The sequence below is a fragment of the Chrysoperla carnea genome, chromosome 1 (assembly GCF_905475395.1).
Source record: "Chrysoperla carnea chromosome 1, inChrCarn1.1, whole genome shotgun sequence".
Taxonomy (NCBI): domain Eukaryota; kingdom Metazoa; phylum Arthropoda; class Insecta; order Neuroptera; family Chrysopidae; genus Chrysoperla; species Chrysoperla carnea.
The window spans coordinates 90,743,900-90,815,988 of record NC_058337.1 but is presented as its reverse complement, the minus strand read 5'-3'; the positions used below and the strand labels follow the sequence as shown (position 1 = coordinate 90,815,988).

General features: G+C 29.0%; 8 protein-coding genes across 8 annotated transcripts; 5 read left to right on the top strand and 3 right to left on the bottom strand.

The window, feature by feature from the left end:
- Positions 1–14,457: 14,457 nt before the first annotated feature.
- On the top strand, positions 14,458–17,831 carry LOC123304584 (endocuticle structural protein SgAbd-6-like). The gene is made up of 2 exons (XM_044886371.1): positions 14,458–14,466; positions 17,466–17,831. The coding sequence occupies exons 1-2, from the start codon at positions 14,458–14,460 to the stop codon at positions 17,778–17,780; spliced, it is 324 nt and encodes a 107-aa protein (XP_044742306.1). The 3' UTR covers positions 17,781–17,831.
- A 3,982-nt stretch (positions 17,832–21,813) lies between these two features.
- On the top strand, positions 21,814–22,363 carry LOC123305282 (endocuticle structural protein SgAbd-6-like). The gene is made up of 2 exons (XM_044886956.1): positions 21,814–21,867; positions 21,998–22,363. The coding sequence occupies exons 1-2, from the start codon at positions 21,859–21,861 to the stop codon at positions 22,310–22,312; spliced, it is 324 nt and encodes a 107-aa protein (XP_044742891.1). The 5' UTR covers positions 21,814–21,858; the 3' UTR covers positions 22,313–22,363.
- A 4,556-nt stretch (positions 22,364–26,919) lies between these two features.
- Positions 26,920–27,535, bottom strand: LOC123305321 (larval cuticle protein 65Ag1-like). The gene is made up of 2 exons (XM_044887007.1): positions 27,449–27,535; positions 26,920–27,370 (listed from the first exon to the last, which is right to left on the bottom strand). The coding sequence occupies exons 1-2, from the start codon at positions 27,455–27,457 to the stop codon at positions 27,065–27,067; spliced, it is 315 nt and encodes a 104-aa protein (XP_044742942.1). The 5' UTR covers positions 27,458–27,535; the 3' UTR covers positions 26,920–27,064.
- Positions 27,536–30,439: 2,904 nt separating this feature from the next.
- Positions 30,440–30,957, top strand: LOC123305097 (larval cuticle protein 65Ag1-like). The gene is made up of 2 exons (XM_044886712.1): positions 30,440–30,465; positions 30,576–30,957. The coding sequence occupies exons 1-2, from the start codon at positions 30,457–30,459 to the stop codon at positions 30,885–30,887; spliced, it is 321 nt and encodes a 106-aa protein (XP_044742647.1). The 5' UTR covers positions 30,440–30,456; the 3' UTR covers positions 30,888–30,957.
- A 6,280-nt stretch (positions 30,958–37,237) lies between these two features.
- On the top strand, positions 37,238–38,028 carry LOC123305219 (flexible cuticle protein 12-like). Its single transcript, XM_044886873.1, has 2 exons — positions 37,238–37,324; positions 37,696–38,028. The coding sequence occupies exons 1-2, from the start codon at positions 37,316–37,318 to the stop codon at positions 37,999–38,001; spliced, it is 315 nt and encodes a 104-aa protein (XP_044742808.1). The 5' UTR covers positions 37,238–37,315; the 3' UTR covers positions 38,002–38,028.
- A 2,586-nt stretch (positions 38,029–40,614) lies between these two features.
- Positions 40,615–41,330, bottom strand: LOC123298818 (flexible cuticle protein 12-like). Its single transcript, XM_044880918.1, has 2 exons — positions 41,255–41,330; positions 40,615–41,064 (listed from the first exon to the last, which is right to left on the bottom strand). Exons 1-2 carry the CDS (start codon positions 41,261–41,263, stop codon positions 40,759–40,761), a joined length of 315 nt encoding a protein of 104 aa, XP_044736853.1. The 5' UTR covers positions 41,264–41,330; the 3' UTR covers positions 40,615–40,758.
- Positions 41,331–45,685: 4,355 nt separating this feature from the next.
- On the bottom strand, positions 45,686–46,260 carry LOC123298807 (endocuticle structural glycoprotein SgAbd-5-like). The gene is made up of 2 exons (XM_044880907.1): positions 46,176–46,260; positions 45,686–46,028 (listed from the first exon to the last, which is right to left on the bottom strand). The coding sequence occupies exons 1-2, from the start codon at positions 46,182–46,184 to the stop codon at positions 45,720–45,722; spliced, it is 318 nt and encodes a 105-aa protein (XP_044736842.1). The 5' UTR covers positions 46,185–46,260; the 3' UTR covers positions 45,686–45,719.
- A 2,832-nt stretch (positions 46,261–49,092) lies between these two features.
- On the top strand, positions 49,093–49,662 carry LOC123301826 (endocuticle structural glycoprotein SgAbd-5-like). The gene is made up of 2 exons (XM_044884740.1): positions 49,093–49,157; positions 49,305–49,662. Exons 1-2 carry the CDS (start codon positions 49,149–49,151, stop codon positions 49,611–49,613), a joined length of 318 nt encoding a protein of 105 aa, XP_044740675.1. The 5' UTR covers positions 49,093–49,148; the 3' UTR covers positions 49,614–49,662.
- The last annotated feature ends 22,427 nt before the right edge of the window (positions 49,663–72,089 follow it).

Genomic DNA, 72,089 nt, shown 5'->3' with positions numbered 1-72,089 from the left:
GATTTACTTTGGGTGCTACTCGTACGCGTCATCCCACCATCTTCTTCATTTCTCTAACCATCGTCAATTCACTTTTAATTATAAAGAGAAGTTTAATTTCAATGAACGCACCTTTTAAAATATATACATACTATAAAAATCCGAAAGCCGCATTAATCCCAACAGGGTGAAAATTTTGAGTGTTTGGATTATAAAGGCTTAATTGAATAGAAAATAATTCAGGTTTGTGTAAGGTCCTGGTAATTGTAAGCTTTTTAATATGTTTTCAGGCTAATTTCCTGGTTTTTAACCGTTACAGACTCATAAAAAATACTACATATTTTTTTTTTAACTTTCATACTTTTGCATAACCATTTGCAAAAATATTCTTCAAAAATGGACAGCTGTTTTCACATATTCATGCTAGACAGACAGTGTTTCAAATTGTAAATTATATGTTAGATATACAACCTAAGTTAACTTTATACATAAAATTCAAACACGTCTTTTAACACTTAGTTTATACCTACATCGACGTTATATAACATTTTATTTACAATTAAAAAATTATTAATATTTTTATGATGATAACATTAGTTTTAATGGAATCAATAACTCATGCTATCAACTAATCTTTACGTTGTTGTATTATTGTAAGGTATACGACACATTTTATTAAAACTGTTACCGGTAGTTTGTTATAAATTATTGCTCTAATCAATAATTTAAGACTGATAAATCTATAAATTAAAAAAAATTTAGGAAATTTATTAATGCATTGATTTGTCATCAAGTACTGAAATCACCTACCTTTCAGCCTTCTCAATCACGATTTTCTACTGTGCATTTCTTATGTCATTATAAGTTTCTCACTATGATTCGTTTCGGTCTTAGAACATTCGCTGGAAAGAGCTCCTGTCCACTCTCACTTTGAGTTGTAAAGATGCTAGGTATGAACATTAGACTTGACTTTCAATATGCGTTTCAAACTAGAACTTTTACAAAAACTTGCTACTTTTGACATATTTTGTAATAAATTTCCTTTTAAAAATTGTTGGATGAAAAAAGTTGAGTGTGTATACAAAGTTCTAAAGGCCTTAAAAAGCTTTAAAAGAATTTGATCAAAGATACTTTGTGTATCATTCGGATCATATGAATTCCCATTTTTTTAAATTTTATTAGCTAAATGTATTTATTATACAAATAATGCTTTGTTGCATTAAATGAAAGTTGATAAAGAGAATCAGATCCTTTAGCCACCGTGCTGTCCGGTTCATGCTATACCATTATATATAATAAAGGTTATCCGGTGTTCATGAAATAAATTCTCATGCTTCACTTTCGATGTTGGTAACACTAAAATATATATAACGTTTGTTCGATTGTTTTCAACTGGAGCTACCATTAAGATTTTAATTAAACAAGTGAAATGTACAAAGTTTAAAAAACCCCCGACAATTTTTTCGGGTATGGAATACTAAATATGCATTTGAAAAATATCTGAGAACACTCTCCATTAAATTGCCTTTTTCCTTAAAGCCTTTTCCAAACTGAGCTGATTTAGAAGGCCATCGACAATTTTTTGTTTTTCGGGTATGGAATCCTAAATTCGCACTTGAAACATAGCTTAGGACACTCTCCATTAAATTAACTTTCAAAAAAAAATCATAAAAATTAAAATCGGTTTATCGGTTTAGGCGCTACGATGCCACAGACAGACAAACACACACATAGCGGTCATACGTATAACACCCCTATTTTTAGTTCGGCGTTAGCAAAATCCGTCCAAGGTTTGAAAAACCTTCAAAACCATTTAACCTTTCCTTCACCGACACAGTGCAAAGTGAGATATCCTATCGATCAATTAAATGGTGAAAAGAAAAGGCAGAAGGGTATATTATTAGGCGATGTAAAAGTAAAGATAAAGCTCCTTTTTCAAAAGTTCATAGCAATCAAAATTAAATCCGCATACATTCGCACCCTTAAATGTCCCTGAATGTGTTACTTTGAAGCGTTACATACTTTAAAAGAGGTTAAAGATTACTGGTTTTGTCATTTGGTAAAAAACATTCTGTTCTTCCACTCCTTTGTAGATTGGAAACCAGAATGACGTCAATTAGTTAAGGAAACTTAAGCATAATAGCCTACTTGTATAAGGTTCTTATCCGGGTCAATATTCTCCACGAAAATCATTTACAATGAGTGTGGCTTATGCAGTCAAAGTATTATTCGCTATCAATTTAAATTTGGTTATGGTTTTTGACGAGTTTTTAAGTTAAGTTTGATCAAAATAGTTTAAATAAAGGCAAACGAAATTATGCATTATTTGTTTTTTGAACAATACAGCTTCCTTTACCAATGTACGTCAATATATAAAAAGCAAAAAATTAAAAAAAAATAAAAATTTACCACATGTTATATTTGACTCGTAGTTTGTGTTAACTTGAATAGTAATAATTTGTGTTAAGAATAATGTTAATTAAAAGCCAGGAGCGTACCTTTTACGGCATATTTAAAACTTCTATTTTGAAAATCAACAAATAACGTTTTATTATTCTCAAAAACATCACTAATTGTTTCAATGCGGCTCTCCGTTGAATTAAAATCTGCATATTAAATACTATTATAATAATAATACGCTCCTGATTATTTTACATACCTTCAAACTATAAAGTTGATATAGCATTGTAAAAAAAAGATGAACTGTGGTTAGATTTAATGCAAATAATTACTAATATTGAATAGCCTTTCACCTTTTTTATTATAATCATATACATGTAATGATTATGTATGTACCTACATAGCTATATTACAACAAATACTATTATGTAAGAGTTTCGATTCTAATTAGAGGATTATCATTTTGCATTATTAATACAAAATGTTTCAGAGTAATGGGTCGAACTGTAAAGTCCGAAGGATACACTAGGATAATTCTGGTGGCAAATGTAAACGAATTTAATTCATTTTTAGTTCTCTATTTAATTCGTTATTATATTTTTGTAATAGCAGGTACCTACCCGCTACGCTGAACCTCTCTTGTCCTCCTTATACCCCTATCTTCATAAAAATCGTAATATATGTTACTGTTATAAAGAATACAAATTATTTTACTCTTAAAATTGAAATATTCCAGCGAAACAGGCGAGTAACTGTTAGTATCTTCATAAATTATAGCCTATGTACTATTCTGATATATGAGCTATATTACAGTAAAATTTCATTAAAATCCATTAAGTAGTTTTTGTGTGAAAGAGCTACAAACATTCATACACAAACTTTCGCATTTATAATATTAATAGATTAATAAGATTTATCACTTTAAAATAATTCATTAAGAGTTGGAAGTTGATGCTATAAGAATGATGAGGGCACTAACTGCAGATTTGGTTATAAATAGGAGTTAGATCGAATTTATATCTGTGTATCTGTGTGGAAGAGAGGACGTCTCTCTCATAAGGTACATTCACTAGCAATGAAGTCTCGCCTTGGCAAGGGAGATTTCCTAACATTTTTTCAGGCTAAACTCTTGAATTTTAGAAAAAGAGGAAGTCAAGTAAATGTAACTTTTCGTAGTATAAAGTACTATAGATTTTGTCAAACTTTTTTAATTCGAGTTTAATCATGATTAATAAATCCAACGATATTTTCCTTAGAACATTTTGTAAATTTAAGATGCAAAGTCATCTTCATAATATTCCTCGGTAATAATCTTAGAATTAAACTATAAATATTCATCACTTATCGGGCCATAAAGTATGTATATATCAAATAATCTATCATCAAAATGTATATCAGCCAGCTACAAACAGATTATATCTCATATTAATCATAATCACAAAGATTATTATAATGAACTTTTTATAAACTATATAAAACCGAACTACTTAGAATATCTTAGTACCAACCGGCACAAAGGCTTTTTTATTGTAAAGAAAATGTTTCTTGTATATGCCGGAAACAGTTGGACTATGGACAAGATACACGAATAAACGTTTCTATTTAGGTGAGTATAATAGAAAAATTGGGATATTTAATTTTTCATATTTCAACTTGGCTCAAAATAGGTGTACCTAATAAAACTACTTCCGTTTATATTTTGGACTGTCAACCTATGGAATTAATATATAAATCTATTATTTATAAAGCTTTTTTTTCGTAAATTTAGAAAATATAGATCTGTCGTATCTTAATTAGTCCCAACCGCAGGCAGCTGAATTTATGTTTAGTCAAATGATGAAATTATAGGGATGGATTTGCAAAATTGTTTTCAATTCTGTTTTAAAATATCTGTTTCAAATGTTTTACGAAATATCTACTAGCTTTCTGACTGATTTGAGGAATAACAGTTTGTTGAGGAATAACAATTATTTGAAAAGAAACAATTTTATACATTTGACAGTTAGACCATTTTCTAAATATTTTTTAAAAACGAAAGAGCATAGGACATTAGAAGACGGATATTCAAGATCATTTTATGTTTAATGCTATTATAATTATGACAATGCATGTGATAGCTTTGGCAATTTCATCGTGGAATACCAATGATTCATCCCATTTCATTGATTGACTGTGGGAATACATGTATAATCAATCATTCTTAATTTAAAAATTATATAATTATTTGTGAATTCCGTCAATAAAAATTTTTCCCAATTATAAAATGCACGTAAGCTAAGATTTGTGAATTGACATCATTAATTATTGGTTGGAAATATATAAAGAAATCGTCCTCATACTTTACAAAGTATTATTTGAGAGATAATATGTCTTGCAAACGGTGTAAAATGCAAAATTGAACATTTAAAAAAAAATTGAAAATGTAGGGTGTAAAATATCTCTATACAGCGTTAACACTTGAGCTGTAAGAATTTAACACCTTATCTGGATTTTCACCGTCTTCAAAAGGTTTTTTTGATAAACCAAATACTGATCAAATTTTGTTCAATGGAAGAAAAACGCTGACACCTTTTTTTCGGCTTTTGAGTATATCCTGATCGGCGCGGTGCCCAATATTACCCTTAACCCTTACAAGGATAATTTTGTTATTTTCAGATATATGTACCCAAATGGGGTATCAAATAAACGTATGTAAATGTAACTCTTGACGCAAGGGTCTATGTGGGGTGAAAGTGGGGATGTGCAATCGAATATATTCGATTAACCCCAAGTGGGGTAGCAACTAAAACAGCATGACATGTACATTACAAAATTGTACTCAAGTGGGGTATAAAAAAAAGATATGGCGTGTACATTTCAAAACCGCAAGTAACATGAATCAAATATCAAATTTTATATAATTTACTAGCTGCTAAACTTTTCACCAATTTCCATGCAACCATAATGTGTCACAGCGAAGCGTGGCATAGTGCAGCTAGTTATTAATAATTGACATAAAAAATTATTATCTATTTCAGTACTTTTAAGTTGAAGACAAACAATTGACTGAGTTAATTGTTGAAGTATCATGTATAGACTGTGTTGATTACCATATCACATTACACATGCATACATGCCACACATATATAACAAATATTCCCATATAATGCATACTATACAATTTGCGCCTAATGTGCGCTCTCACGGGTAAACAGTGATGTTTACGAAAAAGTTTTTAAAACAAAAGTTGTTTACTTTTTTATAAGGAACATTTTTTACATTTTAACTTTTGTTCTATCTCTAACGGTTTACAAAATGGGTCCTACGACCCAATTGACCATTGTTGCCCAATTACGAACTCGACCTCACTTTTTTGTCATGATCATGCTGTAAAAATTTCAGCTTGATATCGTTCTTCGTTTTTGAGTAATCGTGTTGACAGACGGGCGTACGGACAACCGAAATTGGACTAATTAGGTGATTTTATGAACATCTATACCAAAATTTTGGCCGTGGCATCTAAATTTGTAAGCGTTACAAACTCGGGACTTAACTTAGTATACCTTGTATATTACATATATACATGGTATAAAAAGACATAAATTATTGGTTTATTTACAAATTTGCATAAAATTATGTTTTTTTTAAGTAATCCTTTGTAAAATTTTAATAAAGATAAAATAATTATTTGCTAACTAAAGCAAAAAACAATGAAGTGTAAAATATATTTTATTATGTCATAAAAAATTTAAATATAGTTTCTACGTCTACCTATTGAAAAATACAATCGACGATACAAAATTTAAAGCGAGTTAAAAATGAATCTGCTACTCAAAAATATAAACACAATATATTTGTTATTGATTGTAGTCAATTGCCAAACACAAATATTTATTACATAATCAATAAATAATTAATCAAATAATAATATTATTTCATTATTATACCATGTATATGACATATACATAGTATATTAAGTTTAGTCCCAAGTTTGTAAAGCTTAAAAATATTGATGCTACGAAAAAAATTTTGGTATAGGTGTTCATAGAATCACCTAATTAGTCCATTTTCGTATGTCTGTCTATCTTCTGTCGTCTGTCCGTCTGTCATCACGATTACTAAAAAACGAATAGAGATATCAAGTTGAAATTTTTATAGTGTGCTTAAGACGTAAAAAGTGAGGTCGAGTTTGTAAATGAGCAACATAGGTCAATTGGTTCCGTAGGACCCATCTATTAAACCGTTAGAGATATAACAAATATTTAAATGTAAAAATGTATCTTATAAAAAAATAAAAAAAACTTTTGTTTGAAACAATTTCTTGTAAACATCACTGCTTACCCACGAGGGCGCTAATTGGGTGCAAATTTTGTAGTGTGTATTAATATGGGAATATCAGTTATGTGTTTGTGGCTAAATAAGAGTGGAAATCTTTCTTTATTTACGTGACGTGAAAAACAAACGATTGCGTCATCAAAACTATCTTTACATGGTATTTCAACAATTAACTCAATCAATTGTTTGTTTTCACTTGTTAAAATTATTTTATTTGTATATTTAACATCATATTAAAAAATTCTTTCAATCATTTTATTACTATATGGCGTATTTGTTTGTCTGTGAATTTTGTAAATATTTTTACTGTTTATTAAAGTATTAAACGTATACGTTTTTGAAATAATGAGTAATTACTCTCAGTAAAAAAATATTTTTACTGTTTATTAAAGTATTAAACGTATACGTTTTTGAAATAATGAGTAATTACTCTCATTAATTTAACATTTTATGCACACCGCCGCCGTCTTCTTACTATTTAAAGTGTTAAATAGCTATTTAAAATTTTATAATTGTATAATTATTATTTGTACACTTTAATAAATCATTTGTAAACAAAGACCCCATTTTACTTAAACTTTTTGCAATTGAGTTTGGTTTGCAGTAAACAAACAAAATGAATTTATTAACATGTCCTGTAAAATGAGCAATTCAACTATTTCGTTTCTTTAAATTGATATTTCTCTAAAACAGCACAAACACAATCAATACATATCTATCTTCAATAAATGTTGACAAACTACAATAATCTCACATAGACCACAATGAAATATTTTGGGTGAAATGACGCAACAGTAAAGTTAATACCTGAAATTTTTAGAAAAATATGTAGGAAATAAAAAAAGATGTCTCGCGACACCTCTAGATTGCCGTATACTCCGATAATCAGAGCAAAAAAAGTAGGTAGGTACATAATGCATTTATAAAATTAAAGTTACCAAAATTCTTAAGATGTTACCTTATGTTTTAGACCTAATAAGACACCCTTTTGATTATTTTAATTATATAATGTGTAAAGGATTAAAAAATCTGTCAACAAACTCACGAATATTACAAATATGTATCGTAAATACTATAAATATCAAGAGACACCAACGAGCGATAACAATACAAACCCATTTTTAGAAATATGAATATAAATATACGTCAGTGTTATTATTATTTCTTTTTTTTTAAATTACGACATCAAAAACAATTTCATGACTTTTAATATAATATTGAATAATAAATGATAACTTCCCTAATCAACCTACACGTTTGAACTAAAATAACATGTTTTGATATATTATAACATTACTTAGAACATCAATTGTTTACAAAATTGATACATATATTTTCATTAAACATGCACTATACTGTGCTGTATAGGGTTCTTGGATTTTTTAATGTCCATAAATTCTATAACGAGAATGTATCAATGAAAGTAGAAATTCCGAAGTTTTTCTAGTATTAATAAATAAATAAATAAATAAATAACTTCTGAAAATAAATTACAAAAAGGAACAAAAATTTTTAGTAACCAGTAATTACCAACTACACATATTTTACCTAACTGGTTTCATAAAAATTTGAGGGCACTAAGGTGGCTGTAAATACAGAAAGTTGAACATGGTTTTCATGGTAACTATATATGTATGAAAGTACAATTAGAGAACTTGCATTAAGTTTTTTTTACATCAAATCTTTATATTTAAACCAGCAATTCTTATATGCATTAGTATGTAGGGGATTTTTGGTGCAAAAATCGATCTAACTAGGTTTCATTTTTAGAAAATGTCGTTTTATCCGTATTTTCGGAAAAAACTGAAACAAATTGTAAAATATACTCTTCCTGACATCTATTGGTGTTTATGTATTTGTGTGGGGATATTTTCAACGGTTTTTAGGTATTTTAGTGATAAAATTTGTGTCTTTTTAACTCAACAAGAATTTTGTCATTTTTGTACTATTTACAACCAAAACCAGTTATGAATATGCATATGCATAGTCACATAACTAGTTTTGGAGTTAAATAGTACAAAAATGCAAAATTATTGTACTATAATAAATAAAAATAATATAAAGTAGGTAAACATTCTGGTGTCATGGATATGGCACACACACATACACACACAATTTTTCTAGTTTGCTCACCATGGCAAGCCGCATTAAGGAACTTCGATCCAAAAGAAAATTTCGAGCACAACATACTTTAAAAAAAGTTTTGAGCAACTGCCATAGATTATTATAGAAAAATTATTATGGAAGTATTCTTTAAGCCCCGGAACTTGTTCAAAGCCAAGTTTAGAATGGTTTAACATGACCGTTTGATAAAATAACTCTTAATGTCTAAAAAAAATAAATTCATATACGAGCAAAGCTATTAGAGTACAGGCATGGAATAGTAAGTTCGTGCAGACAATTTAATTTTAAGATATTACTAAATAAGGAATTATTAATTTATGTTTACATAGAAAATGTACGTAATAATTCAATTAAACGATGGAACGATTACAATTGATATTTGTGTCATTTCCTAATAAAGACACTTGTACTTGTCCTAAAATTATACAATAACATGGTATTCAAAAATTTGTCAGTCAGCTGTTGGTAGAGTGACAAAAAAGATTTAATAATAAATGGTTTCAAACAAAAAGAAAAAAAGTGATCTTATAAAGGAATAAATTATAAGATATTGAAATTTAGTAGAAATACAGTATTTTCGTTTAACTCGCAGAATCAATGAACTTTGAAATCTATAAAACCCTAACTAAGATTGAATTCTTTATCAAAATTTTTGAAATTTATTTTTTCTTTGTAACATATAGTGATTGTAAAGGAATTACTTTTTTCAAAGCAAAAGCATTTTTCTACCCATGATATGTGTTCAATTTAAATATGATAAACAGCGTCTTTTTAACATACATAGTTAAGTGACTATGATTAAATTTACTACTGTTGAATTACATATGTGCATGAAATCTGTTTCGATTGAGGTAAGTTACTGGCTTACTCCATATGGTGCTTGTAAAAGATAAATCGGACCCAAAATATATGAAGATACTGTCAATAATATCTAATCTAGGAACTAGCAACTAGAAAGCTGAAAGTTAATAAAACATTCATTAAAATATTGTGCTTGTTATTGATTACAATGTTACCATATTGATTGCAATAATTTACAATCAATTTTATTTACATTGAGATAATTTATTATACAATTTATCTTCTGATGTATATCTGATATTCACAAGCATAACGTTAATCGCATCCTACATATGTGTATTCTAAAAGTACATTCCTAATCAAAACATTGAACCAATCTACATGGAAATATGACTCGTTAAAATAATTTTTGGAACAAGCTTTAATTATACTTAAAAGTAGAAAATAATTTTTCTGATGATAATCACCCGTGAAAATTGTCTTTGAGTGCGTCAAGCTTTTACAAATAGTCATGTATGAGTGATTCATAAGAAAAATTATTTTCTACTTTTCATAGTACAATAAAAGATTGTACCTAAAATCGTTTTTTTTTTTTTATTTAAATTTTTATTCAATATTAATATTACAATTATTCTAAATTTAATTTTTAATAAAAAAAAATTAATTATGGCACTACTTAAATACATAAATTTAAAGTAAGGAAAAGGTAAACACAAATTTAATGATGCATTAAATGAGGTATAAATATAAGTTTCAGTTTTTTTAGTTATTTTGGACAGACATCAGATCTTTCGATTCTGACACACAAATAAGTACGTATTAATAAAGTAACTAAATAGTTTCACAGTCACGGATCCTAAAAATTATTCAACACGATTTATATTTATATAACAAACAGAAAGTTATATATCGGGTTTTATCTCTGAGAAGAGCTAGTCATCCTTGATTTGTGTATTACAATTGACCAACGTGTACTGGGTGTGTCAAGCATATGTATATGCATCACACTCTGTTAACAAAGTTTTTGCTTTTTTTTACAAAATTTTACAAGGTTGGAATCAAGTGAGTACTGGTACTGCGTGCGACGTATGTTTTTTGATAACGTGGGATTAGCGAAAACTCCGTCAGCTTCTGATGTTTGTCTAAAATAAATGTACAGCAACACTCTGAATTTTGCCAAAGCTAACTTTTAGCTTAAACCCAATATGCAACCGAGTATGGATAAGACAGAAGCTTATAATTTCTTCTTGCTTAAATCTGATCAAATAATTATTCTTACTTATCTCCATAAAGTATGCACAGTAGAGCGATTTTAAAGGTTTTCCCTTCCTTAATATCAAAATAATGTTACTTTGATTCGTAAAGACATAAAAATAAAAATCGCTTTTAAAAGCGATTCAAGTGTTCATTCAAATGTCAATTGTCTGAAAACACCTTTACAATGACTGACTCGCCCTGTAACATTGAAATAGTTTTCGTTATTTTTAATTTTAGCACCGCAGGTTGAAAACATAATTAATTATGGTACACCTTATACGTAGTATTTGAAGAAGAATATAGGGTGTGTCATTTGATATTTTACTTATAAAAGTATTTTTAAATTTTTATGTAAATTATGCAATTGATGAATTCAATAATAATAAAATGCATTAAAAAATATACAAAAATATAAAAAAAAAATGATTATAAAAATATTTGAAGTATGTAAATAAAAAATAATGTACATAATATGTTAATTAAAAATTATTAAATTGCCATCAACTGTTTAGAATACCATCTCAATTGAATCTATTATAATACTGGTACTAGAATATGTAGGTTTCGTCCAAAACAAATGGAAACATTGTAATTTTAGTTAATATTCAATATAATTGTGATCTTTTATTTTCTAGTTCTTAACTTTTCCGCATAAGCAAGTTATTAGGATTTCTCCGATAAAATGCAAATTTTGTACACACGTTCCTTGAATGACGTAAGTGAGCACCAAGAAGGGATTTTTGGAAATTCATCCTCTAAAGGATTAAAAAGGGATGTAAATTTTTTTTTGGAATTTGATGAAACTCGATGGATGGAATAATAATTTTGATCCAAAAAGTATATAAATCAGGTAAATTTAATGATTGGTTGCAGAGTTTCTGGGATATCGCAATAATAAAGGATTAAAAAGGGATGTAAATTTTTGTTTTGGAATTTGATGAAACTCGATGAATGGGGTAATTTTAATCCAAAAAGTATAAAAATCAGGTTAATTTAATGATTGGATGCAGAGTTTCTGGGATATCGCAATATTTGGATCGATTCTAGTCCGAATTACAAAAATTATTCGACCAGTCATCAGATGCAGCCCGATTTTTGAACTGTTTGGGTCAAAATTACCTTATATATGAATTTTATCGAAATTGGAGATAAAAAAAATGTTTCGATTTTTTGGAATTTTTTTAAAGGGTGCCCTTTGAAAAAATCGAGAAAAACACAAAAAAAATTTTGTTTTGGAATTTGATGAAACTCAGTGGATGGGGTAATTTTGATCCAAAAAGTATGAAAATCAGGTTAATTTAATGATTGGACCTATAGAAAGCTACAATGTCAGGGAGTATCATGGAAAAAACTTGATTTTTAAAAAAGTTAAAAATTAAAATCCATAAAATTGTGAACAAAAAGGAGGATAAGTGCTAGTGTATTCATATAATTACTTACGAATACATTTTCAGAAATCCGATTAACAAAACATATTTTACTTATTGGACGCAACTTTCTTATAGCCAGTGCCATACTATACGTAGAAGAAAATAATATTTTTAACATATTCAAATTATATTATTTATTATCATACATTTCTAATGGAGTGTATAGTACCTAAGTATAGTAATAATATTTCTAAAATTAAATACTATTATGCACCCATCTTCGTTTATTTTATTAATGTGAATAAAGATGAGGACGATGATTATGATTTTATAAATTTAAATAAAACAAATGAAAGTGAAAATGTTACTGAATTTTTTATTCAGCTATTTTCAGTTGTCATAATACACAACGTTGTCATAATTACACATAATTTTTGTTTTATTATGATTGATTGATTTAATATTATGTCAATTATATTATATAATAATTGATTTTTGTAAGTACATTCTGCAATATTGACTTTATTGTGGGAGTCACATCATATTTTAAAGGTTTCAAACGTAAATACTTTTGTATCGCAAATATTTCCTCCCGTCTTTAATTTTTTTGAATAACTCAAGCCTAATTTTTTTTAAGATATAAGTATCCTATGTTATTCCTTATTATATCGGAATAATGTTCCAAAACACATCTTACCCAATTTCAAGTGGATACATAGTTCATTTGTCCTACAAGAGCCTTTCATTTTTCCGACATAATTGAAAAAGTCCTATGTTGTCCAGGGTTAGTATCGGGTTGCTTTGTTAGTATCGTTGTTAACGCTATACTGATTTGACCCTTGAGGGAATAGTAACATTAAAAATAGTTTTGGGCGGACGAGTCAATGCAGTATGGGCGTCAGATACAGATAAATACAGATACGTACAGATACTAGTATCTGTCTCTATAGGTACTGCACCAGCATTGTATGTAGAAAACGACATACATTTCTTACCGTGTATATGAAATTTAAGGATCACTTCTTTTCTAAATCCAAGTACCAAATCAAGGGTTTGGTTGAAGAGTTGCCATTCTTTTCCAAATTATATCTTCGGAAAAGACTTTCGAGCGCGCCCAGATGGCAATAGCTACCTACTTAATTTGTATACTCAAAACAAATATTTTGTTAAAGGGTAGACTATTTTAGTCGGACATAAGGTTTTCTGGTTAATTAAGAATATTATGCGTCAGTGCAGATAGGCTAATCTCCAGGACTATTTCTAACGTTAAACATTTAATGTCTTTGATGACTGAGCAGGCTTGTAAACCATTGTATAAAACTTAACTAGTATTGTTTGGAAGTACTGACCACTTTGCTCCTAATTTTTGTTGAAGCCAAGGAATCTTACTTCGCCAATTACCAAGATATGCGTGTTAATAGAGGTCGTCTCGTATGGATGTAGCTACAGACATAACACACCAAAGATGAGCTAATTCAAAATATTATGGCTGCAGCTACATCCATACGAGACAACCCAGATACTCTTCAGAGAGCTACGTCTTTTATATTTACAAGAACAATAAGGACTTTACTCAGCAATGTATTTATTAATTAAATTTAAAAGTGTACACAGCTTTTTAACAGTTTTGGGCAAAAGTATGTAGAGCACTTTTAAAATAGTCCAAAGATTGCGCTTATTAAATAGGACCACCAAGTCACGGGACACCCTATATAAACTTAAGGGTGCGTCTCATTTTATATTACTAAGTTCAACCCAGAAATAAGTATTGTGGGTTAACATTTATTGATGACAGAATAAGATTAACAAAACTTTTATGCAAGCAACACAAAAAAAAACCGTATGACATTTATTTTAAGATGAAAGTGAACGCGTGTTAAAGATGACCTATCCAAATGTTTAAATATTATAACTTTTTAATCCTACATATTAATTCATATTTGGTAATGTTATCAATATAAAATACAACATATATAAATTTGTAACGATAAAATATAGTCTTTTAAAAAAAAGATGATACTGTTATATAATAATCAATGAAGAAAGTGGGGCGAAGTGGGAACTAACACTATCTTACCAAAAAACTCAAAGTAGTATTCTAAAATTTTGGACTATATAAATAAAAATAAATAAAAATTTGGTATTATAGTTAGAAACTAAATCAGTTTGTCTTTTGACTGTAGTTCTTCAAAGATCTAAACACATCATAAAAATGAAATTGGTAAGTACTCTCAATCAAATATATTTCATTTTTTTTATTGTTCCATTAAGGTGTGGTGCTAGTGCTATGTAAAGTGTGTAATATAATTATTATTTGAAGAAAAAAATATAATTATAGTCTAGAGTTCCGCATCGTAGACAATCATAAAAGATATCGCAGACAATCCTGATAATAAGGATTAAAGTTAAAAACCACATGCTTGGTTTAATCGAAGAAATGCATAAAATAAATTACACGATATTTGACTAATGTTCTTACAAATCGGTTTGACACGTCTTGTGGGAAGTTTATTTGGGAATTGTGTTTGATGCTTAGCCTACAACAGATTAGATACAACAACAATTCATATGCACATTACGAATGCGATTGTGTTACTTCTTATGACTTCATCGATTAAATCTACAAACACCTGAGGCTCTTACACTTACTAACAAGTATTTTTTTCATTGGCAGCTAAAATAAAAATTGATCATAGGCCTACGTTACTTAAATTCTAAATTTTACTGAAGTAAAATGTTGTCATGGGAAATAACGTCGATGAAACTGCTCTGTAACTTCTTTACTGCAAGCGCAAAATAGGGTGTAATTCTTGGTAAAGTAAATGAAAATAAACACGATATACAATTTTAATAAAATAACAAAAGAAGAAGGGGAAGACAAAATATTCACGGTTCTTAATAAAATTATGATCCCAAGGCTCAACAAAATTGCGATGGTTCTAAAGTAATTTAAAATATTATTTCTTTATTACAGACAGTTGCCTTCGTAACAGTATGCCTCATTGGCATGACTTACGCAGCTCCACAACGTGATGGTGATGCATACATTGTAAAATCAGAAAGTGATAATATTGGAACTGGTCCATTTAGCTACTCGTATGAAACATCCAATGGCATAGCTGCAGCAGCTAAAGGCGAAATTGAAAATGATGGCACACCTGAAGGTTCATTACGTATTGTTGGACAATATCAATATGTTGCACCTGATGGACAATTAATTAGAATTACCTACATTGCTGATAAAGATGGTTTCCGGGCTGAAGGTGCTCATTTACCTCAAGGACCTTGAGCATAAAAAAATTAATTTTTATTGATTTAAATTATATCGTTAAAATCTAAATTAATATTTGTTTTATGAATATTGTTTAGATCATTTTTTTGTTATTTTGTTTTTCAAATAAAAATATATTTTATAATATAGAACCAAAAAATTGTTTTAAAGAAACCTTTTGTACTTCTTTTAAGATTTTCCTAACACAAATCATTTTTCGATAGATTTTCACACTTTTTGTTTATGGACTCAGAAACCCGTTTAATAAAGCCTTTTTTCACACAAACACTCATATACTCATTGAAAGCAGGAAAGAGTTAACGTTTTTTTTTTCAAAGCTCAAAAAAGTTGTTTATTAATCGTTAGTTAAACTTGTGTAATTAGCTAATTACAATACTTCTTATATTTATAGCCTAAACTTCACGTACTTACATGCAATTATTTTCTTTTATATGAAACAAACAGGTTTAAGAGGGGGAAAGAATATGTAAACTACTAGTAGTTAATTACGCTTCGTTCCACTGTTATAAGATAATATAGTTTTTTTCAATATTTATTCCTATTAATTATAAATATGTAATTGAGTGTGCATGTGTGTTTACTACGTTTCCATTCGAAAACTACTGGAAAGGATTTGTATGCAACTTAAGTAAAATAATACATTAGAATGACACATAATCTATAATTTAAAGTATCGGTAAGATACTCACTTCGCTGGGCGATATCGAATGATATAATTGAATGATTTTTGATGAAATTTACAATAATATAAGTCATTAATCAGAAAAAAACAAAGCCTATAATCTATTGGCCGTTACACTCCCACTTTGTAGCAAAATTTCATTTTGAAAGCAAAGGGTAAATAGTTTAGATTCATAACAAAAGGAATTTCGAAAGTTATGGAAGGAACATAAGTGAGAGCAACTTAGGTGAAGGCTACTCCCAGCAAAACAGGCGTGTATTGTGCAAGTAAATGTAAAAAAGCCACCAAGATAAATTCACTCTATGTATTTTACAGCATTTCTAATGAATAAATAAATAAATTAATAATAAATTTCCAGTAAGAGAAAATACAAAAGAAAAATTCATAAAGTACCTACAGAGATAAACAATATTACCGGTGCATAGGCATGAAATCTTTCAAAAGTTAAATGCAAATTTAGATGCAGAAAGAACTTGCACAACTGCAGAAAGAAAAGCTACCTACTTATGAATTTTGTTGGTTTGAATTGTCTAATGTTCATACAAATGGTGGACGGTAATACGTACCTATGTCAAATATTCAACCAGATTAGGTCGTATTATTATGAAGTTAAGCCTTACTTCAAAATTAATTATTTAAAAATTTTTGAAAATGCTAACCATGGCCGAAACTAAATATGGAACATGTTGGAAATACATCTCAAGAAAAGCTCTCGGGATGCGCCAATGATGACTATTCCTCAGAGCCATTGAAGTTCCATACAAAGTACGATTGTCATTGCTCCTACCAGAAACACAAAAAAGTTTATTTTACCCAATTTTACAAGTAGTTCCACCGAATAGGGGATGAACAGGAATGATGGGGTTAATTCATCAATATTGCTGGAGATAAAGTACCATGTGTGATGAAATTATTATTGATATTTCGATATTTGCAAATTTGCATTTCAAATAATTTTTATTGACGTACTTCAGTGGTGGGACAGATTCACCATGAAATACCACCAAGATTTTTTTAATATAAATATAGCAATTTTTTAAAATAAAAATATAAACCAAAGTGTCTTTACACAATTAACAATCAATATCTCAACAAAAACACAAAATACATCAAAATGAAATTGGTGAGTTTCAAACACTCAAAATTTAAGTTACTAGTGAAAATACCTGTGGAAAAAGTGCTGTGTGAAGTGAAATTAGTGTTCAAAATGTGATTACCGCTAATATATTTTTTTTTAATTTTTCAGTCAATTGTTTTCGCTATTGTATTCGTTGCCGCTATGGCATACGCTGCACCTCAACGACCATCCGACAAGGATGCAGTCATTGTTAAACAAGAAAGTAACAACATTGGTGTCGGTCCATGGAGTTGGGGATTTGAAACATCAGATGGCACAGCTGCACAAGAAGCTGGTGTAATTGAAAATGAAGGTACTGATGATGAAGCTATTGCTGTCCGTGGTTCCTACCAATACGTATCACCCGAAGGTGAATTAATCCGTGTTACATGGATTGCTGACCGTAATGGTTTCCAACCTGACAATTTACCAAAAGGTCCATAAACATTTTTTAACGTGATTATTTTCCTTTGTATATATTGTACCATGAACAAATATGCTCATTATGTATATTTGATTTCCTTTGTTTTCTAATCATTTTGTAAATTTTATTGTTTTTTTGTTTTAAATTAAAAAATAAATTTTTTTTAAATGTATTGTATATTTTTCTCTGAAACATTGATTTTAAGTCCAACAAATATTATTGAACCCAAATGTGAACAAATAATTTTTTAATACTTTTTTGAACAAATTCTTCATAATTAGTTCTTAAATTTTTTAAATATTGTAATTACTTCGTTTGATTTTTTTATGTGTAATATCAAAATGTTTAAATTTGACGAGAAAAATTTAAAACTTTCAAAACCTGGTTTTACAAGATTTGCACAAATTATATATCAAAAATGTGCTTTTTTCATAGAAATTTTTCTAAAACTATAAACTATTCTGTTACGTTTTTTTGGATTGACAAATGATTTAAATTACTTGATGTTATACAATTTTTTGAGATTTTTCTACTATTTAATTTATTTTAACGTCAATGTAAAGGTTATATCAAATTTATGATAAATGATTTGCATTGGAAGTATTAGGTACTTTCTTCTTTTTTCAAAAAATATTAATTAAAATTATTTTGGTTATAAAATAATCGACCGAAATCAAAAAATATGTTGGCTATTAAAAAAAGTTCACAAAAATGGCTTTACCGGAATTTTTCAAAAATATTGATTTCGTTATTTCTATGAGTAGCTGAGCCCCTTATTATAGGTAAAATACAAACTGTGGGACGGTAGCATAGAAAATATGGTAATAATTAAAAAGCATGAATGAAGAAAGATGGAGAAACAACTTTTTTAAATCAGTGTAAATACGGGCAGCAGCTTAGCAGTAGTATTGCATTTCACGATCAGGCATCATTAATCATTCTATTCTGAGTAATAAAATTTACTTAATATCGCAAAATAATGGAGCCTTTTATTCCTCATAAAATGCAAATGTGCGTTACCGTATTGTCAAGTATTACACTTTAAAATTTTTTAATAAATATTTGAAATATTGTTTACGGTAGCTTTATAGTTTTTATAATAACTAAGAAGAAAAATCACTGTAATTGTTTCAATTCTGTTTTTCATTAACGACAATGACCGTTTATATTAAACTAGCTTGATACCCGCCTGTTTTGTTGGGCTTAAAAGTAAAGACCAGCGCATTATCAGAAAAGACGGCCAGTAATTGTATCTAGCTCAAAATTTTTACAGAAATATTTCATTTAAGGTACAAAATAATGCTCATAGATGGCGTAGTGAAATGCCATTGATTAAATTTATTTTTTTCCATTTTTTCTTTACCATTATAAATTATAGCTCATATGTTATTCAGATGTATAAGCTATATTATTGTTAAGTTTCATTCAAATCCATTCATTAGTTTTTGCGTGAAAGCGTAACAAACTAACAAACACACAAACAAAGATGCTCACTTTCAAAAATATATAAGGATAATTAAACCAATATCTATTTAATTTTGTGACTTTTTAGAAAGCTGCATATCCATATCTATTAAAAATTCGAGTAAGATACACATATTTATAAAAAATGTTGCTGTAATCGATTAACATTAAAGATGGTTTTGCTACAGTGTCATGGCATTGATCTTTACAGAACTACTTAACGACAAGTCTTCATGCTCGCCCAATACCACGATAACTCAAAAAGAAAAAAAACAAGCCCTTGGTTAGCTCTGGTGCAACCCTTGAGGTCCACAGGAATAAGTTCCCAGCATAATAAATAGTTTTAAAAAAAAAATAATAACAAAAAATAATATCTCGACCACCAAGAATTATTTTTGGATGATTTTGTCGTTAATTTCTTTTAATGAGGTATTCCATGCATCTGCTGAATTGTTATTCCTGTTACTATTTCGAGAACCAACAATGTTTCTACTACATGTACCAATTACATCAGAATTTTTTCTGTTCAGAATCACGAAAAACTTTCTAATCTCGTTATGAATTTGTTTCTATAAGGGTAAAATCAATTCTGTTCACTTTTTTTTGCATTATTATATTTTACATTAGTTATATCATGAAAACAATTAATTCTTAATTATCCGAAAAAGTATAACTATTTTTTTAGTAGTGCTACCTATGATCCTCTGCGCCTTTATTAATGGCAGTATCGAGTTTATTTTAAAATAGAAACCGACACTCCTAGCCACATCTAGTACAATTTCATTTAAATAACAAATTAATATTTAAATAATCTAAACACTAGCACCGTCTGTTATTAGTTAGCATAATTAACATTCACATAAAAGTATATTGGTTATCTGGTTTTTTTTAGTACTTGTATCTTCTTCATTTTGATTGGTTATAAAAAAATATTTAAAAAAATATTTTGTAAAGAAAATTTATTACAAATGTATTCTCATTATGCGATGACATTTTGTACTGAATTTTTTTTACGATTAATGTTTTCATATGCTCAAGGTTTTATGTAAATTAAAATATAAAAAATATTCAAAAATAAAAATCATAAAAATAAAAATGCCCTTGTTGTTTTGCATCTTCGTTTTAAATTTTTAAGAATCATGGATAATATTTAATTAAATTTATATTTCGAAAAAGCCTTAATGAACTTGGAAAATTATTTCATTTTCACCGTTACTTGGAATTATTTCCAAAAAGTTATCTTGAGACCTATTTTTTAAATTTATTAATTTTTTTAAAAACGAACTTGCAATTTTTTTTTATTCAAAAGAAAGTCAATTTAATTTTGAAAAATTTATTGCAAAAAATAAAGATATGAAGAAACTATAGGACATGGCAAGCAGTATTAGTCGTAATTGAACTAACCGATTGTCCTGTAAAGTAATTCATTTGATCTTTTTGGTTTGATAGTGAAAATACGTAAAACATGATCACTGATGGCAATGCAACCGATCATTGATAGGAATTCAAATGCAATCAATAAAACAAAATCTTAATAGTATTGGTTTGCAAACAATCACAGACCTATCGTCTCATCCGAATCGATGCATTTTTTTTCTTCCAGTAAAAGCGATTGGATAAAACAGAAATGCTCAATTCAGTTGCGATAACCTTCAAAGTAAATTAACTGAATGTGTAAAGAAATATTATAAATAGAAGAAATAATTGAAAACGGTAATGCTAATAATAAACAAATATTTTTTTAAACACGTGAATAAAGTTTTTTATAAGCTGTTTTCAAAACTGGAAATGCCACCCAAAGCAAATAATTATTTTTACAGTAATAATTATTACTTTCAGTGGCTTTTATGTGGTTTTCCACTATTTTGTTACCGAAGGATTATTTAAAATACGTGATTTCAACTATCAAGAAATCTTATTTTCAAAACTTTTTACAAATATTTCGACTATACTTAGAATAAAGAAATAAATATATAATCAGAATACAATTTACGAATATTTAACTGATTTATTTAATTACCTAAAAATATGATTTCCTTCACGAATAAGATAATTAATTCAATTTTTGGAGAAAAAACAAGTTATGAAAATTTTCAATATATCATAAACGATGACTTCCCTTTAAAAACAAATTATCATTTAAACAAATTGTTATTATCATTAATTATATTTTTTAAATATTATATTATTACGTTTTATGCAAATCAATGTCATCTTCTTCATTTTATAAGAATGTATGTGATCTTTATAAATCGAAACATGTTATGAGTCAACACCTTCACTAGTTTTATTTAAATAACAAATATTATATATGTTATTTATAATTAATTAATAGGAATTTTAATTTTTTTTTAAATTAATTACTTTTAAGGTAAAAGATTACCTATCGTGGTGGGTTCACTTGCTAGAGATAAAACCACGTGTGATGAAATTATTATTGATATTTCGATATTTGCAAATTTGCATTTCAAATAATTTTATTGACATAGTTCAGTGGTGGGACAGATTTATCGTAAAATGCCACTAAGATTTTTTTAATATAAATATAGCAAATTTTTCAAATAAAAATATAAACCAAAGTGTCTTTACACAATTAACAATCAATATCTCAACAAAAACACAAAATACATCAAAATGAAATTGGTGAGTTTCAAACACTCAAAATTTAAGTTACTAGTGAAAATAATACTGTGATAAAAAGTGCTGTGTGATGTGAAATTAGTGTTCCAAAATGTGATAACCGCTAATCTTGATTTATTTTGTAATTTTTCAGTCAATTGCTTTCGCTATTGTATTCGTTGCCGCTATGGCATACGCTGCACCTCAACGACCATCCGACAAGGATGCAGTCATTGTTAAACAAGAAAATACCAACATTGGTGTCGGTCCATGGAGTTGGGGATTTGAAACATCAGATGGCACAGCTGCTCAAGAAGCTGGTGTAATTGAAAATGAAGGAACTGATGATGAAGCTATTGCTGTCCGTGGAACTTACCAATACGTAAATTCCGATGGTGAATTAATCCGTGTTTCATGGATTGCTGACCGTAATGGTTTCCAACCTGACAATTTACCAAAAGGTCCATAAACATTTTTTAACGTGATTATTTTCCTTTGTATATATTGTACCATGAACAAATATGCTCATTTTGTATATTTGATTTCCTTTAATGTGTTCTAATCATTTTGTAAATTTTATTGTTTTTCTGTTTTAAATTAAAAAATAATTTTTTTTTTTCAAAAGTATTTTGTATTTTCTATTAATCCTTAATTTTAATCATTTTTTTAACAATCATTATTTTTAAAAAAAGTGTTTTGCAATCAAATTAAGATGAAGAAGAATAAAGTTCAAAAATAATATTGAACCCAATTGTGAATTAATAATTTCTCATGACTTTTATGAGCAATATCGTACAAGCAGATCTTAACAAATTTATAAAAGACTGTAATTATTTCGTCTGATTTGTTTATGTGTAATAATTACAATTATTTATATGTTAAAATACAACAGTGGCGACTACTTATAAAATATTTTAATTTATTCGGATTAAAAATTTTTTTTTCAAATCAATTTTCACATGATTTACACAAATCAGATTTTAAAAATGTGCTTTTTATAGAAATTTGTCTAAAAATATTAACTGGTTCTTCTCGTTTTTTTTTTTTTTTTTGGACTCACCAATGTTTTAAATTAGATCTTATCAATAATATATTAATTTTCATTACTTGAAAATGATGTAGCTATTCGGTCTCCGCTTACAATAATTTTTATTTGTTTTACGATCTCAAAAAATTTTACATGATGCAAGGCTAGTTGAAGACTTCAAAATACTTTCACTTTTAAAAAATGCTATCAAATTTCAAAATGAGAAAATTTTTATATATAGATAAATTTTTCTCTTGCAACAAGGTGAGGAATGTAAGATGCAAAAATTTCAATAGTAGAAAAAAAAACTTTAACGTGGACGGTTAACTATCGGCGAAGTCGTTATAGCTTTGAACATAGATCATTTTTCAATTGCCAGAGCTATTCACTCAAGTAGGGTTACGAAGGAGCACGAACTGCGGATACATAGGGGCATCGAATACTTTCGACCCCTTCAATTCCTCGCCAATTTTGTGGATAAATATGTTTTGGTTTTTTATTTTAATCGAAATTGTACTTCGCGAACAACAGAAAAGTAACTTGTTTTAGTTCGTGCAGTAAAGAAATGAAATTATGGATAAATACTAGAATTGGATTCATGAGTGTTTTTAGCTGCAGAGCAATGAGTTGGCAGAATCGTCCGATGAATAAATGTGTTACATAGAAATCGAGCTCCAATTTTAAAATAAGCTAAATTAAACAGACATCAACGTTAAATTAATTATCAAAACGCTGTATTCAACAAAACCGTGGTCACTTTGAACAATTACTTTGAATGTTTATTGTTAAATAGTAAATTACGGCCCAAGACCAGGAAGTTGAATTTCCTAACATGTGTGATCAAAAGGCTGAGGCAAAGCCGATGCTATTTTATTACACAAGCCAGGGCATCTAACATTCCTGCCGTGGATTATATACTATTTTCCTGTATCCCCTAGCCGAAAATACGATCTAATAATCGTTAATAACGATTAAAGTTTGTATAGTTAGCTCTATACAAATTATTTTATAACAATAACAAGATATCATGTTTGCTATGATTAACAATGTTACTATATATTTACATTTTTAAGCAAAGGTTTAAAATTTTACCATGAGAAGGGTAAAATCAACCCTTTGAATGTGTAAATCTCCTACCGTCATTGGGAAATTTACATCCTAAAATGGTGAAATAGGGGTAGCAAAATTGCATGAAATATGAAATGTAAATGAAACTAAATAGGTAAATTAGTCAAAAATACAATTTTCTTGATCCCATTTCCGAAAGTATGTACGATTTTCCCGCATTTTTCCTGGTCCAAAAAAGGGGTGTTATAAGTTTCACCGCTATGTGAATGTGTGTGTCTGTCTGTCTGTGGCGTCGTGGAATCTAAACGGATGAATCGATTTTGATTTTTTTAGTTTCACTTGAAAGCTAATTTAATGGAGAGTGTTATTAGCTATTCGAAGTTTTAAGTGCGAGCTTAAGGTTCCGTACCCGAAAAATCTGTCAAGGATTTTTTTTTAATTTTGGAAATTTAATTTGTATTATTATATTAGGCACGATATTTAAAAAAATATTTATTTTCCTTATTACAGTTTCAACCATCAATAACAAATCTAATTAGACATACCATAGCAAGTAAAGTATTATTTGAGACGCGAATACGAAAATATATATTACCATCATGCGTAAATATGTGTTATCTGGAGGTTCAATAATCAATTTCATTATTTGCCTCCATCTCAAAACGAGCGCTTTCTTCGATTTGTAACCTTTCACAGTTGATTTTATCAGACTTCGTAGGTTTGGAGCCTTATGGATGCTTCAGATGAGAAGTCCATTAATTATTAATATTATTTATTATATTTATTATTACATGTTTTTGTATCTTTGTTTATATTTATTTAAATTAATTTTGACAGACCATATCAACAAATTGCTGCTATTCTACCGAGTCACAAAAATCAGAGCATGCTTTAATTTCATTAGCTATAACAAGCCACAAAAATCACTCTTGCTAGAGTCAAATGCGGCCAGAAACTACTTATTTTCAGCTGGGGTATATAGAAAAATATCTTTATGCTTAGACATCCCAGTAGTAAATAATTTTTGTTATCATTTGTTTAAATGTCCAATTTTTGTTTATTTTATGCTTTGAAAATTAAATTTATGACTTAAAATAGTGCCATGCAATGCTGAAATAACCTATAAGTATATTCAAAATAGTTTAAAATAAAACCGCGTATGCATTCATTATTATACTACTGACATAGAGAAATATAGAAAAATTAAGTTGTAAACCCATTTAATTTGTTTAAAGAAACACAAACATTACATAATGAGTAATAAAAATGATGTTTATGATATCTAATTTCAATGAATTTTCAAACAAATATTGGAAGATTTAATAGAAGAATTTAACTATTTTTTATCCGATTGGAGCGAAACAAAAAAGAGTGTATGATTTTGACCGATATATTTTTTTTTATACCTTTGCTGGGCAATATCTCCTTTAAAAACAAAGGTATCACGTCACTCATCCTCCCTTTTGTTCACAATTTTATGGATTTTAGTTTTTTGGCGGGGAACTCGAACTTTTTTGAAAATGAAGTTATGCCCATGATACTCTTTGACATTGTAACTTTCTATAGGCCCAATCATTAAATTAACCTGATTTTTATACTTTTTGGATCAAAATTACCACAGCCACAAAGTTTGATCAATTTCCAAAACAAAAAAATTTTTTTTTTTTTGACTTTTTGCCCGATTTTTTCAAAGGGGATCCCTTGAATTAATTGCAAAAATTGAATTAATTGCAAAAAAACGAGACATTTTTTTATCTACAATTTCGATAAAACTCAGTATAAAAGGTAATTTTGACTCAAAAAGAAAAAAAAAGCGGGTGCTTTTGATAACTGGTAGAATATTTTTTGAGAGGACTAAAATGGATCCAAATATTGCGATATCTCAGAGACTCTGCGTTGTAACTTATTATAGGTGAAATAATTTTTAAAATCGGTTAAGTAGTTAATTCAATAATGACAAATTTTCATAGAAACTACCATCACCTTTTCACCACTAAAATTAAAGAGTTTCATATAAACTTTCATCCCCAATTTGACCCACTTAAAGAACGAATTTTTATGAAAAAAGTAAAATCAACTTTTGTCTCAAACCATGAGCTCATGTATCAAGTTTCATATTTCTAACTTCAAAAATGACATAGTTTCATATAAAATTCCACCCTCTTGAAGAATGAATTTTTTGAAGATAGTAAGTAATACAGGAAACTTTTGTAGTGAACCATGCTCATATAAATCTTTTTTTACATTTGTAACTTTAAAATTAACCAAGTCTCATACGAACTTCCAACAGTCATTTTAGCTCCTTGAGAGCTTAATTTAGAATGCGAAAATCCATTCTCAATGTACACTTACGTAACATAAGGAACATTTGTACAAATTTTCATTCCTCCAGACCCAGCGGTTTCAGCTGTGCGTTGATCGAGCATCGAGTCAGGCAGTCAGTTTCTTCTTTTATATGTATAGATAGCAGTTACCCCTCCGCTTCGTTGGGCAATGGCAATTTTAAATATAAAGATTATTTCGTAATAAACCTCACTTCATTTTCCATCACTTATTTTTCCGCTTTCGTGCATAATTTCGTTGGTTTTAATTTTTGGTGTGATGTCCTATTTTTTTTTTAAACAAAATACACTTGTCTTTTGGATAATGTAACTTTCTTTCTATAAGTGAAATAAGTTTTAAAATCGGTTATGTAGATTTTGAAGAACTTTTTATTTAATATATCCACATCTTGAGCCTGCTAAATTTTCAAAAATTCGTTTTTGTGCTCATCTACAGTGGCAAAAAATTCACATGCAAATTTATGTATATAGTCCTAGTCCCGGTTGTTTTGGCTGTGCTTTCATATGTGTCATCAGACAGTTCTAAATATTATTAAGTTTTTTTCATACTCGATTTGAGATTTAGATAATTTGGAAAATATATAGTTTTAAGAATATATGGTTATTAAGTTAATGCAAATAAGGTTAAAAAAACAAAAATTTTTAAGAAAACTTCATTTATTTACACAGAAAAACAACAATGGAAAAATCAAATAAAAACATAGGGAAAGGGATCATGTGGAAAACTTATTATACTCAAAATAATTTATATTGAAACTCAGTTGGGAAAGACAGTTGGTCTTACTTATTGTTCTTTTGGTAAATGGGCTCCTTCAGCGTGGAATCCAGTTTCGTCAGCGTAGTATTTGACTAAATATTCTACACCTTCCCAGAAGTATTTGAATTCACCAGATACACGGATGGCGGTTTCGTCTTTGTCGATTTGAGCTAATGATGCACTTTCTGATCGTGATTGTCCATCTGATAATACAACGTTGTAGTTGTATTCACCTGTTCCAATGTTGTCATTGTTGTAAACTTGTACTTCTACATCTTTGTCTTCAACTGGAAGTGCAAGAGCAACTGCGCAGAGTGCGGCGAATGCAATGACCTTAATAGATTAAAAATAATTAGAGTTATAACTAAAATTGTGATTTGGTTTTTTTAGAAAAATCTTTATAATACTTACGAATTTCATTTTGTATGAGTGTTTGTCTGGTGTGTTACTTGAGAGATAACAAAAATTGTTTGATAAATTGTTCTAAAGAGATACAACTATTTATACAAATTTTATTTGCCGAGCTTGCCGGTTAAATCCCACCTTCATTCATTTACCGGTCGACATATTTTTAAAAAATACCAAAAATTTGCATACATCAATTCATAGTAGTTTTTTTGATAGTGTCCAGTTTTCAAAAACTATAAAACTATAATGAATTAATTAAAATCAAGTCAATTAGATATCCATATTTCGGAATGATTCGAAAAACATAATACAAGGTAAAATGTAATTATGATGCAGTTAATGATTTTAAAAGATCGTAGGATTTAGGATTTCGTCAAAAAGAGGATTCTTATGAAAAACTGTCTCAATTCAAAATTTAACCCAATTGTAGGGTGCGGCGCTTATTCGTGTGATCCTAAAATGGTGTACTGGTCATAATGAATCTATGAATCTATCTTTTTTAAATAGAAAAGCTTTACTTTTTAATGTCTATTCACTTAGAAGGAATAGAGAAACACAATTTTTCTACGATTTTTCTTTTTTTTATGAAATATTTTCATCGTATAGTCTTGGCAAAAACCGGATCTCAAATTTTATGACTAATCCAATAAAATATCCAGCTACCTCTTCACTTTATAAGTAGAATTTTGAATTAAAATTCTAAAAATAATCCGAACAAAATAGGTTTAGAAAAAATGATTTGATTGATTTTTTTTGATAATTTTGAAATTAACCTTCATAATATTTTTATCAATATCATGCAAATATGTCAAATAGGTCAAATATTTGATTTTTGCCGGTGAAAGTTTTTTCGAAACATTTTTCTAAAATTGTTGACCCACTCACTATTCATATGACCAGATTTTATTACCTTTTATTTTTTGAAGAAAATGTATTGTATAGTGATTCAAGACTTAAATAATGCTAAATAAGTAAATTATTGTGGAAATTATTAAGTTTATTCCTGCCATTAATAGAGCGGAAATATCCTAGCACCTACGCTGTTTTATCAAATTAATATTATAATATTGAAAAACTGAATGTAACTGTAAGATTTTTAAATCTCACTGAAAATGTTGCAGCATGCGGTGAATAACTTCAAAATTTACCTAAATATAGGTAGATACTCTAGGTGTCTATTATATATTTTATCAAAATAACATTGGTTTATTGAAAGAGCGACTCCGACTAAAGGTGGTTCAAATCGCATTGCTGTAGCATAGCATGTAGAGCTGAATAATATCAAAACTCACCTGCAATAATGTTTACGCACTTTGGAAAAATTGATAGGATACGATTCCTATATCAAACACAAGGAAAAAAAAGTCGAGGAAAAAAAGGAAAAAACTGTAGTGTCGTCTACAGAGTTCCGTCCGTGTGGTACTAATATGAATAAATAAAAATGTATAAAAAAATACAAAAAAACTTTTCGACCTGGTGTCCAATTCTAGAGATGAGGTCAAATTTTGTAGGTGATCCATCAACAGTTTGACATTTTTAACAGACAGAATCTTTTCTAACTACACAAATCAGTTAACAGCAATAAAGATGTAAAATATATCCATGCTTCATAGATCTATACAGGAAAATTCTAGCTTGATGATATAATCGAGGGGACGATCCAGGTAAGATCTAAAAATGATGCAATAGAAAAGCCTTGGTCGTAGGTATCTTCAACCATGGTCATATACCAAGGCTTTAACCAACATCTATCCCTCGAGCTGGGCATGTTGTCGTCATTCAATGTTTTTTCCAGACTGGGCCATTCTTGGTTTACATGCTTGACCCAATCCTAAAAACCCTAATTTGTATTTCCTGCAAAGGGAGACCGTTGGTATCCGAACTGTCCATGTTGACAGATACAGAGTGTAGTGTAGTGTCCACTCGCTACAGTTGGGAATCAATAAAACTTTAGTAAATGTGGCTTATTAAGATGTGCAACTTAGCGAACTTCGCCCAATCGTGACCCTTCTTCCTCGACGTTTGTGTGAGAATTGCAAATTTCTTTTAAAAATCTGTTATATATGGCTAAAATTTCAATTGCCTTTATGGTTAGATTTTTCACGGAGTACAGTAAGAATTATTTCCTGTCAATTCAAACAAATAAAATAAAATCATGAGTTATTGCATATAAATTAATGGGGAATACTAATTTCTAAATTTCGAATTGCTCCAACAGCTCTAAGACACACCTCGGAAATACTCCCATAAGTATTTTGGTGTTGTAACTTGTATAGAAATATATACCGTGTCTTTTCGTCTTGATTCTATGACTTTTCCTATATTACTTGATAGAAGTAATATAAATAATAGTTGCTAAATCATGCTAAGTGGCTAATTTGGTCTACTAGCAATGTAAATATTTAAATTTTGAAATAAAAAAGTATTTAGAAATGCATCGAAATGTAAGTGTTTAAATAAAATACAGTTACATTACAACGCAACTCATCTTTTTTCCTGTTAAAAAAAATTCAATTATTTAATGAAAAAATAATTTAAAAATAGAAAATTTTTAAACACCGCTATGCTAACAGGATTAATTATAATAATTTGAATTTACTTTTTAAGTAATGAAGAAAAAAAAGTATTGATGAAAATTAAAAATTTTGGCAAAAAAAGGTGAAGGCCAAATTATTGCATACTTAAATAGTTATCTTGAAACTTGTTCAGAATAAAAAGAAGCGTCTTGATTATTAATTGTCAACTGGACACTGAAGTCAAATTATAGGTATTTATTTTACTTGGATGATGCCTTTCAGTTTCATTAAAAATTTTTTTTGTCTGTTCAATTTAGAATAAATTATTTAAATTTGGCATTTGAATTATTAACATTCCAAATTAGTAGACAATTTTTCCTGCGGCGGGGAGACGATCATTTCATGATCAATATATAAATACATCATGTTTTAATTAGAATTAATCATTATAATATCAGTTATTTTTGTAGTAATACAAACAAACAAAAACCAAAAATGAAATTCGTAAGTAATTTTTAATTGTTGTCAAAGTACTTCCAGTGATTATTGTGGTTTTAACACCCCTTTGACATTATATGTCGAAAAATTATTAATAAGGTTCCATTTGTCCACAGGTCATTGTTTTCGCAGCCCTCTTCGCTGTTGCTCTTGCAAAACCATTAGACGACAAAGATGTCGAAGTTAAGGCTTACACAAACGATAACATTGGAACCGGTGAATACACCTACAACGTTGTATTATCAGATGGACAATCACGATCAGAAAGTGCCTCATTAGCTCAACTTGACAAAGATGAAACCGCAATCCGAGTAAGTGGTGAATTCAGATACTTATGGGAAGGTGTAGAATACTTAGTCAAATACTACGCTGACGAAACTGGATTCCATGCTGAAGGGGCTCATTTACCAAAAGCTCCATCAGCTTAAGTTAATTTTAATTGATTATATGTATCAACCCCCGCCAAATAGCCTAGCACGACTTTAATATGAAGACAAATATTTTTGGTTTATGTATTTTCTCCAATGTACCATAAAATTCTCTCCTTTTATTCTGTGTAATTATTTGTAAATTTGTTTGCAAATTTTAATTTTTTTTTTTAAGTATTGTACAAATGTTTATGCAATAAATTTATTTTGTTATTTTTCATAATAATTGTTTATTAAGTTTTATTTTGAGTTAATTTCAGGAATTTTTTTATAGTAACTTTTTTTGTAAGTTACTTTGTCCTTTCACAACCTCAATTTCTGACTTACAAAGAAAAAAATTGATCTGTAAGTAAAGCAATTGAATTGTGAATGTGTAAGTCATAGCGGAAATTGTGGTAAAGTTTTGTAGCTTCATTGATAAATGTGATTCAAATGTGTATTACCTAATACTAGAAGTTCGGAAATACAAGAGCTCTTTAGGTTAACAAATATTGTTAAAAAAGTTCTTAAAAACCAAAAGGCATCGATTTCTAGTTCATAATACAAGTGCACCAAATATCATGTATTGTTGAGACATATTTATACCCTGATATATGCATCCCGATGTAAAATCATAATCACATGAATACTTGAGTTATTTGAAGACTGTGAAATGAATATACAGTTTTTAATCCAATAGCGGTTCTGAAACTATTCCTTTGTTTTGAATGATATATTACTTATTAAGAGTCGGTATTGATTTGGACTCTTTGAATGATTTAATGTAACGAAATGGTAGCGACAATGAGAGAGTTTGCAGGCAAGTAATGTTAAGTCATATTTCTTAACTGAAAAACATACATCTACATGTCACATTTCTTTACGTGTTTTCTACATATCATATTTCTGCCCGTCAAAAAGTTTCAACAAGTCAAGAGGTGGTAAATCAGATCTCATTTAATTAGCATTGACCAAGCCAAAAGCTAGGGTTAGAAAATCAAAACTTGTTTCATTAACTTTGACAAAGACTTGAGCGGGGAGTAGCAATGCATGGCTCAGTTAATAAGACCGATAGCTGAATCTTAGTCAAAAACTGAAATAATGAAACTATCTGGCTGGCCAACTTTGATTCCGTTGTGTTAAGCTTGTCATTTCTTGGAATCTGTATTTTGACACAAACTATACGGAAAAAAGGGGTTAAACAACTCTTAAAACAATAACAGAAAAAGCAATGCAAAAATACTACCAATTTCTTCAAATAATGTTTTGAATTGTAGAATTGGATTCAGTACTTTGGATTTTAGATATTTGGATTAACTACTTGGGATTTTAGATATTTTGTCAGTAACCAGACAACTCTTCGAGATATTTTGAAGTATATTAACATGAAAAGTAGATAACAAACTTCTATGTATGAGAACGCAGTGAATGAGTGCAGTTATAATAATTTTAAAAATTACTTGAAAAGCCGGTTTGTAAGCTTAATTTTTATTACCGACATCTCACAAAAAGAAAAATAATAAGAAACCAAAAAAACTCGCACACTTATCAAGTACCGATGATAATACAATAATTTAATAAATTTGTTCGACTCTCCTGATCAGGATCTTCTAGATTAACGATTAACTAAAAAATCTTTTATTCTGGTGGAAGCGCAGATAACATGCCATTATATTAATAAGTAATAGTTTGAAAAAGTGTGAAAAACTTGTAGCTAGCTGAACTATAAAGTTGGAAATAAATAATGATAAAAAAACACGCTTTTGTAACATATAAATAATTAATTTTGGATGGAAAAAGTGAATTGGTTTAATTATTTTCACGAGTTTGGATTTGAATGTCAACTGGTTAATTTGAGTTTATATTTATCTTTTAGATAATTCCATTTAAAAATAAATAAAATATTTGGAGTAATTATGCTGAAAAATGGCTATTATGTAAGGATGTTTTGTTATTGTTAAGCAATATTTTAAATTTTTGCAACATACGCCAATTTAAGGCCCATTGAGGCAATTCTCATAAATAGTACATTTAATAAGCCGGAAAATGTGTAAAAATAGTGGAACAGCTCCGATTTCAAAAATTTTGTGTACGTGTTTCTTAGACCTTCAAGAACATTCAGCCGCATTAACCTCGGCATTACAAAGAAAACTGCGAAAATAAGAGTATTTTCCCATCGCAAAAGCACTCCAAATAGTAACAGTGAACAAATCGAAATTTCACCTCGAAAATGGTCCCCGAAGGTTTTCGAGGTCACTGATCATGAATTAAAGGTTAAAAAGCAACTGAATATGGTTGCAACCCCATTAAAACAACCTCTGGAAGTGACAGGTAAAAAATTTATTAAATTCCAAATTTTACCTCAAAAATCGTCTTTTAAAGAGCTTTTAGGTTCGCTGTTTACGAATCGAAAGTCAAAAAGCAACTGAGAATGGTTGCAACCCCATTAAAATTACTCCTAGAAGTGTCAATGATAAAAAAATTTAGAAAATTCTGAATTTCACTTCAGAAATTTTCTCTCTGAGGTTTTCGGAGTCGGTGATCATAAATTTGAAGTCAAAAAGTAACTGAATGTCATTCCATCCCCATTAAAACCACCCCTAGAAAGTACAGAAAAAAAATTTTTAATTTCTCCGCGAACATCGCCTTTTAGGGGGTTTTTGGGGTTGCCGATCACGTATTTGAGGATAAAAAGTAACTGAAAATGGTTGCAACCCCATTAAGAACACCCCTAGAAGTCACAATGACGTATCTTGGTAATTTTCGGGTCCGCTTTTCAAAATTCAAGATCAAAAAGCAACCTTAATGTGGTTGCAACAACATTAAAACCACCCCTGTGGTTACAGCCACAGAGAGACAATTTTTGAGGTGAAATTCAGAATTTTTTAATTTTTTTTATCAGTGATTATATTAGTTTTTTTATAATATAGATCAAATATGCGTGAAGGAAAATAATAGATCGTTTATTAATCACAAAATGCAAATTCCAAAATTTGGTAAATATTAATGAGTAGGTATGTTATAAAAAAGATACTCAAGGTACCTCTTTGGTTAATCCACTATCCTTTTCCTGCTAAGTTATTCATTAGTCATTTTTAAATTATAGGAAAAATATAGGTAAAAATGATTTCCCAAATATTTAGCATCGATACGTTGACGACGTTTTCACTGATTATGACCAAGTTCATATTTAAGTATGAACTACGTTCATACGTAAGAACAGCGAACGAATTACGTTTTAACGTACGCAGAACGTGTATTCATACAAACAGGCACACATTACATGTATAGAGAATAAACAATATAGTCCAATAGACTTGTAAAACTTTTTATAAGTATATTGAACGCATCTCTTACGTAATCGGATTTTAATTATACTTTCTATTCTGTTTTTTTAAATATAAGGATAAAAACTACCCCATTCTGAGGTAAAAGTTCTTACACAATATTTGCTACAACTTTTAGTTGATGTGTACCTCGTGATACATTATTTTTTCAAATTAATTTTAATGCAAATTATATTGATTTTCATTTCTAACACCCGTTGATAGAAAATTTCAACTATTAATAGTTCAACCAAAAAATCTGTAAGCATAAATTAAATGAATTAAAATAAAATTCATATTGAATTTGCATTTAATTATGGTTTATAGTGCATCATGTAACTTTCATCTTTAATATTTTGTCACTTATATTTCTTTTAAAGAGATACATACATGACTAGGAGAATATACACTCAAGTCATAAATTTTTTAGCTTTACTTTGTTGCACAAAATGAATAATAAAGAGAGATTACATTGGAGAAAAATCTTGGCCTTTACATTAAAAAATTTTTTAGTAAAAAATTCATCATTCGAAAGTATTTTAATAAGCACCAAATCGATTCAGTCTTAACAGTTCATCTTCATCTCTGACAACATTTCTGTACACAATCTAACAGTTTTTGAATTATGGTAAATTATCTGAAAAATGTTAGAGATAGAGCACAATTTTAAATTGCAACAATACTTCTTAACGAAATTTTAATAATTTTTGTCCGAAACATTTTTTTTAAGGAATGGATTGCGCGCGAAACGGCATGCAAAGTTTCTGATTCATGTATAGCTTTAGAGGCGTCTTTGAAAACGTGATCTTCATACTCAAATGCTTTTTTGGATTAATCTGTTATCTCTTTTGCTTAGACTTTCTATTTGAATAAGGAAAAAGTTTTTCTGGAAACAATTCCGTACGGACTCAAGTTTTCAAAAATCATTCGTTTTGCATTTTTACATTTAGTTTGCGGATCAGTTGGTTAACAATCTTCGCTCAGAAAAGTCACTTCACTTATTTTCAGTAACGTTATACAAGATCAAATGGATAAAAAGAAATTTGGACGATCAGTTCGATCAAAGAATTATCGACTCGAAAAAGTAGGAAACTATTTTATATTATCTTTTTTAGATTCTAAACTAAAATAAGTAATGTACTCAACGAAAGCTTGAGGAAGTCTTGACAAAAAGAGGAAATAAAACGAGTCAAAAAAGGCATTTTGGTACGGAGATCAAATATTTATAAACGGTTCAATTCGAGGCTCCATGAATCAAATTTGCACACCATTTCGTGTTTGTATTCTACCCGTCAGGAACTCGAAAAAATGTTTCGAACAAAAATTAGTATTTTAAATGAATAAACTTGCAAGTAAACTCTCTTGAGATTTGAGGTTTTGCTCTATTTTTAACGGATTTCTCATTTGACAACTATTGCTAGATTTAGAGCAAAAAAGAGCACCATTTATCAGTTTCGTTAAACGGTTAATTCATGAAGTCCACTTAGAACTAACAACTACTGTAGTAGGTAAAAATGTTCTTGCATCGATTCTAACAATTGATAAAAGCTGCATGATAGGCGGTTTTATATCAGAGTACTTCCAATTAAGTAGTCTACGTACTTACCTATATGAAGGTAAATCAAATAAATTTAATAGTTTATTGAACTACATAAATTATTTATGCAAAATCTATTGATTATTCACATGTTTAACCTTTAACTGCTATGTTACTAACCCAATAAGCCAATGAATAAAATGTAGATGATTATCCATTATATAATATTTAAATTACCTTCTCGTTTAAGATTTTAGTTTGTTCTCAGCGATATCGTTACTGTAAGCAAAGCTCAGAAAATTTATTATGGGGTTTACTGTTTTGTAAATCACAGGGCACCGCACAGAATAAGTACTATAGCATACTAGAGCTAAGCCCACACTTCCCAGCATAATAAAAGTTAAAAAAATTTAAAAAAAACTCGACTGGCTCGAAACGACTCGATCGAATATTATGAAATTCCTTGCGAATCATTTTTCCGTTAAAACGTTTCGATCGGTACTTCAACGAAGTATATAACATTTGTTGATCGCTCGATATCGGTCAGGAAAAATTTTTTAAAAAAATCTCGCCCGACTCGAAACGACTCGATCGAATGTTATGAAATTTTTTTGGATCATATTACCGTTATAAATGTCTATGGACGTAAGTACACACATACACACACTTCTTCTTAAAATTAGTGTTAATACCTTGTCCTAACCATAAGTATAAGATACGTAAAGATATGTTGAAAATTTCGATTTCCAAAATTGGACCAATTACAATAACTTCCTATAATGGAAAGTTAATAATTTAAAAAAATAAAACATCCGTCTGCGTTAAATAAAATCTGAAAAGAAAGGAACAAGTCCAGTAGTTTTCAAAGCGACTTTAACAGTCGGGGCCCTTTATTGGAAAGATTTGAGGCGGTCTAGATTTTCATTTGTCCCGACTGTTAAAGCCGCTATGTAAACTACTGGACAGGTTTTAGATTTTTTAAATTATTTATTTTAGTCCTTTAAGTATCCTGTCATTAAAATGCCGCTGCAGTTATAACACACCAGAAACGAGCTAATTCAAAATATTATGGCTGCAGCTGCATCTTAGTCTTCAGAGAGCTACGTCTGCAATTACTAGAAGAGAGAATGTATTGTGATATCATGGGAAACGGCACTTTCGATTTCAAATTGTTCCAAAAATACGTTTTTGAGATATATCCATCGATTCAATGTGTCGAAGTGTTTTAGAGGTCTATGGCATTTAATATCAAAAAATAATTAATAAAATTAGTGACGATGAGTATGACAATCAAATATTCAAGGTCTTTTGTGAATATTAATTGCTAATTTCGTTGAAGAGGAGATGAATAATTAGACAGACATTAGAAAAAAAAAATTATACTTACTAAGATAGGTACCAAATTTCATAACAAGTTTTGTTACCAGTTATTTAAGTCTACAATGAAAAAAAAAGACAGATATGTTTGTATAAGAAAAAATTTTCATATATAAAGCGACAAAATTAAAATCGATAATCACAGTCAATTTGTCTATCAAATACTACTTTACAAATTTTGTAAAACAATTCACAACACACTTTTCAAAATGAAATTCGTAAGTAACAAATTTTATATAATATTTCTAACGCGCATTTGTAATTATTCTTCATTCTCTTATATTGCTATACTTAGATGCGTATTCTACTTCTATGATTTGTATATATTTTTGCCGGAGTGTGCCTATCGTTAATGATGTCATACTTTACTTAAGTGAATATGCATTAAGTTATAAAAATACTCTCAAATAACTACTTAAACAATTATTTTGTTTATGCAAGGACTTGGCCAAGGGCAAGGACTTGGCCTTGTAATCACATCTATAGAATGTCAATGTTGTCTGATCTTCGAGAATATTTCTTTATATTTTAATCAGCATTTTTTCTTAAATTTCCATTTATTAATCAATCTTTTTTAAATTGTTAACAGGTTATTGTATTAGTTGCCCTCGTTGCTTGCGCTCTTGCCAAACCAGTCGAAGACAAAAATGTGGAAGTTGTACGATACGACAATGACAATATTGGAGTTGGTGGATACGATGTGAATGTTGAATTATCTGATGGACAAGCTCGCTCAGAACACGCTGAAGTAGTTAATGCTGGTACTGACGAACAATTCTTACGTGTTACTGGTCAATTCAAATACTTCTTCGATGGTGTTGAATACTTAGTCAAATACTACGCTGATGACACTGGTTTCCACGCTGAAGGTGCTCATTTACCAAAAGAACAATAAATTAGACCAATTGCCTTTCCCAACTGATTTTAGACTTTTAATTTATGATGTTATGTTGTGTTTTATGTTATGATGAGAAGAAAGAGTATTATTGAAATTTTGTACATTTTAATTTTATAAAATGAAAATTAAAAAAAAATAAATAAATAAATTCTTTGAAAACTAAATGTTTGTGTATTTTTTTTTCTGCATTTCAGGCATAAAGTAAAAGAAAATTGAAGATCCTTTTCTTGAATCAATTTTTTGGCAAAAAGTGGAAAAAATAAACAGTTGTTATATATCAAAAATGTCTCCAGATGTATGTAGACTGGATGAATTTGTGCATGCACTTAAAAAAAAGCAACTAAAACGGATAATCATCGGCACTTCCATGAAGTCTATATCCTTTTTTGTTCGCGCAATATTAACGACTAACAAAATGTCTACGGACGTACATACGTACACACACACACACACACACCTTATTCTCCAAATAAGTGTTAATGCCTTGTCCTAACCATGAAACGTAAAGATATTTTAAAAATCTCGATTTCAAAAATCGGACCGATTACATTAATAACTTCCTTTAGTGGAAAGTTATTAATAATAATAATGATGGGTTTTAATATTCGTCTTCAGACATACATCTATAACAGAAGCCACGCACATAACTTTTCAAATATTTATTTATTTTAAACTGCATCCATATATACAATTAAATTTATGATGTGGATGGAGTCGGTTACTTCATTCTTATCAATGCGACAACTGTGTGATCAAATTACTGCTTCATTAATTATAATTGATCAGACTGTCGCTGTCTGGAATCGAATCCTCAACCTCCCAATCTGTAGTAAAACGATTAAAGGCAATTGTGCATTACTCGCTTGGTCACTGAGCCGGTTATTAAAACAGATAATAAAATTAAACCAAAAACTTTTAAGAATTTATCAAAATTAAATTTTTTTTTAAAAAAGAGCGTTGTGAAATGAATGTATTCGAATGGAATTTTCTGGAGAAAAAGTTCTAAATTCAATGATTTTTGGATATCCACATACTTGTAAATTACGTATTTTTACACATAAAATAATTTGTCGATAATGTCGGTACATAAAAAAAGCGGTAAATGAATATTAAACTGGTGGTAGAATTTTTTTTTTTTTTTCACCAAGCAGAAAATGTGTGTCACGATCGGCTTTAAAGAAAAATAAGATGCAGCCAGATAAAAACATCTATGTTAAACTGATGTTCGCTAAGCGAAAAATATTAAAATAGAAAAACGCCTTTTTCAAAAAAGAAAATTAAAATGGTCGAAATTTTAGTTCTTGTCCTTAAAAAATTTTGGCCATATGTTACTGTTTAAATTTTTCATCGGTCAAAAACTTTAAACTGATTTATTACATTCGCAAAAATTAAATTCTTGCCAAAACAATCTTTTATTTTATTTTACCAAAGAATACATAATACTTACCGAGTGTCTCGCACAGTGCTGTACACACGGGGTACACAGAGAGAAGGGAGCTTAAAAAACAGATCCTTATTACTGTTGCTTATGACAAAAATTTTGTTGAATTTACGAAATTCTTAGGCCAAAAATTTCGTATTTTCAACTCTTCCCCTTTATACCAAAATCAGACAAGCAGAGTCACTGGTTCGAGAAAAAGTCAGTGTCACGATCACCAAATGGATAATTCTCGAATAAAGATTCCCCCTTGTGCGAATGAGTAATTAAACAGAAGAACAATACTAATATTTTCGAGCATTTAAAATGATAAAGACAAAGATCATTTGAATTTCAAACAGTTAAAAAAAAAAAAAACTTTAATATAAAAGCAAAACCGACTTAAAAAAAACTATTCCAAAACAAATTAATACGCACTAAAAAGTAAAAAAATAATTGCGTATTCTTTTGAATAACCAACAATAATCAACATATTTTTTCAAAGTTCTCCTATGTAAAATGAAATTAAAAATATTAGATTACTTAAAAGTCAATCAAATTATTACGATAACATAATGTAGTTACAATTATTGCTATTTTTGGAGTCGGTGTCAACCACGGAAACAACTGTGACAGAACAGTTTGTTACATTGACTTGGCTGACACCGACTCCAAAAATAACAATAATTGTAACTAGATACATTATTTTTTCGTAATAATTTGATTGATTTTTACGGAGTTTAATATTTTTTATTTCATTTTACTTTTATTTCAAATTTAACACTTGTATGGTTTTCTCATGGATGCCATGGTCAGAACTCAACCAAATTCAAATGGAACCACACGGGAAGCACCAGGTTTCAAATAAAAAAAGAAAATCATGAAAATCGGTTCAGTCGAAAGTTCTGAGGTAACAAATTTTAAAAAAAAAAACGGGCGAATTGAGAACCTCCTCCTTTTTTGTTTGAAGTTGCTTAAAAATTTTAAACACATAAAAGCATACATTAAAAGTATACTGTATAAATATTATAAATATTTTCAGTAACATAAAAATTGAAATATTATCAAGTTGCGTGAACAGGAAATCACCTCAAATCCTAATCAGATTGTAAATAAATCAGTTTTAAAAACTGTAGGTTAATTAATTCCTGAAATGCAAAAAACAAAACACAAAAGCTTAGTTTTATAATAATTTATTTGCTTGTTTTTTCATTTTTCATTTTATAAAATTAAAATGTACAAAACTTCAATAACACTCTTCCTTCGCGTCATAACATAAAACACAACATATCATAAATTAAAGTCTAATATCAGTTGGGAATGGCAATTGGTCTAATTTATTGTTCTTTTGGTAAATGAGCACCTTCAGCGTGGAAACCAGTGTCATCAGCGTAGTATTTGACTAAAAATTCAACACCATCGACCAAGTATTTGAATTGACCAGTAACACGTAAGAATTGTTCGTCAGTTCCTGGGTTTACTACTTCAGCATGTTCTGAACGAACTTGTCCATCAGATAATTCAACATTTACATCGTATGCACCAACTCCAATATTGTTATTGTCGTATCGTACAACTTCCACATTTTTGTCTTCGACTGGTTTGGCAAGAGCGCAGGCAACGAGGGCGGCTAATACAATAACCTGTTAACAATTTAAAAAAAAAAGCTGATTAATGTATATAGAAATTTTCTTGAAAATCAGACAACATTGACATTCTATAGATTTGATTACAAGGCCAAGTCCTTGTCCTTCATAATTCATTTCTCAAGAATAATAATGTCACAATTATAATTTAACAGTATTTTAAATTTTTGAAAAAAATGTTACTTACGAATTTCATTTTGATTTGAGTTTTGTTGATTGTGTATCACAAACTGTAAAGTACAATTGAGTGGTCAATTTGATTATGATTATCGATTTAATTTTGTCGCTTTTTATATGAAAATTTTTTCTGATTCAAACATTTTTTTCTATTTTTTTTTTGTCAACTTTATTATTTATTCATTGTATAGATTTAAAAAAACTGGAAATAAAACTTGTTATGAAATAAAGATGTTTCATTAAAAACGCCACGATTATATTGATATGGTATTTCTTCTCCTTCGAATCTCGTTCATTAAGACTCGTAATTTATTTTTTTGTAATTTGCTTTGTGCTTAGATATTGAAGTTAGAAAGATATCGAACAAAAATGTAGCAAGAAAAATGCCATTCGGGTCCATGTTCCGTGACGGTAACCGTACCAAACTTTCACGCCATGGCACCTGGATTATTACAGTTGTTTGAAAGCACTACATATAATAACTTTCGGTGATGACTAAATTTCGAATGAGTTCTTGAAAGATCTCTAACTAATTGACTAGATTTAGGTTCAATTTGCATCATGAAAAGGATATAGAGTTCACATGAAAATATTTTTAGCCCCCGAATTAAAAAAAGGGGTGTTATAAGTTTGACCGCTATATGTATGTGTCTGTGTGTTTGTCTGTCTGTGGCATCGTAGCGCCTACACGAATGAACCGATTTTATTTGTTTTTTTTCTTTTGAAAGTTAGTTTAATGGAGAGTGTTCTAAGCTATGTTTTAAATGCGAGCTTAGAGTTCCGTTCTTGAAAAACCTAAAAAATTGGCGATGATCTTCAAAATCAATTCAGTTTAGAAAAGGCATGATCTATAATTTTTACATATAAATAATTACTATGGAAAATGAATTTTGAAAAGTGAAATGGTAAAATAATAAGGTAATTAAAAAGAACAAACGCAATTCAAGTATTTCAATTTCAATTAAAATATTTCCAAAAATTTGTCCCTAAAAATAATAGCTCTCTAAATATCCTTTTCATTAAAGTGTTTGTCTGTGCGTCTGTGTATTTCTCAGTGGCATATATTCATTAATCAATTCACCTAGAGATATCCCTTATGCCTATTTAGAGATATCTCTAAATCCGTGAATCATGGCAGACCATTTCTCGTACTATTTAAAAGTTTAAAAGCGATGTAAGCCTTTAATTAACCCTAATATTAAAATGCTTCGTTTCAAGTGGGTCACTTTGCAGGGAAATGTTTTCAATATTTGTAAATAATCTTTATGAACAAAAAAAAAGGTACAGATGTGTTCCATACAGGTGGAATAAATACAGATAATCTTAATATATATATTTCTTGTGTGTGTCTGTATGTGACTGAACTCCTCCTAGACGGCTGGACCGATTTCGATGAAATTTTTTGTGTGAGTTCAAGGGGATTGGAGAATGGTTTAGATTTCGGTCCATTCGGTCCACTACAACTGTTTTTGAGGGCTCCGTACCAAAAAAATGAAATTTCATTAAATGGTGGGAGCGCATATAAATCATATCACATTATGTATACTATGTGTACTATGTATTTTTAATAGTATTCAGGTATTGTCAATAGGCATTTATTAGAGCCATATGCGAGCGCAGCGAGCTCTACTATCAAAGGTCAGGCCAAAGGTAGAAGGTCAGGCTACTCCAATAAATAGGAGTTAAATTGGGGTTTAGGGGGATGGGTTTAGCGGACAGGCTAAACGTAGTATAGGTATTCATGAATTGGAGTTACGTTTTTACGGGACAACGTCCGTCGGGGCCGCTAGTTATATATAAATTTATTAATTATTTTAATAAAATTAATAATAATATAATAAATTAATTGTTCTTTTAAACAAAATGGATCTCGCTCTTAACACAGTCATCAATGCTCTAATGTCCACTTTATTAATATGTAGCTTTATTTATTCTGGAATATCAAAATAAATAAGCATGAAACTTTTCCTGTAAACTCATAATTATAAGTTATTTGAAAGAAGTTAGCCGAGTACTTTACAGCTAAGGAAGGTATGATTGCTTGGAAATTGGAGCAGTTGAATCATCTTCAATATAGAATGGTTTAAGAAAATGAAGAGTAAAACAGCAAATAGGGACTGAAATTCAAAGAGTTAGGACTTCGATAACTATCGTTATTAATTTTTTTTAACGTTCTCAGCTAATGTAATGAAAACGGAAATTCTTATAAGAAGCAAAGTTTTAAAAAATAAAATTTACTCTGCAGGATCTTGATCCTAAATATGATGATGAATACATTGATAGCAATTGAAATCAACTTGATTAATGATTTGAAGTCCACTTTCACTGATTTAAATTGGTTGTAAAATCAAAGTAATATATGCGAGATAGTAACGATCGGTCTAATTGATCTAGTAATAAGAAAGAGATGAATCACCAGGTCATAACAACTACTATTTACTATCATACCATTTTTGCGATAAGTTTAATATTAACGGGCAATTTTTCTGTCACAATTTCAAAATTTCTCTGCTGAAATACATAAATTTGTCTACTAATACTAATTTTAACAAAATATGGTCTGATAGTAAACTACAGCAATTGCAGTAAATTTGAATTTTTATTACTTGTTGTTGTTGTTTTTTTTTTTTTTTTTACTATTATTAATGTCGCCATATTAGCTCAGTTGCTTAAGGCGAAACCAATTCCTTTCGCGGTATGTTTAGGGAAGCGGGTTTGATTCCCGCCATCAAATTTTATTTAATTAATAGTTGTTATGAGCTGGTGTAGTGCATGGTATATGCATGAAGGAGGTGCACTCCTTGAGCCTCTGAAATTGAGAAGCTGATAAATGAAATTATCAGCGGAAAGGTGGTATAACACATATGGCATCACAATGGGCTCTATAGCCTAAGTGTGTCCTGCGTGGACAGCCAATATAACCTAACCTACTACTATTGACGATGAAAGTTTCTGTTTGCTTAGTATTTAATTAACGAATTCCTAACTCGTTAACGTTATATTAATGGAAAGATCAAAAAATATATTTCCAATAACTTGGAAATACAAAATTTAAAAAGCCCCCGAGAAATTTTTCGGATTCGGAACCCTAAACTCGCACTTGAAACACAGCTAATAATACTTCCCATTAAATAACCTTTCACACGAAACAAAATAAAAATCAAAATCTGTGCATCCGTTTAGGCACTACGATGCCAAAGACAGACACACAGACAAACAGACACATATATAGCGGTCAAACATATACCACCTCTTTTTTGGTTCGGACATTAAAAATGGTTGTCAAGGTGAAATTATTGATCAGGGAGGTTTCAAAAATTAAGAGGGGTAGGAAATGAAACGAGAAATTGGTTTTTTTTTCATTTAAGGTCAATAGACCATTCATAATTAATTTAATGTATGTTGTTAAGGGCATAACGAGAAGTGAGAGGGATCCTACCTCACGAAGTCAGCTTTTCATTCTCTTTTTAAATTTGGATTTACTAAATACTTTCTTCAACGTAATTTTTAGTTAAAATCCAAATGAATGCCGATTCAATTTCAAATACAATATCAAATTATTGTTAAATTTGTTACCCAACATTAGCTAATATTCTGTAAAATTTAAACTTTTCAGCACTGTTATCTAGAAGACAAAAAATATGTTATATCATTTTTCTCTGTAATTAAGACAAAAGTCGCAAATCAAACGAGGCCCAGAACAGCTAAATTATTCTCATAGCTTCTTTGCTAATTTCAGGAATTGTTTTCTTGTAAATATGACCCATTAACAAAAATTTATTCATACAAATAAGAAACAATGTAAAAAATATTTTAAAGTTTTCTCATGTTTAGATAACTTTTTTGTATCCTTACGTAATATTCATACACTTACACCAATTACATAACGTTCCTGAAATAAATTAAAATTAAACGTGTTAGTATTTTAGTTCCAAGTTTTAAATATCATTATAGAATATTTAAAAATAAAATGGAAATATTCTAACTTCTAGCATAAAATTTCTTTATAATATATTAAAATAAATATGTTTATATCTACGCACAAAATATATATTTTTTGGCGTACTTTGAGTTTGGCGTTTAAAGTACAAAAAGTTAATGATGTATAAAAATAGAATAAATTAATTGAACAACTTTTATAACAACTATAAAAATTAATAAGAAACAACTACACATGTTTGAATTATGTTTAACAATAATTTTATTCTTTACTTGCACATCTAATTAAATCATGTTATCAGGAAGAGTCTATTAATTTAATGTTCTGCTTGTAGGTAATTAATAATTCACATCTACAATTAACCTGAGGAAAAAAATTGAAATAACAGCACAAAATAATTTAACATTTTAATTATAAAATTTATTTAACAAAAAATAAAAAAATAATACAGGCACAAAATACAAGATAGAAAAAAAATGGCAAACATTGGGCAAAATAATATCAATGCATATAATACTATTCAAAATTAATTAATTTAGGCTTTTGAAACTTGTGGTTGAAAACCATTTTCATCAGCAATATATGTGACAGTGATCACTTTACCATCGGGAGCGGTATATTTATATGATCCTCGTACAACAACAGCTTCATTTTCTGTACCAGCATTCTTTAATTCACCAGTTTCTTCTCGACTTTGTCCATCGGATAATTCGTATAAGAAATTGTATCCACCAACACCAATATTGTCATTTTCATAACGTAAGATTTGTACATCCTTATCTTGTCCTTGTGGACGTGCTAATACAATATTAGCAACAAGGGCTACAGCGAAAAATACTAAAACCTGTATATAAAAAAAAGAAATTTATTATAAGAAAATTAAGAAAAAAAGCACAGTTTTCACCAAAATAAATAATCACTATCACAATATATAAAAAGATAACACTTTTTTTCACTATGTTAAAAATTATTAATCCTTTAGGGCACTCACCGATTTCATTTTTGGAAATGTTGTTTTTGTTTTTTTGTAATTGTTTACAAATAAAATACACAAATTGAACTGTAATTATTTCACATGATATTTGCTGTATTTATACATAAATTTATCATCCCGGTAAATTGATTTTTTCCCGAACACCCCCACTTTTTCCATTAATGCAATATCGTAAAAGAAGAAGACCCCCGATTTTATAAAGAATAAACCATTTACTTATTTTGTTGTTATTTTTTTTTTAATATTGTTTAACTCCCTACTATTTTAATCGTAAATATCATATATTTTATTTACTCAGTAAAAAGTGATGAGCGCATCTTTTACATTGTTTATAAACAATTAGAAGACATAAACATATATTATACAAGTACAATTGATGTTAAGTAATATTTTAAAAAAGAAACACTAAATACACATATTACAGCAATAATATCCCTATCTTTATTTTATGATTGTTTTCTTCTTGCTCATGATTTAATGAAGACGGATTTGTAATTAGGTATCAATAAAAATAAATTGATTTCATTTATTTACTTTTGAATGACGATACTTCGATGGCAAGATGTAATTTTTCATTAATCATTAATGAAAGATATTTCATTTGAAAATTGAGTTTGTTTAAAACGAACTAAGTTGATTCGATGTAGAAAAACATTAAATTATAGAATATAATTTAAATAAATTTATATGGTAAAAATCATTTAAAATTCTAAAAAAAAAATTGTTTTGGGTCACAATAATAAAATTTGTAAATAAAATGGTTTAAATATATTTGAAATAATTTTTAAAATAAATAAATTCGATGATGAAAAACAATTATTTTAATATAAAAGGCAAAAATTGATTGAAAGTAAGTAGAAATTAAAAATTTTGTTAAGAATCACTATAATTTACTCTACAAAAAAAAATTACTCTGCATCATAAGCAGTAGGTAAGAGTAAACCAACCCCTCTATTATAAGGGAGATTTTATCAAAACAATAGTTTATTTGTTTTAAGAATGAAGAATAAGAAAAAAATAGAGTAAAGTAAAATAATTCATTACATTAAGAAAGGAAAAAGAAAATCAAATTATAAGTTTCACTCTTATTTATCGAATTGATTGAAGTAGGAACTGTTTCAACTTTTAGTGAGAATTTCAAAAATTTTTTTAACAATTTTTCAAATTTTAACAAAAATTGTTTTAGTAAATTATTGTACGGCTCTTATCGTAAGTTTTACATTATTTTAATAATAAATTGAGTTTATTGTTAGTGAAAGTGATTTTATAGCATTGTTAATATACACATGGTATTCTTGTTTGGCGGAGGTGATACTTGGCTATCATAAAATGCCTTTTGCTGTATTTGGAAAATATACAATATTTCTCTTTATTCTGCAAAAAAGATATGTCATAGAAGATTTGTTTATAAATATACTATAACTTTTATAGATATATAGTGTAACAAAATAAAATAAATAACTGAAATAAGATTTTGTTAAAAAGATAATCTACTGAGAAAAGCATGAACTTCCAGGTTTATGGTTTATTTTTTAAAGAATCTAAAGAACTATATGTTGGTTAAATTTTTTTTAAACTATATGTTGGTAAAATTTTTTGTGTGATACTGTGTTGGTGTAGTTTTTCTTTAACTTGTTTCAATTTTGTTTAGTAGTAATGTAATAGGATAATTTTAAGTCAAATATTTTGAATTTGAAGTCAATAAAAATATTAATAGTAGATAAAATATTAAGGTTAATTAACCTAGCAGATCTAAGTATAGGGACAGCTTCATCGAAGTGTCGTTAAAGCTGTGATGGATATGGGATATTTGAACTGTGCTTGTTCCTTTTTCATAAATCGATATTATTTCTCTAACACGGCAACACAGAGAATTTTATAAATTAAATAAAGGAAAATCCTTGAAACAAAATTAAAATTTTAATATCTTATAAATATAAAATTAATTTCTTAAATTAAAATACTGAAATAATCATTTATTAAAATCTCATCTTTTAGTTAAAAGAACAAATAAATGCTAAAATTTGTATTATTATTCAATCAAAAATGATAGAACTTAATATATTCTTTATGTATATTTTTACAACAAAATTATAATCATGTTTTTTATGTAATTTAATGAATATTTCAAGTTCACTTCATTTTCAACTTAATATATTATTAAATCATTTATATTACTTATGTTATAACATAACTCATATTATCTCATAAAACATAAAAATAAAATAAATACAATAATTATTATTAAAAAAATAAAAACATTTCATAATAACACTTTAATAAGTTTATTATTGTTTTTTAGGTTGTAAACAATTTTACCTTTTACCTTTAAATTAACATACTATCCATTTTTTTTACTGAATAGCAACCAGAGCCCAAGGTATTAAGGTATATTTTTATGAACAGTACACTTAATATTTTGTGTCAATTCCAATATAAAATTATTCGAAAATTTTTGTCGATTGTTCATTTTTAGCGATTTGCGAATACTTTTTTCTTATTTGAAAAAACAAATTAAGAGCTTGCATGTTTCAAATCATCGATTCAAAAACAAAAAAAAATAATAAAAATTTTTTTTTCTTGAAAGGAACTCATTTTCAATTGTATTTATGCACCATGTAATTTTCTAACAATACTTTTCAGACCTATTGAACACGAATAAATTATCAATCAAATTAAAGCATTTTTCTTCTATAAAGTAGTCAAAAATTGTCGCTTAATTTTAGGGAGTTATATTATAAAAAATAACAACAAAATAAGTAAATGGTTTATTCTTTATAAAATCGGGGGTCTTCTTCTTTTACGATATTGTATTAATGGAAAAAGTGGGGGTGCTCGGGAAAAAAACAATTTACCGGGATGATAAATTTTTGTATAAATACTGCAAATATCATGTGAAATAATTACAGTTCAATTTGTGTATTTTATTTGTAAACAATTACAAAAAAAACAAAAACAACATTTCCAAAAATGAAATCGGTGAGTGCCCTAAAGGATTAATAATTTTTAACATAGTGAAAAAAGTGTTATCTTTTTATATATTGTGATAGTGATTATTTATTTTGGTGAAAACTGTGCTTTTTTTTCTTAATTTTCTTATAATAAATTTCTTTTTTTTATATACAGGTTTTAGTATTTTTCGCTGTTGTCCTTGTTGCTAATATTGTATTAGCACGTCCACAAGGACAAGATAAGGATGTACAAATCTTACGTTACGAAAATGACAATATTGGTGTTGGTGGATACAATTTCTTATACGAATTATCCGATGGACAAAGTCGAGAAGAAACTGGTGAATTAAAGAATGCTGGTACAGAAAATGAAGCTGTTGTTGTACGAGGATCATATAAATATACCGCTCCCGATGGTAAAGTGATCACTGTCACATATATAGCTGATGAAAATGGTTTTCAACCACAAGTTTCAAAAGCCTAAATTAATTAATTTTGAATAGTATTATATACATTGATATTATTTTGCCCAATGTTTGTCATTTTTTTCTATCTTGTATTTTGTGCCTGTATTATTTTTTTATTTTTTGTTAAATAAATTTTATAATTAAAATGTTAAATTATTTTGTGCTGTTATTTCAATTTTTTTCCTCAGGTTAATTGTAGATGTGAATTATTAATTACCTACAAGCAGAACATTAAATTTATAGACTCTTCCTGATAACATGACTTAATTAGATGTGCAAGTTAAGAATTAAATAAAATTTTCTTGGACAAAACTCAACACATAAACTCTATTTAGTTACTCTATTAGTAGTTCTGTATTAAATATTCTATCTAAGATATTTGATTTTGTTACAAAATAAATCTTTTATACTATTTTTCCTTTAAAAATAATTCAAATTTCTATCTTCAATGGTTTTGCCCTCGACTTTTTCTGCCGGCTAAAATCTCTCAAAATCAAACATGGATGGTGGAATTTGTCTCTTTAATGATGTTTGTTCAAAATTCAATATATATCCATCTTAAATGGGTTCAAGGGCTGTACGATATTTTTTGTCTGCCAAATATGCTAACAGTTTTTTGTGTATATGAAGTCTGCCGACGAACTATATCGTGCTTAAACGTACATGTTATAATATTATATTTTCATTATCGAGGGGTAAATTATGTATGGAATCATGAATTTTTATATGAAGGCCGGTATAAAGTAATTGTGTGAAGGTAAAAAGAGTTATTTATTGAAATAAGTCGGGTTTATACATAGCAGTTATCTGCATAATTTCATATCACCTCCTTGCCCACTCTAGCTATTGCAGCTGGTATTCCAGTCCATTGTACAAAAATAAAAACTTAAAATTTTGGAATTTTTTATGCAATGTAAAAGTAACGTAATGGGAAAGGGGTTGCGCTAATTCGGATACCAGAGGGCATGTATGAACATACACAACAGGCATAACCATGTTAGCAAAGTTTATGCCAGAAGGATATTTTTCTTTAATTATTCAGTACACACAAAAATCTAAAAATCTTCGAGTTCTTTCTAACTTAGGTACTAGCTATTTCGCAGTTTGGTGCTATAATTTCTTTTTAATTTTATGAGAAAGAGATGCGAATATACTGTATCACTTTTTTAATTCATTCATTCAAGGAGCACAATGAACTCCAGAGCCGAATTCCATGGTTTTCCAAGGGCATGTATATAAATTTGATGTTTATACTGCGGGCTAAGCGAGGAAAAGTGGGTTGATGGACAGCCCGTGAGTCTTAAAATTAGTACATTGATACATTGGCATTAATCATTTTCACGAGCTAAGCCGTGGGCAAAAGTAAAGTATAAAATAAAAACTGAGGATAAAATAATTTAACCAGTGAATTTTGGCATTATCTTTTATTAGAAAAGCTACAAATAATTTTGATTCTAAATAAAAGATAACTATTTTAACCCTAAATAAAACTGATCAATATGGATTCAGGGGTGCTAAAAATACCATATTGAAATTAGTTTTTCTTTACTTAATGGAAAAGTAATTTATTTTTACAATGATTTCACCAAACTTTATGCATTTTTATCTTTTGTTGGTAAAATATTGTACAATCTTAAAAGGAACGCAGAAAATGTTAAGTTTTTGAATTTATAACTGATAAAAAGAACGTGTATATATGAAAAAATAATATCAAAGACTTTGATAAGTGTATTAATTAATTATTCCAATAAAAAAACTACCTCCTCAAAAGGTCAATTAAATTAATTGATTTATTTGATTACAAAAAAAACAGTGTGTTTTTTTACAACCTAAATTAATTTTTTTTCTCACAAAAATCTCATCAATAAATTACAATAACTTTTTTAAAATTACAAAATTATTAAAAAAATTATTTTAACCTAGAGGCAATCAATTGATTTTATTTTTATTTTTTTCAAATAATAAAAATAAAATAAAAGATAGATTATGAAATTAAATAATTATAATTATTTACTATTAAAAATTAAATTAATTGTGTGTGAAATATGAGAATGATTATTCATTTATTAGTAAATGTAAATTAATTATAATTTTATTAATACACCGGTTGTTTAATAATGAACGTTGCGAATTTTGGTTGCTTCAATTGAAATATTTCTTTCAGAAATAGTATAACGAAGTGGAAGTCTTTAGAGGTCTTTACTTCGCCTATAGAGTGCTGTTGAAGTCGAACAAAATATAAAGGGACTTCGATGAAAAAAAAAATTGGAACAGTCGTCATGGAACTACCGAGCCAAAAATCTTTGAAACTGTGAGAGTTAGAAGAAATGTTTATTTGCGTTCCTAAATGTGCACACAACCTTTGTTGGAAACATATGTTGTGAACTATTTAGATTGGCTACATTTGGAATCCAAACTAAATACATACTACAATCATTAAAAACACTTCAAATATAAATACCCAATTCAGCAGGATAATACAGGTTATATAGAAGCTAGTTAGTCTTGTCCATAATGCACTAAATTACAGGAGTTATTTTATTATTTAAATAGATTCAGTATCACGTATTGAATGTAAATGCACAAAATCCTTACAACGTAGGTGGGGAAAGTGCCATCATTTTAAGGACAACATAAACGGTTAGAAGTCAATAAAGGAAATTAACATTTTTGTCTAAGGTGCACGGTTAAAGCGATATAGCCTAAAAAAGTTTTCCTTAAAATGGAGGCACTTATCCCACCTATTTTTATAAGAATTTTGTGAATATACATTCAGTACGTGATGAACTTATTTAAATAAATAAAAAAATAACTCCTGTTATTTAATGCAGAAAAAAAGTCTTTGTAGTCTGAAATAGGAGCAGGATCTTTCAATTTATAAAATTTACTATGTTAATTTTTTTTTTCATAAAAATTTAATAACTCTTATACAAATAATAAACATTTTAATCATTCAATTTAAAAAAGTAGTTCAAATACAAAACTGTTGTACATATTCTATTGAACACACGGTGCTAATAAGTTTTGAAAATACTCACTTATGTAATTCATATATTATAGAAAAAATAATAAAATCTTCATGGAGCTATAATGTTTTTATAGTATTTACTATACACATAATTGCGGTATTTGATTTGTGGTCAAATTATATAATTTATTATTTTCAATTAAGGCATGTTTAGTAAGGCTATCTCGAAATGGCCCAATAAGGGACCAACTAGGATACCCTAACGTAATTGAAATTAGTTTTGCTACATCGGAACTTCCATGTGAATTGAATTGGAAAGGGTCAGTAATATTTACAAATAGAACATTCTGTTATCATAAACTTTACCTATATAGTATAACTTTTTTTGGGAACTGTCCAGGATTATCTTGATAAAGAGCCTATAGAACATGCCCAATCAGGAACTTAGTAGAGTTTAACATTACATTCAAACTAGAACCTGCATTGGGAAACCAGTTAGATAAAAAATGGGCACACAATAAAGTTTTTAATCGGCTTGACTGTAAAAAGTATTCTTAAAATTCATTGTAGCAGATAAACATATCATTTTAAAATAAACAAATTATTAAATGGTAATTATTTGTAATATATAAATTATAGTAAAGAAAATTATAACGAATAAACTGATAAACGCAGAATTCAATGCACAAAAGGCTCAGTAGGGCTGAAAAAAAATGTCGATAAATGCTATTTTTGAAATTCAAATACAAGATAAGAAAATCATGATCCAGCCAAGGTATTTACTACATGTGTTCTCAATCTAAATCTATTATCTCTTACGAAGCTGCACTAATCAGGCATTACCGTAGAATAAAGTTTTTCAATTTATTTATAAAAATACTTCTAAAAACATTTTTCCTCACCTCCGTGTACAAAGTGTCCAGTTTCGTCCCGCTGTGCAAAACGAAGTTGCCGCTTTTTACATCCATTGGTGAGAATAATCGTATTCACACCAGGGGAGCAATTGAAGAATGTCTCAGATCTCATGTTTGTCACCCACGACATTGCCTCGGGCGAAAATGAACATGATCTCTTAGACATTCTTTACTTTGTTCCCTGAATGTGTAATATTAATCCCGGAAAAAGAAGACTTTCTACAGTATAATAAAATAACTTGTGTGTTAAATACAGTATCAGGAAAGGCTCCGTAAACGTCATGCATCATCTAGGAAGGAAAAAAAAAACTTTTCCTGTAGTTCTCAAGGGCACCAAATTTTACTGTTGAATAGTAAAACGATAAGCTTATTGCTGGTGATCCCAAGACAATTTGGTGTGAAAATATTGGGTCCGTTTTTTCATATGGTGATTAATTTTTCTTTTCTCTTTAATCAAGTTAGTGGAATTTTATAAATATTTCTCGATGTGTTAAAAATTAAATTAAGTTTTTCATGATTTGTTGCGAGGAAAATTATTCTACCTTATAAGACTTGAAGTCTTAGAAAGTTGGGTTCCAGTGAGTGAATGATGACAACTTATAAACAAAATTGAATACTGTTTGAAATTCTAAATTTAAAATCTTACATTTTTCGTTTATGACAATTAGAACCTTACAGCAGGCGTGGACGAGTTATTTTTAGTCAAAGTCACCAATGTTATAAGTTTATTGCGTGCCATAAAGTTTATTGTGAGTCTCTTTATACAAGTCCGCATTGCTCATAGAGGAGGAAACGAGGCAGGTATATACGTCTCTTCTACATATCTCAGTTTCTCTAATAGTAATGAGATAGGTAGAAAAAAAATGTTGTCTCTTTGGCTTAGTTGTATTATTGGTTGACATTGGTTAGGGTATCACTGTCTTACTCATATGTTATTTACAGAAGTCTAAGTTGCTTCTCTAAGCCACGTTTGCCTATGGATGCCTTACAGTCTCGTGAACATGTAAAGAAAGAATCCTTATCGGATTTAATTATCAAATTGAATTTTAATTAATTATTTTTATACTCAGGACTAAACTCTGGACATTTAAATCATTCTTTCAACAGAGCAGAAATAAGGCCGAATATTAAAAAAAAAAACTGATTCGATTCCGATCAACAAAGTAAAGAACAAGCACCAATTTTTAGAATTTTAGGAACGGAATTATTATTCTACAATACAATGTAAAAAAATTAAGTAATAATAACTTGGGATCTTGTTTAAATAAAAGTTCATGTTATAGACAATAATAATTCTAAACAAGAAAACAAAATATTATTAGATTTTAATGAAAAGATGAGAGAATAATTTATTTTTTTCTTTGTCAAATGTCAAAGACATGATAGGTGTCACACATATTTATTTGTTCGTAAGCCTTTCTTTTCATCTAAGATAAAATTTCACGATTTTATATATGAGAAGAGAGCGATAAAGAAATACCTATTCTAATAATACAATACGATATTAAAATATTGGTTACATATTTATTATTTTATAACCACGCGGTGTGTCTATATGCATTATATGTGGGTAACATAAAATTAGGCTTTTATTTCTTTGATTTCATTTTTTTAAAATGGGAGTTACGTAATTTCACGTAACAGTGACATTTACTTAAACAAAATCGTTCAATCTTCATTTAATTAACAGGTCTTTACATTTTTATTTCATGAATCAATTTTATTTTGTTTTACCAACATGATTTCATACACTAGCTGACATTTACCTGTTTCGGTGGATAGCGACAAGTTCTTCTCATAGCAATCTGTGAGTGTTGTAATTGTTCTAAAAAAAAAAGCAAAAACTCCAAGTATTATATTACGATTCAACTATTTTAAGAAAAACTGAAAAAGTTACTCCCGAATAGACAAGTATCGAATTTCTTATTTTATAAATCCAGGCTACACACATTTTTTGGTTTTTGTACAAAGATAAAAAAAAAATGATGTAGTTCACATATGGGCGATGTAAAATGACTTCTCAGGTCATACCGTTAAAGATAGAAACGTGTAGGTGTTTTTTTTTAAAATTCCATCTCTAAGAGTGCCCTAAGGAAAAATGGGGGAATTTCGCATACAGAGTGCCTCATGAGTTTAACGAATGTCTTTCTAGAAAAGTCCTCTTACAGTTTTTGATCTGATGCATTCACACCCACCCTTGCTGCACACGCATAGACTTATACACGTATGCATACGAATACGCCAACGTAACGTTGAAGCTCTCTCATCTTACTTTCACAGTTTCTTACTATTTTTCCTCCTCCCCTCTGTGTTACCGCCGTAGCACGCTTCTGATCGGCAGCCTAATTTAATTTATAGCTAATTATCCGTCAATCGGAAAAAAATAAAATAGGACTCTTCATTAGAATTTTATTTTCTACCTGACTCAACGAGGGCGTCCGTTACTTCTGTGACATCCCATATAAAAACCCCATATAAATAATTTTCTAGGCAAATGTTAATCAATATGGTTTATAATTTTATAATATTCACGAAAGATAAATATAATTGTTCTTTTCAGAAGTAATAGGTGGTAACATTTTTTATCAATATACGAAGTATCTGAAGAAATTGTTAAAATTCGTGACGCAGCATATTTAATCGATATGTGACTTTACGCCAAGGCTCAAGAAAATTTTCGTGCGAAAGAAATTATTCTATTATTTTATATTAATGCATTCAAAAATTATTAGAAACTTCTCAAAGAACTTGAGAAAGACATATTCTTTGGAAAACAAAAAAATAAGTGCGCAATATTTTCTAAATTCTGTCCAATGAAATGAACAACGAATCCCCTCCCGTTAAACCCCTGGGTTGGGGGTTAGGGTCTCCAACTTTAAATCTTAAATACGTATCCCCATATTTTATTACAGATTCAGATTCTCCATGTCTTATTTTACTCGAAAGTTGTTTATGTTTTTTATTTATATTTTTTAAATAATATTAATAATAAATTATATTAATATACAATTTTACCTCGAGTATCGTGGTATTTATTTCAAAAAGTATGTCTCAATTCGAAGTCAACAAAAATTTATCCTTACTAATCATTATGTCATTCGAAAATGTGATTTTAATTAGGAATTGTTTTTCAAAGTGACCCTTAAAATTTCGACAACATTCCAACTTTGATCTGCTTGATGTAAATCTCAAAAACAATACATAATAAAATTCCATCTATATTAGACAAGCTGAATTTGTGTATAGTAATTATTTTATTGTAACATTAAAATAGATAATAAATTAATATCTCTTTAATAAAGCGTAGGAATTGGTGGCTATATTACGTTCCTTGACATACACCTTGACCTTGTTCATTCTTTTTAACGCTTCAATCAAAATATCAATTTTTCTTACAGAAATTAAAAAAATGATAGTACCTTAATATAATTCTTTATTTTTTAATTTTATTAATATGACTTCATAAAATACAACCTTCAATAAAAAACTAATATTTATCCTAAAGGAAAATAACGACATTCACATCGATAATTATATAAGAATAGGATCATAAAATTTACGTGATATATGTGTGTAATACGCGCAAAAATTCTTAATATCATTCATTTATACACACATATTTAATTACTATTGCTATACATATATAATAATAATATAAACTTTAGCAATATAAATTCTTCGAAAAAAATTCGAAAATTTACATTATTAGATACTAGCTCAACCCGTGCAAGCTAGTTTCTAATAATCAATTTTTTATTTGATAACTAACACGGTAATATGAAATAAAAATCTGTTTTAAGATCGTGACTTTATGTCTCTATTCAATTTAATGTGACGTCACATAGCCTATAACCAGCGGACGATGAAGATGCTTTTAACGATACCTCATTTGTCAAATTATGATAAATAGGTTTAAAGCTTGGAGGGAACAGACGAAAATACATACATTTAAAACTATTTTTCAGTTACAATTTCGTGATAAAGGATCAATCATCAAGACGTTTTTAACGATTCGTCATTCGTCAAGTTATAGTAAGTAGTTTTGAAGCTAGATGGGAAGAGAAGAACCGCCATAGTATAGTCGGGGAAAAACGAGTATTGTTGGCGGATAATTTTTGATTCAAATTTTCACCAAAATATGAAAGTCTAATCGATTTTATCGATGTGCATAATTCCTACAAGGTACCAAGTCCTATTCCTACAAATGTGACTTTATGCCTATCTATTTCTTCTTATGTATACCTTAAGTCAATGACTGTATCGAAGCAGTACTGCTAAATAGGATTAGACTTTCATATTTTAGTTTCAAATTAGAAACAAAATGTTGGATTTGATGATCACAAGACGAAAATCTACTCAAATTTTTTGTCAACATTTAAGTTTACCAGTCCATAAATTATTTTGACTATCTATCGTAATGAATATAGTATTTCAGAGTAAGACCCAAAATTAAATCAAATAAAACACATGAAATAGAATCATTAAAATCACTTCCTAAATTTTCCACTTAAATAATAAAAAGGTATGTATGCATGCATCTATTTAAATTAATTATTTATTATTAATAATAAAGTTTTTTTTCTATTTTTATTTTGAATACATAATTATTTACCTTGACATCTAAAATTAATTTGTATTTTTTACTATACTTACTATATGTATACTTACTGTTGATTAGGTCATTAAAATTACTGCTTATTCAATAATTATTTACAAATGGGTATTATTGGATGATGGTCTCATTTTCATCGCTGTTGTTTGTGGGTGCAAAAAATGTAGTAATTGAAAAAAAAGACATCATTTTTTCGAATTGTTTATTAGATACTTGTGTACAAAATGTTACAGGATTCATAAAATATGTTTACCAAAAATGCCATACATTATAATTAACTAATGAAAACAAGAGAAGTAAAAAATAACACGCCAGTCGGTAATTTTGCCCTTAAATTATTGGCTTCTTGGTAACCATGTTAAACATTTGATCATGGATGAGGGCTGTTATAAATATGATATTTTTCCTTTACTTTTTTTGTAATTTAAAAAGTTATTTTAATCCCCGACTAAAAGGAGGGCCGTTATAAGTTGGACGTGCGTATTAACCAATAAAATTTAACTTTTATACCAGCATAAATAATTGATTAAAATGGTGCAATTCTTCTTCCGGCATGTCCAGTTCTGAATTCTTAATTGTGCAATTCTAAAAATTCCTATAAAAACTTACAGAACTTGTTATTACTGTCAGTGTAAGTCGTAGAAATAATTATCATATAGCCCGGTAATAGAACTATTCTTCTCTACTTGAGAAAATCAGACGTTGAGACGTTTTTAAATAATAATTTTATTTTTCAATTTTTATTTCACTTTTAAAATTAACTTTGTACAAAACTTAAGCAATTTGTTTGTTGTTTCATAACTTACTTAAAAAATGCTAAGCCCAACTATCATTCGAACGAAATTTATTGTTAGTTCAAAAATATTTGACATAGCGATCAGTCTAAAAATAAAATAATTTTCAGTGGAAGTAACACACAATTAGCATAGCTAGCTGGAACACCTTAACCAAAAGCTACTGGTTCAAATTAATATTAGGATTATGTTTTGATGAATGGTTATTATTTCATCAGTTAATCAAAAAGCAATAAATTTTACTTATCAAGGACTTTTAATTTAGTGTATTGTATTTCACTTCTATATACGCTAGGATTGCCTGTAAACGTATTATTTTGGAAGCTTTAATTTACCTACAACTTTATTATAAAAATTCATAACAAAATTATCAATAAAATCATCCTGATACGGAGATTTGCACTTTGCTTCCAAAAACTAAGCGATAATTTGTTTCGTCAACTGTTTGTAAGGATTGGTATGTTTTGTTTCAAAAAATACAAGTAAAGTACCGAAATTTACAAACCGTGTTTACCTCCTTTTTGTCGGTCAGGATCCATCCAAACATTTCACTTATCACAAAATAAATGAAAGTCGTTATTTTCCTTCAGCAAAGTTTTGTAAGTAAACAATATTTAGAAACAAAAATAAGTTGGTACTTCGAAATCTGGTATAAACTATGTAGAAAAGACGCACGAATTTAAGTTTGACTTGAGAACTCGAAGGTGTCGGCTTTATTATATTTTATTTTCTTTTGTTTCGAAATTCTATATACGAATGATAAGATTTTTACCGAAATATGCCTTTTCACAGTATAAGCTACTTAATATAAAACGAGCTGAGAAAAAAACAAATATTTATAATAGAAATTAAATCTCCTATAATAAATCTACCATGAAAAGCAACCGGTCGAAAGCACAAGTTTATAACTTGAGCAGTAAAACTAAAGTTTTCAAAGGCATATTTTATTTTGTAAAGGTTTTCTATTCGAAATTCAATTTTTGGTATTAATTGTAATACTAATACTAGGAGATCTAAACTTATTGATTATAAATGTATATAGAGGTCGTAAGAATATTTCGCCCAAGTTATATTGTTTATAATTAATAATTAACCAATATTTCCATATCAAATTTTTTCATAATAATTAAGCATTGTTTTTTCATAATTTCTAAATACGTAATCATACTGAAGTGTTTATTAATTTTTTATTTTTTTAAAATTTTAAATAATTTATTTTATTTATAATACTTGAGGGCATTTATGTGCATGCAGGAGGCCTATTACTTAAGTAACATCTCCTTCGTCATATTCAGAAGAAGTGAATTTAAATATCAATATAATATATTAACTATAATTTTATCTAAGTAATAGCGATGTAATATTTTGTAATATCTATTATTTAATATTACAATAAATATGTAAACAAATTAGTCCTTTTGCAACAATTATTTTAATTATTTCCATTATTATCATTAAATTAAAATATATTTATCTATTTGTAATGAGCATTAGATATATACATATCATTAAATCTTTGATTTTAACAATTACCAGATGTCCGATGTGCGATATTCAATGTAGGATGATAAACGTAAATGAAGGCATTCGAAATTTTACATATGTGTAAGAGCAAGATCAAAGTACAACACCAAGTATGCTAGGGAGAATCAGTTAATTACAAAAAGACCAAAGCCAATGTGTTAGACTAAGAACAAAGTTAAAACCTAAGTATATAAGATAAAGATAAATTAGCCTTGTTTTGGTCTAGGTGGTCATCACTAGATTTTTTCCCGGAAAATCTCTCCAAAACGAACAGATTTTTTTAAAATCATAACTAAGAATACCCTCGATGAAGTAACCTTTCAAACAAAAGATCTAATTCAAAAACGGATCATCCGTTTGAGAATTACGATGCCACAGGTGGGAACAAACAAACACACACCATAAGCACAACACCTCTTTCAGGATTAACTGTTCCAAGATAATAAATATGACACATTTGCGTACCTCAACAATTTTTTTTAATGATTTTGCTTAAAGTTTTTGTATAAAATTAATTTTTCAAAAGGTATTTTTGTCAATTATATGCATTATCATTAGACTGTTTACTATGCACTTTCAAATGAATGTTATTTATCAAGATTAATAAGAAAAAATATAAAATTATTATTTACTTACATAAAAAGGAGTCAAAGTTTAGATACTCATATAGACGTTTATGCTGTTTCCTTTAGTGATACTATATTTTCTATCTTTAGTTTCTCACAATAAAAAGGGGATAAACAAAATCAATCGAGAAATTTTTATTAAGTCCCCATTAGTTAGTAGACTATTTTCATTAATTCGCCTAATAATTAGTACACAAAGCCACAGCGAAATGTGGCCCGGCTTAGCTAGTATGCTAAAAACCTTCAAATTGTTCAAAAATATTCAAACTATATTTCATTAAAAAATTCAATAAACTATTATATACATCCATTTCAGGACTTTGAGAACACGAGTTTCAGGACGTCAGATATCTTTTTTGTGTTTCCCGAACCTCGGGTTTCTTCAATGACCTTGTTCAAATTAGATGAAATTAAGTATGTGGGGTAGTATACAGAGTGTATTGTTGGAATGGAAACTTATTTTAGCTATTCGGCATGGATTACCAAGAGAAAATCTGCTTTTTCCGACATTTTGACTGTACAGTTTGTACAACCACAATAAATTTAGCTTAAGAGGTAAAAATCGCTTTGTAAAATAAGTCAAGAATGTACCTTTCGGAAAAATTTATTTCCCATCTCGCTTTCTCCCTTTTTCTCTACCACAAAGTCAGGTTTTTTTGCGGTAAGGCTTGATATACGTTTACAGCCTCTCCAAAGGTTAAGGTTAACGATTGGTATATAAGCGGAGTTAGTGTCAAGAATTTGTCTTTTGATGGTGTTTTAATTTTGAGCATTGGTTTTAAATTATATATGTGAGTAAAAATTTCAGATTCTTCCTTAATATTTTAAATTGAGTGCCTTAAGGTTCTAATTATTATGTTAGTAACTTCGATAATAAAAAAGATAATTTATAATAAATGCAATAAAAGATGGTATCTTAAAAAATATTTCTTTCTTAAACTGCAGAAATAAGTCACCGCCATTTAAATTACCGCCTTGCATGTAGGTACTATAACATCTTAAATACAAATTATATAATTAATTTTCATTAAGCATTTAATTAATAAATACATACACCCTACATAATTAAACTATTAGAAATCATAAATATATATTTATTGTAGTTTATTATTACAGAATAAAACAAGTACCTAAGAAGTACCTAAGGAGTACTCAAACACTTTTTTCCAATAAAAGACATTCCTACATTTAACTTTTTATAATGAATATTTAAAAACATATAAAAATGTTGTACGTTTTATAAAATACCAATGATTCACTTTCCTATAATGTGAAATATGATGATATTAGTAATTTTTTTCTCATCGGCTCGTAAAGGAGTATGTTATTACAATCACAAGTACAATAATTCACAATTAACAACAACAAAATTGTCAATTGTATAAAATTTAATTTACCTTCTTGTAAATACCTCTTTTACTGATAGGCTCTAAACCAGGCATTGGAAAATGTGACTCAGAGAAGTCCCTAATACTTCTGTAGCTAAATAACGAGCAAGACAGCGACAACCTAGCCAGTGTCAACCAATAAAATGTGTAAGACAGAGAGACAACTTTTTTTTACTACCTATCTCATAACTATTAGAGAAACTGAGATAAGAAGAAGAGTCGTATGCCCGTCGAGCTTCCTGCTCTATGAGCAATGCGGATATGCATTAAGAGACACACAATAAAGTTTATGGCACTCCATAAAGTTATAACAATGGTGACTTTGACTTAAAATAACTCGCCCATGCCTGCTCTAAACTATTCTACATATTATAAAACATGTAAAGAACTCCTTGATTGTTCAAAGTAGAGGATGAAAAGGGCTTCAAACACAATTATTCCTCACATAGTTTTTTCAATGAGTTGAATAATGTGCTACTATCGATAAAAAAACATGAAATTCATTACAGAAGCGGTAGCATAGCCTAGGGTAGAAAATCTTATGGATCATATGTTAATATACCTTGAATCTCCCACATTATGTATGTGATTAAGTAAGTTTCTCCCACAGGCATCCTCTTCTCTGAGCACCTAGTAACATACAAAACAAAAGTCAACTTGTAAATAAACAAATAATATGCGCAAATTTTTGTAGGTACTCTGAAAAACTAAAAAAATTTATTTCTAATTCTAACGAAATCTAACTAACATAGATAGAAACTAAAGAATATATCTGATTAAAAGTGCTGTAAAAGCTCTTCGGCACAAGACAAACCATTGAAATGTTTTTTGTTTTAATGAAAGCCACGAGAGAGAATCCAAGATGAGAAATAACAAGCTTTTGAGAAATGTTGAACACAATCGTGACTTTTGTTAGCATTGATACCAATTCAAAAACATACCTTATCATTTAACAAAAAACCACTTTGTCATTTTGTATTTATTATACAATATTTTTAATAAATAATAATCAAAATTTTGTGTAATCCATGACCAAAGCATAATAATTTTTGGAATAAATATACATTATTCGTGGGTTGTTATTTCCCAAAAATGTATAATAATAGATATATGAAAATATATTAACTGATCAAACCGTAAAAAATTTTTATTGTTTTACATTTTTAATATTAGATATTATTTTTATTTTTCAGAAAACAGACATAAGTTTGTACATGCGTACAGTCAAATCGGTTTATAGTGACTATGCTAGGTTACCGATGGTAGAATCAATAGAAGCTACCCTAGGAGAATAAAAAAATTCTATATAGAAAATTTTAAATTATTATTAAAAAATATTATTACTATAAGGGATCCGAGTCTACAAATAAATTAAAGTAGTTACTTCGCATAGTAGTTAACTAAACAAAGAGGAATCTTAACTAGTCATGAAGGTAAAAAGCTTAACTTTCAACTAAAACATAAAAATTTCCATACGGGATAATTTTTCTAACTAAGATTAATAAATTATTAAATTTATTATTTATAATAAGATAAATTCAAAATTATTCCATAAGGCTTTAGGCATACAAGTAACAAGGACATAACTAAAATTTCCACATTCATTTGCAGGAAACTGGGTTGCGCGAAAATTTTTCCCTTGCGATTATTATGTATTTATTTAATAAAAATTTACCAGTGTTTAAAATGCCGTGAAAATCTAATTAAAATTTTATATGCTTTTTGACTAAAAATTTAAATATTTAACAAAATCAGAACCAGGTGAATGCTTAGCCTGGACAAATTTTATTAGCGTGTTGCTGGTGAATAATGTATAAAAAACATATATTTTATTATTCTTATAGTATGTATGTAGACGATTTTCACTATATTTTATAACGTTTACAGCATAAATATGGTGACATTTATAAGAAATTATAATCATACATCCTTGAACTCATATAGAAAGCATATTAACTTTATTATGTGAGGTAAATAGGTATAAAAAAACCATTTGGGCTTATTGCAATTTATAATTTTTTTTCATTTTTATTTTTATAAATCATTGTATAAAATAAATTATTGTTTATCTGATTGCAAAGATGAGTTCATAATTTTATTTATTTTAAATATATTGTACCTACACATATCACATGTATACAGTTATAAAGCGTGTTTCAGAGTTTTATGGCACTGTTTAATATATGCGTTCTCTAACACAAACAAAAAGATCAAGCGAAAATTCAAACGAAACAAAAATATCAAATTCGGTTCATCCGTTTAGACACTATGATGCCACAGACAGGCAGACAGACACAGACACATAGCCGTCAAATTTTTAACACCCCTTTTTTCTAGTTCGGGGATTAAAAAGGATCAAAATCTTAAAACACTCAATACTCAAAAAAAAAACAAAATCACTATAAATTCACCAAAAAAAAAGGACTTTTTCGAAAATTTAAAAAATTATACCGCGCATAAATGCTTTTGAATGTCATTCTTCATTACTTTGAGAATTAGCTAATAAATGAAATGGCCAAAAAACAAATTAAAAGGTGTAAGTTCCACAGAAATTTAATAAATTCACTTGAGATTTAAAGTCAAGAATTCCAGTTTAAATAATCTTTGTATCCGCTATTACTATTAGCAACTGTCCTTGTAAATTTCAGAAAAATGGTCCATTTGCTATCGAGGTTGCCTGATTTGATGATATTAATTTAACAATATAACATTCAGAATAACTGTTAACAAAGTAACAACAATTTTCAGGCTTGTCAACAAAATAAAATAAGTCATATATATAGTTCATCCAGCCACTTACAAAATAAATAAAACGGGAGGACGTGGAGGCAATTTTTTAGGTCCAAAGACAAAAATTTGTATGTACTTTATTTATTTATTTTGTGCTAGAGAAAACATACTTAAAATAGTGCCATGAAATTCTAAAACACCTCGTATATTATTTTAACTAGCTGATTATTAACCTGTGACTTCGTGTTTATTAAATAATATATATATATATATATATTATTCTAAAATATATATATATATATACTGTGTGTGTTTGAAGCATCTTGGGATAGAATTATGTCTGTAGTATGACTGAATACAGAATACATTCGTTTAGTAATGCATCTAAAAGAGAGGTATTATTAATGTATTGCAAGCAGAGAGTTGTATGCAGAGAGTGGGAGATTTGTTGCATATGATTGACGAACTTACTAGTTATCTGTAACTAAATAACTTCCACTTCCAAGTGTCTTCCAAGTAATTCAATGCATGTATATAATACCTCTCTTTTAGATGCATTACTATATGAATGTATTCTGTATTCAGTCATACTACAGACATAATTCTATCCCTAGATGCTTCAAACACACACGGTATATATATATATATATATATATATATATATATATATTTGGGTACGAATTTATTTTGAAATTTTAGCTAATAAATCAATCACAATATTGCGGTTCGTGTGAAATTTTGGAACAATGAACAAAATACACTTCAGTATTTTTCAAGATACGATTATTAAAAAGTCTAATAATTCAAATAATCTAAATATGAATGTAGTGTATTCCTAACATTCAAGCTACGCCTCTTTTATCGGTATATCCCATTGATACCAATATGTGCGTCGCGCCACATTTGAAAATATGACCGATTTATGTGAAAAAAATTCTGAAACTTGTTCATAAACCTTTGAGGACCCAGATTACCTAAAAAATAATTTTTAAAAATCGAACTAATTTTTTGACCCGATTGGCGAGCGCATAGTTTTCAAGAATTCAATTTATTTCCTCTAATCTAATACGGAAAATCCTAATTTTCAAAAGCGCAATTTACTTGATTATTAATTTGAGCAGAAGTAAGAATTAATTTCAGCAAGGGGTCTTTGGGTTTTTTTTTTGGGGAAACTTAACCAACTCTTCAAAAAATTTCCTCAGGTTAGGAGTGTTGTGACTGAAAAAATTCATAAAACTGGTATCATCAAAAACATAAAAAATCGCAAAAATTCTTTGCAACATTTAAAGACTAGACGGATTGCTGTTAAAAAAAATACACGTTGGTCGAAAAATTAATTCGAGTCTAGTAAATCTTCGGTCAAGGACATAGCTTCTCATCCAATAAAGCTCTATTCTATCAAAATGTAAGCTATTAAAATAACCATTTATGGGGTATTGTCCTATAGATATCCGGTAGTACCTAGCCTCTCAGCCACGTTTGATTTCAAAATTTAAACATGCCATAGGTAGTGTCACTTTCGGTTCTATAATGTTGATTTCAACGAATTCCAATTAAGAATTTGTTAAAAAATCTAAGAAATATTTCCTTTTATGGACCGACCTTTAGTTTTATACGAGAAAGTAATAAAAATAAAACAAATTGATTAAAATTAAAATAGTTAAGGACAGGTCATTCGAATGTACATTTAATTTTAAAAAATATGATCAAATTACATTTAAGGAAGTATGATTGTTAAAGTAATTTTAGATATAAGCAAATGCAAACAAACAATTGACTGAGTTAATTGTTATAATACCCTGTATATCAAGTGCATCGTGCAACGTCGACTCATTTTGGTATAACAGTGTTAATAAGTGAGTACATTTGTACGTTAGCAATTCGAATGCCAAACTCAATCGCATTCATCAGTAGTTTTTTTTTTTTAATAGTTTTTTAGTTCTATCTTTAACGGTTTACAAGAAGAGTAATACGGATCAAAGACTCAATTGTCCAATGTTGCTCATTTACGAACTCAATCTCTCGTTTTAAGTTCTGAGGACGATATAATATTCCTTAGCTTGATATCTCGTTATACCATGTATATATGAAATATACATAGTATATTAAGTTTAGTCCCAAGTTTGTAACAATTAAAAATAATGATGCTAGGAAAAAAATTTTGTCATAGGTGTTCATAAAATCACCTAATTAGTCCATTTCCGGTTGTCCGTCCGTCCGTCTGTGGACACGATAACTCAAAAACGAAAAAAGATATTGAGCTGAAATTTTTACAGCGTACTCAGGACGTAAATAGTGAGGTCAAGTTCGTAAATGAGCATCATAGGACAATTGGGTCTTGTAAACCGTTTGAGATAGAACAAAAGTTTAAATGGAAAAAATGTCCTTATAAAAATTAAACAACTTTTGTTTGAAACATTTTTTCGTAAACATCACTGTTTACCCGTGAGGGCGCCAATTAGGCGAAAATTTTATAATATGTACTATACTTGATTATCAGTTATATATGTGTCAAATGTAATATTACCTACAATACAACAAGGGTTTCAACGAAATCGGTTATTACGATGCAAATACATATGTAAACATACCCATTACAAGATTTGGTAATTCTGACGAAGGAATCAAGACTAGACCAGTATTTTTTTTGCCAAAGTTTGCCAAAGTTTACCAGGTTTACAAGGTTTACCAAGGCTTGGATTGTGAATCAGCTTTTATTTGCTATAAAATCAAGTCCAAAGTTAGCCTTGTTATACGAACCTTACTTAGTTTATTATAAGGCTTATTTGACCCCAAATATTCAAGTTTTATTTGACGATAGAGCAAATAGTTTTTAAGATATCGATCAATGCAAAGCAATTTCATAAAATATCTCGAAAATTACTCAGTTAATGGTCAAATAAACACGATTTTTGTAATTTTCGGGTCAAAATTACCTTATAAACTTAGTTTTACCGAAATCGGAAACAAAAACTTTTTTACACTTTTTGCAATTTGTAAAAATCGAAAAAATCATAAAAAAATTCAAAAAAGCACAATTTTTGTAATTTTTGGTTAGGTTGGGTTGGGTTGGGTTGGGTTGGGTTGGGTTGGGTTGGGTTAGGTTGGGTTAGGTTGGGTTAGGTTGGGTTAGGCTGGGTTAGGTTGGGTTAGGTTGGGTTAGGTTGGGTTAGGTTGGGTTAGGCTGGGTTAGGTTGGGTTAGGTTGGGTTAGGTTGGGTTGGGTGTGGGTGTGGGTGTGGGTGTGGGTGTGGGTGTGGGTGTGGGAGTGGGAGTGGGAGTGGGTGTGGTTGTGGGTGTGGTTGTGGGTGTGGGTGTGGGTGTGGGTGTGGGTGTGGGTGTGGGTGTGGGAGTGGGAGTGGGAGTGGGAGTGGGAGTGGGAGTGGGAGTGGGAGTGGGAGTGGGAGTGGGAGTGGGAGTGGGAGTGGGAGTGGGAGTGGGAGTGGGAGTGGGTGTGGGTGTGGGTGTGGGTTGGGTTAGGTTGGGTTAGGTTGGGTTAGGTTGGGTTAGGCTGGGTTAGGTTGGGTTAGGTTGGGTTAGGTTGGGTTAGGTTGGGTTAGGTTGGGTTAGGTTGGGTTAGGTTGGGTTAGGTTGGGTTGGGTGTGGGTGTGGGTGTGGGTGTGGGAGTGGGAGTGGGAGTGGGAGTGGGTGTGGTTGTGGGTGTGGTTGTGGGTGTGGGTGTGGGTGTGGGTGTGGGTGTGGGTGTGGGAGTGGGAGTGGGAGTGGGAGTGGGAGTGGGAGTGGGAGTGGGAGTGGGAGTGGGAGTGGGAGTGGGAGTGGGAGTGGGAGTGGGAGTGGGAGTGGGAGTGGGAGTGGGAGTGGAAAATATTTGCTCTATCGTCAAATAAACCTTTTAACTGATTAGAATTTAGGATTAACATTCTTTTTAATCTGTGGATTAACCAAAATTAAAAAGAAGCGTAGGTGTTTGTATTGCATCATTATTCTAACAAAGCCTTTGTAAGTATGGTAATATATTATCTAATAATATTTATTACATCGAAGAAAAGTTTTACGGAGGTTGTAAAGTAATATTCAAAATAGTTTATGGTTTGAAAATTTTAATTTATGGTCGGAAAATTTATTCCTATAAATACTCCAATTATTTTTATGGTTCTCATACGCAAAGCAAGGCACTTAAATTTATTCTAGATTTAGATTATGGGATGCGTATCTGTACGCGAATATGTTGGATAATAGCTTACGTTTTTTTTAAACACTCATCAACATATCACTCAATCGGTGGCGGCTTTCATACTACTTATAGGTATAGCTGTTCATAACATTCCCTAAAGAGTCTATTTCTGGTTTTCCAAAGAGTTAATTTCAGGATGTAAAAAGTGAGATTGAAGTTTTAAATAAGCAACATAGTTCAATTGGATCTTGGGTCCGTAGACTCATTTTGTAAACCGTTAGAGATAGAACTAAAGTTAACAACTTTTTTTTGAAGCTTTTTTTCGTAAGCATCACCGTTTACTCGTGAAAATTAGGTTAGAACATATTAGGAATATCAGTTATATGTGTGTGACACCAAATTCGTGCTATATTTACACAACTGCAGCTATCTATGAGTGAATATCTTTCTTTACTTACATGACGTAAAAAAAAAAACGATTGCATAATCAACACTTCCTATACATGGTATTTTAACAATTAACTCAGTCAATTGTTTGTTTCACTTGTTTTGTTTTTGAGTTAACGTGTCCGTGGCAGATAGATTAATTAGGTGACTTGATGAACTACGGGCAAAATTTTGTACGTCGCATCAATATCGGTGCGTCGGTGATATCATTTTTTTGCATATATATATATATATATATATATATATATATATATATATATATATATATATATATATCTTAATATATATATTTCTTGTGTGCGTGTGTATGTAATTGAACTCCTCCTAGACGGCTGGACCGATTTTGACGAAATTTTTTGTGTGTGTTCGTGGAGATTCGAGAATGGTTTAGATTTACAATTTGGTCCAGTACAACTGTTTTTGAGGGCTCCGTACCAAAAAAATGAAATTTCATTAAATGGTGGGAGCGCATATAAATCATATCACATTATATTACAACTTACTATGTGTACTATGTATTTTTTATTGTCAATAGGCATTTATTAGAGCCATATGCGAGCGCAGCGAGCTCCACTGCCGAAGGCCAGGCCAAAGGTCGAAGCTCAGGCCGGTCCAATAAATGGGAGTTAAATTGGGGTTTAGCGGGATGAGTGTAGCAGACAGGCTAAACGTAGTATAGGTATTAATGAATTGTAGTTACGTTTCCACAGGACAACGTCTGTTGGGTCCGCTAGTATATATATATATATATATATATATAATATACTTTCTATTAAAAAGTTTTTTTTTTTTTTTTTCATTTCGAGTGAACTTATTGTGGGAGTTCTCCGGACGATCAACGAATTAAAATCCAAACTTAAAGATTTCCGATTTTGATTAAGCGAAAAATTATTTAGTTAGAGATTTTATTAGTAAGAGATAAAAATTCTGGTAGTTTTCCATAGTTTTAATCGTCATCTCGGAAGCGACAAGCATACCACGTGAATACATATACCTTGGAACACGGTCGATTAATGCAGTAAAGCAACATTGGGTATAGTAACTATTTGAATGGGAGACCGCTTGAGAACATTGAGTGTTGTGGCCTTTTAGTTATTCATAATAGTTTTTTTACATCTTATATTTGAAAACTAAACAACACGGACAACTTTTAACTTCATTTTATTCGATTTCATAGATAGAAATAAAAAAACTTTGGTGGATACGATATTTTTAAAAAATTTCCGTACTTTATAGTGATTCCCCATAATGTATTCGAAAATGTTCGTAGAAAAATTTTTCTGGGTAGATAAGGTCTTATTTTAAATATTTTAAATAGTTTCATTTTTTTATAAAAATTTGTCAAAATATATTTGAAGCTACGGTAGTCTTACTACCTTAAATCATATATCAAAATATAAGACGTGTTCCTGTTTTCAAGGTCTAAATTTTTTTGTAAAACTAACTTTACTCTTTAAAAAAATAATTGTTGATTGAATAATAATCTTCTTTCAAATATTTTTAAAATGATTGGCATTAGAATGTAATAATAATTTTATTAAAAATATTACATATACGTATTAGTTGACTCTACATATTCGTCATCAATCTTGGTATTGATTTATCTCTAACATAAAAAATAATTTATTGAATCAATTCAATTAAAATTATGGGTATTTATACAATTATGTGATTAGTGATGAATTAATTTGTTTTGTGTTAAATAAATATAAATGCGGGAATATTTACAAAAATAACTCTTTCCTTATCTTACAAATTTAGACAATTATATTAAAGGTTATGAATGGATGACTAAAATTGGTTAGGAAATGATTTTTATATGGTCATCATAAAATTTGTAATTGTCATATTTTTCTTTGTAGATACATCATTTTAATTTTTTCCTAACAACTTCCTTGAAAAAAAACTGTGTTTATATTATAGTTTTATAAGTAAGAGATGTAGGTATGTCATGAAAATCTTAAAATTCAGGATTTTATATTATAGATTAAATTAAGTAACTGTTTACTGCCGTTATTACTGTTAGAAATATTTTAAAATAAAAATTTTTTCGCATTTATAATTTTTCAATCTAGTAAAATGTTATAGCTTAGTGACGACGAACTTAAGGTTACTCTTCAGTTTCTGATATAAGATAGATTGAAACAGTAGTTTTGCTCGTCTTTATTTTTGCTAGTCAAATTTTACTTACCTAATACTAAAAAAACTTTTAACAAAAAGAAAACCGACTACACGAAAAAAACTTTTCCAAAACAAATTAATATGCACTAAAAAGTAAAAAAATAAATTTAACATAATGTAGTTAAAATTATTGTTAATTTTGGAGTCGGTGTCAGCCAAGAAATCAACTCTGACG